This window comes from Lepidochelys olivacea (genome assembly GCF_965140295.1).
Source record: "Lepidochelys olivacea isolate rLepOli2 genome assembly, chromosome: 6".
In the NCBI taxonomy this organism is placed as follows: domain Eukaryota; kingdom Metazoa; phylum Chordata; order Testudines; family Cheloniidae; genus Lepidochelys; species Lepidochelys olivacea.
The window spans coordinates 117,730,100-117,802,188 of NC_140416.1; the positions used below are offsets into that span (position 1 = coordinate 117,730,100).

The 72,089-nt window shown below is 46.0% G+C and overlaps 1 long non-coding RNA gene across 1 annotated transcript; it reads right to left on the minus strand.

Moving 5' to 3' along the window:
- Positions 1-244: 244 nt before the first annotated feature.
- LOC311522786 lies at positions 245-48,378 on the minus strand. The gene is made up of 3 exons (XR_014712182.1): positions 48,225-48,378; positions 1,756-3,278; positions 245-768 (listed from the first exon to the last, which is right to left on the minus strand). It is a non-coding gene; the product is annotated as an uncharacterized lncRNA (long non-coding RNA).
- Between the last annotated feature and the right edge of the window lie 23,711 nt (positions 48,379-72,089).

Sequence of the window (72,089 nt, forward strand, 5' to 3'; positions counted from 1 at the left end):
GAGCACAGTAGGAAGCTGTGCACATCAGAGAAGCTTTGAAAACCAGTTTCATGACTGGCCAGGGTACCGTGTGACACTTCTGTTTGTTTCTCCTTGATGAAAACCTGCCCCCTTGGTTGACTCTAATTCCCTGTAAGCCACCCACCCTCCCACCTTCGATCACAGCTTGCTTGCAAAGGAAATAAAGTCACTATCATTTAAAAAACATGTATTCTTTATTAACTGATTATAAAAATAGGGAGATAACTCACAAGGTAGCCCGGCTGGGGTGTGGGAGGAGGGTGGGAGGGAAGGAAAAGGCTACTTTAAAACTTGTTGAATGCCAGTCTTCTGCTGCTTGGGCTGTCCACTGGGGTGGAGTGGTTGGGTGCCCGGAGCCTCGCCTCCCCTCCCCCCGCGTTCTTGGGCATCTGGGTGGGGAGGCTATGGCACTTGGGAAGGAGGGAGGGCGGTTAAGCAGGGGCTGCAGCAGCAGTCTGTGATCCTGCTGCCGTTCATGAACCTCCACCAGACGCTAGAGCATGTCCATTTGATCCCGCAGTATCCCCAGCATTTCCTCATGCCTCCTCTGATCTTCCTGTTGCCACCTCGCCTTACGTTCATCGACCACCGTCTTGTAGTCTGCTATTGTGTCCCTCCACACAGCTCTGTCAGTGACAGACGACTGCATGAGCTCAGAGAACATGTCATCGCGTGTGCGTTTTTTTCGCCGCCTTATCTGAGATAGCCTTTGGGACAGAGGAGGAAGGCTTGAATCATTTGCAGCTGCTGGAGGAAAAAAAAGGGAGTGGGGTATTTAAAAAGATACATTTTACAGAACAATGGCTATACTCTTTCACGGTGAACAACACTATTCACATTACACATAGCACATGAGATTTTGGTACAAGTTCACATTTTGCATCTTATATTGAGTGCCTGGGGCGTTCGTGTTACAGATCACACATGCAGAGCCAGGCAACAGAATTTGGCTTGCAAGCGGCCATGGTAAGCCATAGTCTTTCAGCTTCTGCAACCTTCATAACAGCAGCCCCCTCCTTTCCCATACCAAGCAAAGCCCGTTGAGCTGGCCATTTACTGCTGCAGTTTTCCTGTTAACGTGCAGCAGCAGAAACCAAACTAACCCCCTTCCCCCTTCCAATTCTCCGGAATGATCGCTTTTCCCCTCCCCCACCATGTGGCTGGTATCAGGGAAGATCCCTGCTAGCCAAACACGAACAGCTCAGTGCCAATGGCCCCTCCCTCCCACCAGGTGGCTAGCTGCGGGGAGGATTTCTTTTCAGCCACAGGCAAACAGCCCAGTAGGAACGGGCACCTCTGAATGTCCCCTTAATCAACTTGCCCTATTTCAACCAGGTTACCATGAACGATATCACTCTCCTAAGGATAACACAGAGAGATAAAGAACGGATGTTGCTTGAATGCCAGCAAACACTGGGACCATATGCTGCCAGGCTTTGTCATGCAATGATACCAGATTACCCCACCATGCTAGTAGCAAGTAAAGTGTCCTACCATGGAAGACTGAATAAGGCTGCTCTCCCCAGAAACCTTCTGCAAAGGCTTTTAGAGTACCTCCAAGAGATGTACCTGGATCTACCTCCCTGGAAGATTTCTGCTCCATCCCCAGACACGTTAACAGACTTTTCCAGGAGCAGTACTGGCCACGAATGTATCCCAAGTCCTAAGGGCTACTTAATCATTAAAAAACACTTGCTTTTATAACATGTATTATATTTTAAAAGGTACACTCACTAGAGGTCCCTTCTCCGGCTTCATTGGGTTGGGAGGGTATTTCAGTCAGGGTGATAAAAAGATCCTGGCTGTCAGGGAAAACGGTGTGTTGTGTGCTCCCCCCAAGCTCGTCGTCATCCTCATTTTCCCCATCTGCAAAATCCTCAGCCATGGCGGAGAGTATCCCATCCATGGACAGGGGTAGGATAGTGGTGGCGGCCCCCCCTAGAATTGCATGCAGCTCAGCATAGAAGCGGCATGTTTGGGGCTCTGTCCCGGAGAGTCTGTTTGATTCTTTGGTTTTCTGGTACGCTTGTCCGAGCTTCTTAAGTTTTACACGGCACTGTGTTGTGTCCCTGATGTAGCCTCTGTCCCTCATGGCCTCTGAGAATTTTTGAAATGTTTTGGCATTTCGTCTTTTGGAACGTAGTTCTGATAGCACGGATTCTTCTCCCCATACAGCGATCAGATCCAGTACCTCCCGTTCGGTTCATGCTGGAGCTCTTTTTCGATTCTGGGACTGCACGGTCACCTGTGCTGATGAGCTCGCCTGGCCAAACAGGAAATGAGATTCAAAAGTTCCGAGGGCTTTTCCTGTACACCTGGCCAGTGCATCTGAGTTCAGAGTGCTGTCCAAAGCGGTCACAATGGTGCACTGTGGGATAGCTCCCAGAGGCCAATACCTTCGAATTGCGTCCACACTAACTCTAATTCGAAATGGTGATGTCGATTTCAGCGCTAATCCCCTCGTTGGGGAGGAGTAAAGAAATTGGTTTTAAGAGCCCTTTATGTCAAAAAAATGGCTTCGTTGTGTGGACGGGTGCAGAGTTAATTCGGATTTAATGCTGCTAAATCCGACAAACTCATAGTGTAGACCAGCCCTTAGTCCAAGTCACATCTAGTAGTAGCCCATAGTGAGTCTAGTCCTCAGTGTCTCGGGGTGGGGAGGGGGCAGAGACAGCTCTGTATTGTATGTACCAGTTTGGTGAGTATTGTGCTAATCACTGGATGTGGAAGATTTAGAGAAATAGCTGCTAAATGACTCATTTCCCATTAAGAATGAACTTTAGACTAATGTGGCCCCCTCCTGAGCTGGGCTGTGCAATGAGCCAGTACTAATTGTGCCCTAAAGCAGGACACTCCTCCTGGCATTCACACTCTCCCTGCTTTCCATCAGATTTAGCTCATGGTATGAGCTTTCTCTTTCCTCACGGTGACCCCTGCCTTGCGATTTGGCAGTAGTGTGAGTGCAACTTGGGTCAGACAAGGTGCAGAGTGCAGAAACAGGCATCTCCTTTCTTAAGTGACATCATAAAACTGTCCAGAAAATATAAGTTGAGTAGCATGTCTTCTAACAGCACGCGTAGCTCCAGCTTACAGATGCTTTCCTGGCTCTTACCATCAAGCCTCATGAGAGTGTGTCAGGACCATCTTCCAGCAGAGACCTCAGCTCACAGTTTCTGTGGATGCTTGGTTGTTCCAAACAGACTAAAGGGCACCAGATCTGGGCTGGCTCTGAGCATTGCCGACAAGCACTGAAATACCTGCAAGACCATTTAAAATCAAAAACACTGGGCCCCCATCTTCAATTACAATCTGACCCCTTTCCATCATCTGGAAGCATAAAAGAGGCAAAATTAGACCAAAATGTCCCCCCCCCCCCCAATATATCCTCTGTAGGGGGGTTTCCCAGCCACCACAGAACTGGGGTAAGGGTTCTGCACAAACTCTGCTCCCATGTCGTGGCACAGAGGGCTGATTAGGGAGGTGGGCAAAGAGCAGGGCTGACCTTACCATGAGGCGATCTGAGGTGGCTGCCTCAGGTGCCAGACTGTGGGGGGCCGCACCACTAGGACCCAGAGTTTCAAAGTTTTGGCCCAAGTGATGTGGGGGTGATATTTGAGCTCCCCACCTCAGGTGCCAAAATATTGTAGGCCGCCCCGGCCAAAGAGCACTGTGCAATGGCTATTCTCTGATTGCCATGGCCCAGAGGAGGTACTAGGAAGCAGAGCATAAGATAAAGCAGTCTCAAGGCTGCTTTAACTTACACTAAGATCAGGTTGGCCCTGGAATGCCCTCCTCTTCTACCCCAGTTCCTGCCTTCTGTGCAGAAGTGAAGTAAATGAGAATCAGGCCCTGTGAATTTAGAGTTTGCAAATAAGAAATTCTAAGCGGCTCAATTAAAGTTAATGAAAAAGGAAACCTCTGTTTGGTATGAAGCACTTGGGTGAATAGCGGTGCTGAAAGAAGAGAAACATAACACACATTCTCTTAATCCAGATGTGCATTTCCTTCCCTGAGCAGTTATTATTTCACTGATAATTAGTGCACCAGGCAAAGTTTTACTGCTAACCTTTGGAAAAAATGTAGAAGTGTTTTGACAAAATGTCAAATACAACCAGGACGCATAGGCCTGAAAACAATCCATAAATTGTTTTATAGACTAGGATATTACAGACTAGCAGTTACTAAGGGAATTTCTCTGCAGAAGGAAAGGGAAACCAACTCCTGTCAAAGCCCAGGGAAATGGGGGAGGAAGGTATTCCGAAACTCAAATATGGCAGCATGAGTCTACAAGGAATGTACTCCACAGTAGTGCCATTGCAATGGGAAACCATCACTCCCTCTACAGTTAAAATATATCTCCTAAAAATACATTAGAGAATCCTTTATTAGGTTAAGGCATTTATAAAATCAGTAGCCACTTTACCTTGATCTCCAGTTCTGGAAGCGTACTGTAGTATTGCCAACCTCAAGCATTCAGAAATCATGACTCAGGGCCCATAATCATGACATTGGCTTGAAATTCATGAGTGTTTTTTAAAAAAGAAATAATATATTTTGGATCCTTTTTATTTGCCTTTTGGGTGTTTGAGCCTTTAGGGTCCACTTTCTTTTCAAACTTTTCAATAACCACACGGGTTTATCTTTTTTGAACAAAAGCTTAAGAGACTCACATAATCACTTGACTCCAGCAGCTGGGGCTTTCAGCAAAATTCCAATGAGCCCTATGATACATTTGCAAGAGTTGGAGACAGTGGGAACTTCTTGGCCCATGTGATAGCACAAATGCTAAGCAACAAACAAGGAAACTGAGACTGGTTAATAATGTTACTTCTGAAAAGCCTTTTCTATTCTGAATTGCTGGTCCTAAGACTAATAATAACTAATAATAGTAATAACTGGATGCTCCATGGCCTTCGCCTTGGGCAGTTATTTACCCTTGGGCAAAGTGTGTGCCAGGCGCCACCGTTCTGATTGGATAGCGTTTTTCAGCCTCTGCACAGCTGTAAATTACAATACAAAGTGCCAGACAGTGGGCCTTGGTCTACATATGCCTATGTACTGCTGTCCTCTACCAGGCGGAATATTTCAGTCCTGTTCTAGTAAAGGTTCCCTATGCAGGCTTCTGTGCCAAAGGTCACGAGTTCGAGTCCCGATATTGGATCTACGGAGATGGCAGTTGATAAGAGCTCTGTATTTGATTTCAGATGCATAGGCTATGTCCCTGTGATGCTCCCCGGGGGTTGTGCGGCACCTTGCCACTACCTGTCCATCATGGAACAGCCTTGTTGGTACCTGCTGTAGCTCAGCTCCTTGAAACCAACAGCCTTCAGTCATACAAGCAGTGCTTTCCACACCTCTACAGACTTCGTTCCCCCCAGATCTGGCTAGGAACAGGCACAAACCAACCCCTCAGTTCCTGGTGCATTGCAGCCTGTCACTGGATGCTCATAGAAATTACCAGGTAATCAGGGGTATAGTTGGGGGGGCATTGCTCCCCCTAAACTGCGAGCCTCAGGCAGGCATGGAATTGGCCTGACTGGAGCTGCCCCCCCCCCCAAATACAGAAGTCAGACTATGCCTATGCAGGTAAGCTGCCCCAAAGGAACAAGTACGTACAATATGACTGGTACCACTCAGGGCCCGCTCCTCTATGAGCGCCACACTAATTGACTTGTAGTGAAAACAAACAAAAAAGTTTGTTAACAAAGATAAAGATTCAAGAGACAGTGAGCAACCACCACCACAGGTTACATATAAAACAAAAGATGTAACATGCTTCTTAGAGTCTAAACAACTTAAAATAGCCTAAAATCCTTGTCTAAAGTAGTTTCTCACCCAGAGCAATCTTCCAGCATCACCAACCCACAGAGGCAACACAACTGTTGATAGTGGGGAGGGCAGGCCACAATTTAAAGGTTGGGGGAGGGGCATGTGACTGCACCATGGTCATCTCTGGGTACAGGAACCTTCCAGCTCCACCTTCCTGGGCCAGGGCAACCAATCCCGGAGCTTCTGCGCCCTCATGGACACCTCACGGAGGAGAGGCACAGGCAATGTCCCTAACTCAGGCTGAGCTGAGGGAACCCGCTCCTGGTGTTTTCCCAGAGGACCCCCCCCCCCGGACCAGGGCCACCGCTCCCTCCCCAGCTGGGTTCTCACAGGCATGGCGCTGCACAGATGTGGCAATCTGGAGCATCCCTGGCAGAGCAAGCCCTGCAAAGACAGCTTGGCTCTTGCAGAAATCTGGGGGACGGAGGGGAGGAGAACGTGACCCTGGAAGCCCACCCTGTTGCCTCTGCCAACCCACATGGCTGGGATCCAATGTTCATGGAGGCAAAAAGCACTGTCTTTTTTGCTCCTTCAGTGATGGACAAGGAGTGCCTTTTTGCCTTCCCCTTATATCCCCAAAGTTCACTGTCTTTGCAGCTCAGAGTCAGGATAGCCCTGTCATTCAGTCTGTGGTGTTTTGGCTCCAAGGTGCATACTCCTGTGTGCACAGATTTGGCTTCCATTGTGTTGGCTCACAATACTTAATTTACATTTCAACAGATAGAAGGATAAACATCTCTGGTCTGGCAGGAAACCAGTTTTTCCACTTCCGCTGGTGAGTAACACCTTGGTATAACATATGTTCAGTATGTAGGCATGACTTTTTAAATATCATCATATGTACATTTCACCAGCATGATCCCGGCTTTCACTAAGGAGCTCAAACATTCTTTATAGATAAATACCATGACAGCAGTGTGTAAAGGGTCATGAGCTTGTCAGGTCTAATAGGAATTACTGTGAAAGAACAGTATCAGAGGGGTAACCTTGCTAGTCTGGATTTGTAAAAGCAGCAAAGGTGCCACAGGACTCTTTGCTGCTGTTACAGAACAGTGAATCCTTTGCCAGCTGGTAGTGAGTTCTTAGGGTCACAGTAACCCTTTATATGAAGTTTCAGAGTAGCAGCCGTGGTAGTCTGTATCCACAGAAAGAACAGGAGTACTTGTGGCACCTTAGAGACAAACAAATTTATTCGAGCATAAGTTTTCGTGGCCTACAGCCCACTTCATCGGATGCAAGTGAGCTGTAGCTCACGAAAGCTTATGCTCAAATAAATTGGTTAGTCTCTAAGGTGCCACAAGTACTCCTTTTCTTTTTGCGAATCACTACAAAAGTTTTTTTTCTCCTGCTGATAATAGCTCATCTTAATTAATTAGCCTCTTACAGTTTGTATGGCAACTTCCACCTTCTCTCTGTGTGTATATTTGTTCTTACTATATGTTCCATTCTATGCATCCAATGAAGTGGGCTGTAGCCCATGAAAGCTTATGCTCTAATAAATTTGTTAGTCTCTAAGGTGCCACAAGTACTCCTGTTCTTTATATGAAGTGTGACTGCTGATGCTTGCCCCATGAAACTTAATTTAGGACAGAACCCAGTGACAGGGAATCAACTTCTCAAGTTGCAGCCCTGTGATAGCTGATACAGAAGTTTAATGGTGCTCCTCATTTTTGGGCTCATACACTTTGCCAGAAGCCGAGCCCACTTCAGAGCTGACTCAACAGGATATCTTTGAGCATTTGCAAACTCCCCCAAATAATACATCTGGAGTCAGTGGTAATAGTTAAGCAGAAATCCCTGACAATGGGCCATATTCTAGTCTTGATCTGTGCACAAGCTCCTGTTGTTGTTAGTGGGAGTTCTGGAAATGGAAGAAGAATAGAACACAGGCCAAGAGTGGAAGGACACATGCCAGAACTGTGTGAGGGATGTAAAAAACTCTGGTACAGGCTGTGTGGGGGAGGGGGGGGGCTGTAAAATGCTGGATCCACTGTAGTCAATAGGAGCTTTGCCATTGATTTCAATGAAGCCAGGATTTCATCTCTCTGTGGAAGCCATTAGATTTAATCTGTTAATTTCAGAGTAAACAGCCCAAATAAGAGATACTGTTTGTGGGCAGTGGTGATGGTTGTGGGAGATTAATTCAAAGACTCCAGAGAGTCTGCAAAACAATTGTCCAGAGCAGCCCGGACAGCTCTTCAGTTTTGATTTATAGCCACTCTGTGGCAAATTACTGAGCTTCTCATTCATTACGGCACATTGGCCTCTCCACTAATGCACAGATCTTGTAACGCGGGATGTTTTCACCTCCCACATAAAGAGCAGTAGAAGCTCCGTGCTTCAGCCCAGCAAAAACGTCCTCCTTGCCGTCTATCCCACAAGCCCTGTAATTAGCATGTTTGTCCGAGGTGTGCATCCATCGGTGTTATCGGCACAGTTGGCTCGCCTCAGTCTTGTGCTGACACTTCAGTAAAACAAACTGGGCAAGGCCCGCGGGGCCAAAGGCAGCCAAACAGAGGTCTGGCAAGAGGTCTGCCAAGCCAAACAGCTGAGCCATTAGATTCACTTGAACAAATCTGGGAAAAACCCACAAGATTAAACAGGAAGGAGCAAGGCTCTTCTACTTCAGCACTCTCTGCTCCATGAGTAATGTCAGGATCTCACTAATGACGGGAAAGAGGATATTATCCCACCGGGACAGTCTTGTATACAGCGTTACCTATCCAATCCATTAGACTTCCTGCTCTTGTCATTTTGATTTCTATAAAGAGGGCTTGCGTGTTGTCACGATATTTTAAAGAAATGCTTTCACGGTTTACAAACCTGTCCATCTTCTGCTCCCAAGTACAAGGTGCACCTCTGAGCCCTGCCTTCTCCATCCCTAAACTCAGAGCAGCATGTGCATTAGCCCCCCTACCCCAACCAACTCAACAAAATCCCTATACTGCACACACCCAATTCTCCCCCTGGGAAGAGGAGGAGCAAGAGTGACTGAGCCACACGTTACAGATGAGTCATGGCACTTACAGCAGCACTGGCAGGTGCTCAGATCCCACGGTGATGAAGGGAGGAGAAGAATCCATCCAGAATAGAAGAAACCTCTGTCTTGTTAGGGCAATATTTTCAAGCCTCTGTGTTTGAAGTTAGGCTCCTAAATTGACATTTAGGTAGCTAGATAGGAGTGGCCTGCTTTTCCCACTAAATTCCATGGCAATTGTGGGCACTCAGCAAACCTAAAAATCGGGCCGGTTTTATTTAGATGCCTAAATGTGGATATGGGAGACTAATTTTAGATACTGGGGTTTGAAAATTTGGGCCCAAGTTATGGTAAGATGCACAGTGAGAGACCTTTGTGTAGAGTCATTCTGCTACTCCTACAATATTCCCAGAGTGGGGGTAAAATGGTATACCCAGGCTCATATGATACAATTAGACCTGGACACCACTGATCTGGAATGTGGCATCTGAGATAAATATGGCAATTTCCTGCTACATTGTTGGGAGATCTTCCTGTATTAAGTTTATGCATCTTTGTGAGACAGGGATTTTCTCCCACCTTGCCTGGGGGATGGTGACCACACTGCCTCAGGAACTAAGAACAGTGGAGGGTGATTAGCAAATTCTCTCAGGCTGTGACATCTCTGTAGAGCTATCACTGCCTGGAGAGGCTTGCATAGGGCAGTTCAAACTGGATTCTCCAGAGACCAACAGACAAAGAAAGGACTTTGGGATAAATAGCCCAGTTTAAATTGACTCCGGGCCTTCTTTCTGATCCAGCAAATGGACAGGACCTTCTGTCCAACAGGGCCCCCCAATCCTTCCTGTGAAGAGTTAGGAGGACTTTCGCCTACTAAACCCCACAGAGATGGTGACCTCTGGTAGCATTCATATAGGAACTTATATGGTTTTTAGTATGTTTTCTCTGTAATGCTTTCACCTTAAGAATAAAATGTGCTTGCTTAGAAAGAGCTGTGAGGAAACCTATAGCTATAGTCATTTAGGCTGTTTATAGCCTTTGAAGAGTTAACAAAGCACAAACACTTGCCTGGTTAGGCAGTCTGGCTTGCTGGGAATAACACAGACTAGGCAAGGAACTGGGCAGCCTGGAAAAAACCTGATCAGGAGGGCAAGAGACACAGGTCTCCACCCAAGAGAGGTGACAGCGGAGGAGCTGGGAGCCTAGAGTGGGTGCTCACAGATGGAGGTGAAAATAAGCTGGTCTGGTACAGCGTACCGGCAAGAGCCAATATGCCGTGCCAGACCAGCTTCCCCAGGCTGACGATTTAAAGGGCCCAGAGCTCCCTGCAGCAGCCAGAGCCCTGGGCCCTTTAAACCGCCTCCCAAACCCCGCTGCCAGAGCCCTGGGGTAGCGGCAGCAGGGCTCTGGCGGTGATTTAAAGGGCTGCGGCTCCAGCTGCTGCGGGGAGCCCCAGGCCTTTTAAAACGCTGCCCGAGTCCCAGGGCTCCCAGCCGCCTCTGCAGCTGGTAGCTCCGGGGGTGATTTAAAGGCCCCGGGGCTCCCAGCCACAGCTGGAACCCCAGGGCCTTTATATCTTGACTTAAAGGGCCCAGGTATTTAAAGGCCCTGCCTCTTCTGGTTGAGGCCACACACCCTGCTCAGGACTCTGGCGTACCAGTAAGTCCTTTAAGTTACTTTCACCCCTGAGTACAGGGGCCATTGCCCTGCACTGTGACAGCAACATTTACACACTTAAAGCCTGACAGCAGCTTTCATTTCACATTTCAATCTCTGAAAGTGCAATGCTGTCCAGCAGCAAAGGGACGATTTCTAGATCCATAAGCCATCGATAGTGGGGTTGGGAGAGCCCCTGAAAGGTGGCAGGATCCAAGCATAAGACTAGAACACCAACCCACATTATACCACCCGAAAAACATGGAACAGGGGGTGGGGGAAGCATCAAGAACACAATAATGCTGACCTTAGCTGGAATAAACTTCCACTCTTAGCTGGAATCACTTCAGTTCTTCCGCGGCCACACACATGCAGTCATTAGAGGGTATTTTGGCTGCATGTGTTTTCTTCTTTTCCCACATCTGTCAGCTAAACCGGAGATCCACAGGCAAAGCGGAGCACTCCAGAGCATGATGGGGATTTCTGACATGCTCTAATGGGCTTTGGATCCATACAGCAATGAATTAATCACATTACAGAAAGAGAGGAAGGAGTTTCATTTGTGCCAGATATTATGGTGCTCCAGCATTATTTGCTTTGGGTACAGTTTTACTCATCTCTTCTTTACAGCAGCTTTCCAAGCAATGGAAATGAGAAGCACCTTGCCCAGCCATGAATTATCTGAGAAATATACAAGAATAAATCTAGGATCATCTGTGAAAACATCATAGTTCTGAGAGAAGGTGTGACGTTATTAACATAAACTGGGACCATATAAATCATTGTTGCAACCAAGGTCCTGTAGTGGCAACAAATCTTGTATAAAGGGGGTCAAATGAGGTGTCTAAGACAAGGTTATGGTTTGCTGGTTATGATTATGCTGTCTATATGTGTGTATCATTTTTGTAGTCAAAGTTATGAATATTGGCTCTATACTGTCTATATTTCAAACTTGTGCTATGCTTCGGGGGAACACTCCAGACAAGTTGGTGTCAGCTCTGCCTAGCCTGCTTGATGGCCCATTAAGGACCATCAGCTATACAATTGACCCATTGAGAGAAAGCAGACACACCTTGGGACTCAGCAAGGTATGCAGGGACATGCCTATGGACAGAACTCTGAGGTTTTTCCAGGCCATGTGATGGACAGCTTGTCTTTGGAACAAAGAAAGAAAGACAGACCACATGGCAAGAGAATATGAAAAGCTGCTGCAGCTCCTCGATCTTGTCTTCAATCCTGCTTCTTACCTCTGGAGGGACTTTGCTACACTGAAGCTTTGAACCAAGGACTGAAAGACCCATCCCAGCTGTGGATGTACTCCAGAGACTTGATTTGAACCTGCAGTCTATTCCATCACTGCTACAAGCCTGAACCAAGAACTTTGCCATTACTGTATGTAATGGATTCCATTTAGCCAATTCTAGCTCTCATCTATATCTTTTTCCTTTTATGAATAAACCTTTAGATTTTAGATTCTAAAGGATTGGCAACAGTGTGATTTCTGGGTAAGATCTGATTTGTATATTGACCAGGGTCTGGGGCTTGGTCCTTTGGGATCGAGAGAACCTCTTTTCTTTTACTGGGGTATTGGTTTTCATAACCATCTGTCCCCATAACGAGTGGCACTGGTGGTGATACTGGGAAACTGGAGTGTCTAAGGGAATTGCTTATATGATTTGTGGTTAGCCAGTGGGGTAAAACCAAAGTCTTCTCTGTCTGGCTGGTTTGGTTTGCCTTGGTGTGCATAGAAACCCCAGCCTTGGGCTGTATCTGCCCAGCTTGAAGCAATTTGTCCTGAATTGGCACTCTCAGTTGGGTCCCACCAGAACCAGCATTGTTACAGAAGGAAAAGGAGTGCATTTTTCCATTAGTTACCTTTCGAACACCATGCCTGACTGAATGCACTGGAAGAGAAATTGCCCATCCAACATGTGAGGAGCTTGTTTAGATTGTGACATACGCTGATTTCACTGACATAGGTTGAGACTGATCTTCTAGAACAAAAATAAGGTTCACAGACAAACCCGATTTTGCAGTAACACCTGTTTTCCAACAGTGGTACTCCACTGGTTTCAATGGAGTTACTCCTTCAAAGCAGTCTAAGTCAAGTCAAAAGTCAGGTCTGTGATTTTAAACTGTAAAGGCAAGGAAACGCTAACTCAAGTTCTTCAGCCATGGACACAAATACCTGCAACTGGATATACAAAGGACCAATTTGCCTGCACAAGTGCCGGGGTGCATGCCATTTTTGCATATACACCTTGATCACTGCTTTTTGAAACAAAGGTTTGCAAAAAGTGCTCCAATATTAACAACCTTAGTTAGGGAGATGACCAGTAAACCCTGCTGAGAGTTTAGTACCCAAAATAAGGCACTTTGAATTTAAAAATAGACAAACTACAGTTACATTTAGCCCATGAGAGAAGGCTGGCTGTTGCCAGAAAACTGACCATGTGTTTCGGAAGTGCAGATCTGACCAAAAAAACAAAAAGAAAACCAGACCAGATCCATATTTATGATAGGGATTAATCTGACAGAATCAGGGCAGTCCAGATGGTGTGCAGAGAATCACTGAGGTTTTCAGTTTAAGCTCTTAAAAAAAAAAAGAGAGGTAGGAAATAGCTTAGTTTTATGCCTCTCATGGCCCACTAGATGTGGCTGACCAACATACCTTGTCCTGACCTTGTCCTTGATAAAGTAGAATTTTTAACCATAATCCAGCTTGCTTTGTGACTCCATATAATACTACTACACAAGCACAGTAAGGCTCTGAGTTTTAGATTTCTCTCAGAGGGCTAGCATGCCTCTGCTGAAACACACTGTTAGAATTAAGCCCTTCCCAAGGAAGCTCATCTGATACCATCACCAGATTTAAGGGTATATCTACACAGCAAAAAAGACCTTGCGGCAGCAAATCTTAGAGCCTGGGTCCACTGAGATTCTCTTCCCCCTTGAGGTTTCAGAGCCCAAGCTCGAATGTCTACACTGTTCTTTTTAGCCCTGCAGCATGAGTCTGAGTCAGTTGACCAGCGCTCAGATACTTGCTGCTGTGAGGTTTCGTTTGCTGTGTGGCTGTACCCTAAGATAAGAAAACAAACTAGCCAAGATTTTCAGAAGTCGTTAGTGATTTTGGGTGCCCACCTTGGCTCATTCAAAAGGGGCCTGGTTTTCAAAAATGCTGCACACCCAGCTCTGATAAATCAGGGCTTTTTAAGGGCTTTTTTAATTGAGAACCTAAATCACTTAGGGTATGTCTACACTGCAGCTGGGAGTGAGTCTCCTAGCCTGGGTAGGGTGTGGGGCTCACGCTAACTCGCTAAAAATAGCTGTGTGGACATTGTGGCACTGGCAATGGCGCAGCCTAACCCCCTGAACTCAAGTCCACGCGACCCCCGGCCTGAGGTCACATGGCTAGCCCAAGGCGGCTCCTGCACGACTACGTCCACACGGCTATTCTTAGTACACTAGTGCTAGCCCCACTGGCACAAGTATATCTCCCTGGCTGGGAGGCTGTCTGCCAGCTGCAGTGTAGACGTGCCCTTTGCTGCTTTAACAGACAAAAAAAATATCTTGGTTTCTTCTCCCAATACGTTAACACCCAAACGTCAAATCAAACTCTGCAGCCCGGTCAATTTTCCACTGATACCAAGAAAAATCTTTTCACGTTTCAAAACAGCTCTAGTGTTCAGCTTCACCTGTGTTGTGTTAGGCATAATTCAGACTGCAGAGAGGGTACATCAGGCAATGCCTATAGGCCAGATTCTGATTCCAGACACAAAATCAGTGCAACTCCATATCCGTAGGTGTTTGTCACTCACAAGACATGATCAAAGGGGTTAAAAAAAAAATCATTGACAGTTCCCCCAATCTCCCACTACACACACCAGAATTAAACACAAATTGCCATGCATCACTGGTGCTACTATAAGGCAGGCTAAGCCTGTAAAGGCTTAATTTTCAGACGTGGCCTCTCATTTTGTGCCTGCAATCAACTATGACAGCAAATTATCCTGGATGTAATTGTAGAAGCCATTCTTGAAAATTTGCCCCCCCCCCCCCCCATCGTTCTTCCAAATCCTCAGAGAAGTGACTAACCTTATAAATACACTGAGAGTTCCCCTGTTTCTGAATGGACATGTTTCAAAGGAGAATCCACCAGCACAACTAACCCATAATGCATAGATCACAGTTCATTCTTAGAACAAAGCAGAGAGTATACAGCATTCTCTCTTTGGAACTCATGGCCACAGGAAGTCGCTGAGGCCAAGAATTAAGCAAGATTCAGAAAAGGACTGAACAGGTTTATGGATATCACCAATACACAGAGTATTCATGATTAATGATGATCATTCTGGAATGGATGTTAGCCATCATGCTTCAAGGTTGAAGCCAATCTCTAATTATTAGAGAGCAGGATCAGACCTAACGGGAATGGGGGAGTGAATTACCCCACATCTGATTACTGCATGGTTCTTTCTGGAGTCACACAGGACTAGATGGACCTTGGGTCTGATCCAGTCTGTCGATTCCTATGTTCATGTATCATATTAGATTTTTTTCCTGGGTGCAGAGGGGATGTTTTGTATGTTTCTAGCTCCAGCCCTTCTTCTAGCCCCAATGCACCATACAATCTCCCCAAGCCAATCCATAAGATTCCTACCCTTGTCGCCTTCAGGTCCCTCTTGAAGCCAGGTTCTGCTGCGTTACATAGGAGTTGAGCTGCCCTGCCTATATCAACTGCCTGTTGTTGGTCTCTCCCCCCCATAACTCTGTCTACTTGTCTGTCCGCCCTTAGACTAGGAGGATGTCGGAGCAGGGAGCATCCTATTCTTCCCGATTGTTTGGAAAGAACCTACTACATTGACATCACTACCATCGATAAGTAATAATCATCATACCACCACTACTATTTGGACATTTAAAAACCTAATTAATAGTATGTCAGCAAGGCTGACTCAAGGCACAATTAGGTGTGGTTTCCTGTCCTTACTGATTAAGAAATCCACTTTATTTTATAATTTCATTAAATACAACAACTGCATGGTGTCCTAACTGGCACCTCAATCAACAAAAAGGTGACAAAGGATGTAAGCAAAACATATAGCTTAACAAGTCTGTCAGCTGAAGATAGACTTGTGTGGCCAGTATACCAATAATGCTGGGAAAACATTACGCTTCCAGTAAAAGGCAAACGCAATAGACCTCCAGGAGAGCAATAAAATGTTGTAGCCAGCACATTTAATAAGGACATGCTCTGTGCATAGTGTAATCTTATGTGCTCGATGCCCAGTGGAATTCACAGGAATTTGAAACGGCAACATCAGATCTCAGTTTCTCAAAATGTACTGACTGCTTATAAATTAAGGGCATGATTTGGGTTAATTGCTTTTCATTTGCGTTGATGAAACCATACGTTATGTTTATTCTAAAGGGATTGTTTTACACTCTTAACCTGCAATGATGGAGGGCTTTCCTCGGCAACAATGGCACAAACTCAACTTTTCCATTAAATCTTGGGGACGTGTTCTAGCCCAGTGCACTACACATGCTCAAAGCATCTATTTGATAGTTTCTCAAACTTCTCTGAATGAATTTCTGGTGAAAGACTCTGCTTTTTCTCCATCAATGTCAATGGAAATGTCGTCATTTGAAAGCCTGTGACCTGCCGACATGCTATGAAACAATGTCCTGGGGCCTCAGCTATGTCAGACTGTAAAGCCCTCTTAATGACTCATTTCAGCCAATCCAATTGCAGTATGTAAATGAACTGGAGAGGAATAGGTAGTGATTGGCTGAGTTACCTTCGGCGTCACAAAATACCCCTACTTATGAATGACCTGAACCGTTCATAGGACAGCAGCTGAGCATGGACAAAGCAGTACAATGCAAAGAGGACAGGAGTGTGTGAAGAACAGTACTGGAGAGTAAAGAAGGGGAACAGACAGGCCAAGGGGTACAGCAGCAACAAAGCAGGCAATAGGTAATGATGGCTCCAATAGCAGTTGAAATTGGGGAACTGAAGCAGCACAAGATAGGTAGAGGAAGGGCTACAGGAAGACGTGGTCCCTATCTTGGATTGGGTTACTTGGGTAGCTATATGATCATTATCCCCTGTGTGCACCTGAATGAATTTTCTTTGAACTCAGGCAGTTAGCCTCTGATCTGGATGCAGAAAAATCTCCACAACCTGTATGTGTGCAAAGAGCTCTTATTTTTCTAGCCAAGACAACTAGTGTCTTTTGAATGCTAAGAAGTTCGTCTTTCTCGGTCCTCTCCTAACTTATTTCATTTCAACCAATGGGGCTTGTCATAAATATAAAGGGAAGGGTAAACCCCTTTGAAATCCCTCCTGGCCAGGGGAAAGCTCCTCTCACCTGTAAAGGGTTAAGAAGCTAAAGGTAACCTCGCTGGCACCTGACCAAAATGACCAATGAGGAGACAAGATACTTTCAAAAGCTGGGAGGAGGGAGAGAAACAAAGGGTTTGTGTGTCTGTCTGTAGTCATCTTGGCCAGGGACAGAACAGGAATGGAGTCTTAGAACTTTTAGTAAGTAATCTAGCTAGGTATGTGTTAGATTATGATTTCTTTAAATGGCTGAGAAAAGAATTGTGCTGAATAGAATAACTATTTCTGTCTGTGTATCTTTTTTGTAACTTAAGGTTTTGCCTAGAGGGGTTCTCTATGTTTTTGAATCTAATTACCCTGTAAGATATCTACCATCCTGATTTTACAGGGGGGATTTCTTTATTTCTATTTACTTCTATTTTTTATTAAAAGTCTTCTTGTAAAACACTGAATGTTTTTTCATTGTTCTCAGATCCAAGGGTTTGGGTCTGTGGTCACCTATGCAAATTGGTGAGGCTTTTTATCCAACATTTCCCAGGAAAGGGGGAGTGCAAGTGTTGGGAGGATTGTTCATTGTTCTTAAGATCCAAGGGTCTGGGTCTGTAGTCACCTAGGCAAATTGGTGAGGCTTTTTACCAAACCTTGTCCAGGAAGTGGGGTGTAAGGTTTTGGGAAGTATTTTGGGGGGAAGGACGCGTCCAAACAGCTCTTCCCCAGTAACCAGTATTAGTTTGGTGGTGGTAGCGGCCATTCCAAGGATAACGGGGGTAATATTTTGTACCTTGGGGAAGTTTTGACCTAAGCTGGTAAAGATAAGCTTAGGAGGGTTTTCATGCAGGTCCCCACATCTGTACCCTAGAGTTCAGAGTGGGGGAGGAACCTTGACATGGTGGCACAGTGGTGGGATTAACCTGAAATCATTTTGAGATCCAGTTGAGATTTTTTGAACTAGAAATACAGATTTTAAAAAGGAATTTTTAGGAAGTCCAGAAGGCAGCTTTGAAACTGAAAGCAGCTTGGTTTCTCTCTGCTTTGTGGCCAAGCAGAGACAAAAGGGGATTATCTTGTGAATTGCAGGTTTTCTTGCCTGGAGGCAGGGTACTTAACTCCTGCAGGGAAATTCACAGTCTTCCAACCCAGAGGTTTTTTTTTTTTTTCTTTTCTTCCTAAAAGTAAATAGGGGGTGTGTGCTCTACCCATTTGCCTGGAGACAAAAGTGGCAGGGTTTTTTTTTTGGATTTTGATTTTTTTTTTTGTTTGTTTTACAAGGAGCACAGGTTTGAAAAGAAATTTTTTTCTTCTTTGGGCTGGGTAAGCAGGTTTCCAAGTAGTTGGAGGTTTTTTGCTTTAATTTGGGCCCAGAGCAGAGACAAGGGAATTGTCTTTTTCTGTAGGCTGACAATCACTATCAGAGAATAGGTATTCTATTCCAGCACAGCAAAATTTTACAGCCAAGTTTTGTTTGTTTATTTCTAAACCTCGGGTGTAAAGTTAGTTAAAAACAGAGAGGTTAGAATGGCCAAATCCTCAGCTCGACTACAGCTGGAATTAGCCAAATTTCAGGCTGAGGAAAAACAAAGGGAACATGAAAGACAGATAGAACTCATGCGGCTGAAGGAGGAGGAGAAGGAAAAAGAGAGGAAGCATGTGGAGGAGATGGAGAGGATAAAGGCCCAGCAGAATATACCAACAAACCCTAGCAATCCTTCTCCAGGTACCACTTCCCATCCCAGAAAGTTCCCCACCTACAAGGCAGGTGATGATACTGAGGCCTTCTTAGAAAACTTCGAAAGGGCCTGCCTTGGGTACAACATCTCTACTGACCAATACATGGTAGAGCTGAGGCCGCAGCTCAGTGGACCCTTAGCTGAGGTGGCAGCTGAAATGCCTAAAGAACACATGAACAAGTATGAACTGTTTAAATCCAAGGCGAGAGTCAGAATGGGGATAACACCCGAGCAGTCTCGTCGGAGGTTCAGAGCCCTAAGGTGGAAACCAGACATGTCATTTACCCGACATGCCTACCACATTGTAAAACATTGGGATGCCTGGATATCAGGAGCAAGTGTTGAATCTCCAGTAAATTTGCCCTTCCTAATGCAAATGGAACAATTCTTAGAGGGTGTTCCTGAGGAAATAGAAAGATACATCCTAGATGGGAAACCCAAAACTGTAATTGAGGCAGGAGAGATTGGAGCCAGATGGGTGGAGGTGGCAGAGAAGAAGAAAACTGGTCGCAGTTGGAGCGGAGACCAGAAGGGACCACCCCAGACCACACCCTATTACCGGGGGCCGCCCAAAGCCCCACCTACCTCCCAAAGAACCCTCCAGACCCCTTATCGTCCCACCACCCCGTTCTCCAGCAACCCTCCTCGCCCCAGTGACCCGTCAGCTGGACGATGTTTTAAGTGTAACGAGCTGGGGCATATAAAGGCCAACTGCCCCAAGAACCCCAACAGATTACAGTTCATTGCACCGGAATCACACCAGAGGTCCACAGGCCCAGATACCTCCCAGATACCCTTGGAGCGGAGGGAAACTGTGAGTGTGGGTGGGAAGAAGGTCACCGCGTGGAGGGACACCGGAGCACAAGTGTCAGCTATCCATGCTTCCTTAGTGGACCCCAATTTAATCAACCCAGAGATCCAAGTGACGATTCAACCCTTCAAGTCCAACTCTTTCAATTTGCCTACAGCCAAGTTGCCTGTCCAGTACAAGGGCTGGTCAGGAATGTGGACTTTTGCAGTCTATGATGATTATCCCATCCCCATGCTGTTGGGGGAAGACTTGGCCAATCATGTGAAGCAGGCCAAGAGGGTGGGAATGGTCACCCGCAACCAGGCTAAACAAGCCGTGAGGCCTAGCTCTGTTCCGGAAACTTCTATCAGGACCCAGTCAGAGGTGATGGACCTGGACCCCAGGCCAATGTCTGCAACAGCAGTAGTGGATCCAGTCCCAGAGACCCAGACGGAACCAGTCCCAGAACCGGAACCAGCCGAACAACCCACACCAGACCCCGTGTCAGCACTGAATCCAGTATTTGCAACCTCAACACCAGAGGGACCCACCGAACCTGAACTGGCAGCAGCCGATAACCCTACACAAGAGGCTCAGCCGGAGCCTGAATCCCAACATAGTGCACCAGCGGAGAGCGGTTCACAGTCAACAGAAACAGCTCCATCCCCTATATCGCTTCCAGAGGGACCAAGCCTAGGTCCACAATCCCATGAGGAACTGATGTCTCCAGCATCAAGGGAACAGTTCCAGACCGAACAGGAAGCAGATGAAAGCCTCCAGAGAGCTTGGACGGCGGCACGGAGCAACCCACCGCCTCTCAGCTCTTCTAATCGATCCAGGTTTGTTGTAGAAAGAGGACTTTTATACAAGGAAACTCTTTCTGGGGGACACCAGGAAGACTGGCATCCTCAGAGACAGTTGGTAGTTCCAACTAAATACCGGGCCAAGCTCTTGAGCTTAGCCCATGATCACCCTAGTGGCCATGCTGGGGTGAACAGGACCAAAGACCGTTTGGGGGGGTCATTCCACTGGGAGGGAATGGGCAAGGATGTTTCTACCTATGTCCAGTCTTGTGAGGTGTGCCAAAGAGTGGGAAAACCCCAAGACCAGGTCAAAGCTCCTCTCCAGCCACTCCCCATCATTGAAGTTCCATTTCAGCGAGTAGCTGTGGATATTCTGGGTCCTTTTCCGAAAAAGACACCCAGAGGAAAGCAGTACATACTGACTTTCATGGATTTTGCCACCCGATGGCCGGAAGCAGTAGCTCTAAGCAACACCAGGGCTAAAAGTGTGTGCCAGGCACTAGCAGACATTTTTGCCAGGGTAGGTTGGCCCTCCGACATCCTCACAGATGCAGGGACTAATTTCCTGGCAGGAACTATGAAAAACCTTTGGGAAGCTCATGGGGTAAATCACTTGGTTGCCACTCCTTACCATCATCAAACAAATGGCATGGTGGAGAAGTTTAATGGAACTTTGGGGGCCATGATACGTAAATTCGTAAATGAGCACTCCAATGATTGGGACCTAGTATTGCAGCAGTTGCTCTTTGCCTACAGAGCTGTACCACATCCCAGTTTAGGGTTTTCCCCATTTGAACTTGTATATGGCCGTGAGGTTAAGGGGCCATTGCAGTTGGTGAAGCAGCAATGGGAGGGATTTACACCTTCTCCAGGAACTAACATTCTGGACTTTGTAACCAACCTACAAAACACCCTCCGAACCTCTTTAGCCCTTGCTAGAGAAAACTTACAGGATGCTCAAAAAGAGCAAAAAGCCTGGTATGATAAACATGCCAGAGAGCGTTCCTTCAAAGTAGGAGACCAGGTCATGGTCTTAAAGGCGCTCCAGGCCCATAAAATGGAAGCATCGTGGGAAGGGCCATTCGTGGTCCAGGAGCGCCTGGGAGCTGTTAATTATCTCATAGCATTCCCCACCTCCAACCGGAAGCCTAAGGTGTACCATATTAATTCTCTAAAGCCCTTTTATTCCAGAGAATTAAAGGTTTGTCAGTTTACAGCCCAGGGAGGAGACGACGCTGAGTGGCCTGAAGGTGTCTACTACGAAGGGAAATGTGCTGGTGGTGTGGAAGAGGTGAACCTCTCCATGACCCTTGGGCGTATGCAGCGACAGCAGATCCAGGAGCTGTGCACTAGCTACGCGCCAACGTTCTCAGCCACCCCAGGACTGACTGAACGGGCATACCACTCCATTGACACAGGTAATGCTCACCCAATTAGGGTCCAACCTTACCGGGTGTCTCCTCAAGCTAAAACTGCTATAGAACGGGAGATCCAGGATATGTTACAGATGGGTGTAATCCGCCCCTCTGAAAGTGCATGGGCATCTCCAGTGGTTCTAGTTCCCAAACCAGATGGGGAAATACGTTTTTGCGTGGACTACCGTAAGCTAAATGCTGTAACTCGCCCAGACAACTATCCCATGCCACGCACAGATGAACTATTAGAGAAACTGGGACGGGCCCAGTTCATCTCTACCTTGGACTTAACCAAGGGGTACTGGCAGGTACCGCTAGATGAATCTGCCAAGGAAAGGTCAGCCTTCATCACACATCTCGGGCTGTATGAATTTAATGTACTCCCTTTCGGGCTGCGAAATGCAACCGCCACTTTCCAAAGACTTGTAGATGGTCTCCTAGCGGGATTAGGAGAATATGCAGTCGCCTACCTTGACGATGTGGCCATATTTTCGGATTCCTGGGCAGACCACCTGGAACATCTACAAAAAGTCCTTGAGCGCATAAGGGAGGCAGGACTAACTGTTAAGGCTAAGAAGTGTCAAATAGGCCTAAACAGAGTGACTTACCTTGGACACCAGGTGGGTCAAGGAACTATCAGCCCCCTACAGGCCAAAGTGGATGCTATCCAAAAGTGGCCTGTCCCAAAGTCAAAGAAACAGGTTCAATCCTTCTTAGGCTTGGCCGGTTATTACAGACGATTTGTACCGCACTACAGCCAAATCGCTGCCCCACTGACAGACCTAACCAAAAAGAAACAGCCAAATGCTGTTCAGTGGACCGGAAAGTGTCAGAAGGCCTTTAACAAGCTTAAAGCGACACTCATGTCTGACCCTGTACTAAGGGCCCCAGACTTTGACAAACCGTTCCTAGTAACCACAGATGCATCCGAGCGTGGTGTGGGAGCAGTTTTAATGCAGAAAGGACCTGATCAAGAATTCCACCCTGTAGTGTTTCTCAGCAAAAAACTGTCTGAGAGGGAAAGCAACTGGTCAGTCACTGAAAAAGAATGTTATGCCATTGTCTACGCTCTGGAAAAGCTACGCCCATATGTTTGGGGACGGCGTTTCCACCTGCAAACCGACCATGCTGCACTAAAGTGGCTTCACACCGTCAAAGAAACTAACAGAAAACTTCTTCGGTGGAGTTTAGCTCTCCAAGATTTTGATTTCGACATCCAACACATCTCAGGAGCTTCTAACAAAGTGGCTGATGCACTCTCCCGTGAAAGTTTCCCAGAATCAACTGGTTAAAATCGTCCTTGAGATGTGGAAAATATTGTTAGTCTTTATGTACTTGGTAGTATATTTAGAGATGCATGTGTCTTATTAACTCTGTTTTCCTAGAGCTCCAGGAAGAAATCCCAGCCAGTGTTTCACCCTAGCTGAGATTTGGGGGGCGTGTCATAAATATAAAGGGAAGGGTAAACCCCTTTGAAATCCCTCCTGGCCAGGGGAAAGCTCCTCTCACCTGTAAAGGGTTAAGAAGCTAAAGGTAACCTCGCTGGCACCTGACCAAAATGACCAATGAGGAGACAAGATACTTTCAAAAGCTGGGAGGAGGGAGAGAAACAAAGGGTTTGTGTGTCTGTCTGTAGTCATCTTGGCCAGGGACAGAACAGGAATGGAGTCTTAGAACTTTTAGTAAGTAATCTAGCTAGGTATGTATTAGATTATGATTTCTTTAAATGGCTGAGAAAAGAATTGTGCTGAATAGAATAACTATTTCTGTCTGTGTATCTTTTTTGTAACTTAAGGTTTTGCCTAGAGGGGTTCTCTATGTTTTTGAATCTAATTACCCTGTAAGATATCTACCATCCTGATTTTACAGGGGGGATTTCTTTATTTCTATTTACTTCTATTTTTTATTAAAAGTCTTCTTGTAAAACACTGAATGTTTTTTCATTGTTCTCAGATCCAAGGGTTTGGGTCTGTGGTCACCTATGCAAATTGGTGAGGCTTTTTATCCAACATTTCCCAGGAAAGGGGGAGTGCAAGTGTTGGGAGGATTGTTCATTGTTCTTAAGATCCAAGGGTCTGGGTCTGTAGTCACCTAGGCAAATTGGTGAGGCTTTTTACCAAACCTTGTCCAGGAAGTGGGGTGTAAGGTTTTGGGAAGTATTTTGGGGGGAAGGACGCGTCCAAACAGCTCTTCCCCAGTAACCAGTATTAGTTTGGTGGTGGTAGCGGCCATTCCAAGGATAACGGGGGTAATATTTTGTACCTTGGGGAAGTTTTGACCTAAGCTGGTAAAGATAAGCTTAGGAGGGTTTTCATGCAGGTCCCCACATCTGTACCCTAGAGTTCAGAGTGGGGGAGGAACCTTGACAGGGCTGCACAATGCAAATTGAGGGAGGAGTGATTTACATCTGGTGTCGCAATGACACCAGTCAAAGAGATCAGCTATTCATAGCACAGAAAAAGGAAAGAGCTCTGCTTCTCACACTCCCTCTAATGACTTGGGGGAGTGCGTTCGTTTTTGGAAAGCGTAGGGGACAATTTCCTGGCGCAAGTGCTAGAGGAGCCAACTAGGGGGGGCGCTTTTCTTGACCTGCTGCTCACAAATCGGGTAGAATTAGTGGGGGAAGCAAAAGTGGATGGGAATCTGGGAGGCAGTGACCATGAGTTGGTTGAGTTCAGGATCCTGACGCAGGGAAGAAAGGTAAGCAGCAGGATACGGACCCAGGACTTCAGGAAAGCAGACTTCGACTCCCTCAGGGAACGGATGGCCAGGATCCCCTGGGGGACTAACTTGAAGGGGAAAGGAGTCCAGGAGAGCTGGCTGTATTTCAAGGAATCCCTGTTGAGGTTACAGGGACAAACCATCCCGATGAGTCGAAAGAATAGTAAATATGGCAGGCGACCAGCTTGGCTTAATGGTGAAATCCTAGCGGATCTTAAACATAAAAAAGAAGCTTACAAGAAGTGGAAGGTTGGACATATGACCAGGGAAGAGTATAAAAATATTGCTCGGGCATGTAGGAATGTTATCAGGAGGGCCAAATCGCACCTGGAGCTGCAGCTAGCCAGAGATGTCAAGAGTAACAAGAAGGGTTTCTTCAGGTATGTTGGCAACAAGAAGAAAGCCAAGGAAAGTGTGGGCCCCTTACTGAATGAGGGAGGCAACCTAGTGACAGAGGATGTGGAAAAAGCTAATGTACTCAATGCTTTTTTTGCCTCTGTTTTCACTAACAAAGTCAGCTCCCAGACTGCTGCGCTGGGCATCACAAAATGCGGAAGAGATGGCCAGCCCTCTGTGGAGATAGAGGCGGTTAGGGACTATTTAGAAAAGCTGGACGTGCACAAGTCCATGGGGCCGGACGAGTTGCATCCGAGAGTGCTGAAGGAATTGGCAGCTGTGATTGCAGAGCCACTGGCCATTATCTTTGAAAACTCGTGGCGAACCGGGGAAGTCCCGGATGACTGGAAAAAGGCTAATGTAGTGCCAATCTTTAAAAAAGGGAAGAAGGAAGATCCTGGGAACTACAGGTCAGTCAGCCTCACCTCAGTCCCTGGAAAAATCATGGAGCAGGTCTTCAAAGAATCAATCCTGAAGCACTTGCATGAGAGGAAAGTGATCAGGAACAGCCAGCATGGATTCACCAAGGGAAGGTCATGCCTGACTAATCTAATCGCCTTTTATGATGAGATTACTGGTTCTGTGGATGAAGGGAAAGCAGTGGATGTATTGTTTCTTGACTTTAGCAAAGCTTTTGACACGGTCTCCCATAGTATTCTTGTCACCAAGTTAAGGAAGTATGGGCTGGATGAATGCACTATAAGGTGGGTAGAAAGCTGGCTAGATTGTCGGGCTCAACGGGTAGTGATCAATGGATCCATGTCTAGTTGGCAGCCGGTATCAAGTGGAGTGCCCCAAGGGTCGGTCCTGGGGCCGGTTTTATTCAATATCTTCATAAATGATCTGGAGGATGGTGTGGATTGCACTCTCAGCAAATTTGCGGATGATACTAAACTGGGAGGAGTGGTAGATACGCTGGAGGGGAGGGATAGGATACAGAAGGACCTAGACCAATTGGAAGATTGGGCCAAAAGGAATCTGATGAGGTTCAATAAGGATAAGTGCAGGGTCCTGCACTTAGGACGGAAGAACCCAATGCACAGCTACAGACTAGGGACCGAATGGCTAGGCAGCAGTTCTGCAGAAAAGGACCTAGGGGTGACAGTGGACGAGAAGCTGGATATGAGTCAGCAGTGTGCCCTTGTTGCCAAGAAGGCCAATGGCATTTTGGGATGTATAAGTAGGGGCATAGCGAGCAGATCGAGGGACGTGATCGTTCCCCTCTATTCGACATTGGTGAGGCCTCATCTGGAGTACTGTGTCCAGTTTTGGGCCCCACACTTCAAGAAGGATGTGGATAAATTGGAGAGAGTCCAGCGAAGGGCAACAAAAATGATTAGGGGACTGGAACACATGAGTTATGAGGAGAGGCTGAGGGAGCTGGGATTGTTTAGCCTGCAGAAGAGAAGAATGAGGGGGGATTTGATAGCTGCTTTCAACTACCTGAAAGGGGGTTCCAAAGAGGATGGCTCTAGACTGTTCTCAATGGTAGCAGATGACAGAACGAGGAGTAATGGTCTCAAGTTGCAGTGGGGGAGGTTTAGATTGGATATTAGGAAAAACTTTTTCACTAAGAGGGTGGTGAAACACTGGAATGAGTTACCTAGGGAGGTGGTAGAATCTCCTTCCTTAGAGGTTTTTAAGGTCAGGCTTGACAAAGCCCTGGCTGGGATGATTTAACTGGGAATTGGTCCTGCTTTGAGCAGGGGGTTGGACTAGATGACCTTCTGGGGTCCCTTCCAACCCTGATATTCTATGATTCTATGATAGCAGAGGGTTTGTAGAGTCTGCAGTAATTAGACGTGGTGGAGGATGCTCCTGGAATGACCACGGGCAGGAAACTATGTAATATCAGGAGTGATGTCAGAGACAGTGGTGCTCTTTGGTACCTGACGTAGCTGCTGGTAAATCAGATATTTGTGAGACACTAATTCATAGTCCAGCAGGTTGGTTACACATCACCCTTCACAGCTTCCCCCACCCCCTCCATCTGGTTTCTCTGCCCTCATTCCTTGTAATCCTCCTTTTGTCTCCTTCTCCCATGCCTGATTTCATGCTATTTTCCTCTACACAGATACTTGCTCCTTATGCTTGGATCAGCCTCATCCTCCTGTGAGCAAAGCTCCTTTCCTGTCCCCACCTTCAGACTCACTTCTTTTGCTTGGCCTGCAAGCGGTGAAGTGTTCCCCAGCATGGTCTGCACCTGCCTTTCTGTGTGATCTTTTTGATTGTAAGTTCTTCAGGACAGGGACCTTTTCAAATACATTTGTAAAGGACTGTCTGTGTAATGATCACCTGCCCCTACCATGGGTGAGGACTGAACCTGGGACCTCCAGCACGAGCCTCTACCAGTTCAGCTAAAGGAGTCACTCCATTAGCTAGTAGCATTAATGGACTCCTATCCTCATTTGTGAGCCAGCCATTAGAAGGGAACATGTAACAAACTGAACCAGTATATTAAACCTATAGTTACAGGGTTATATAATAATTAATAGCTAACCGTCTGCACATGGAGACATTTGAGCATGTGGTACTATAACTGATTAATGGGACAGAACAGTCAATTCGCCTCTAGGTGATTAAAAGAAAGAACGTAAAATTTAGTTTCAGAGGAGCAGCCGTGTTAGTCTGTATCCGCAAAAAGAACAGGAGGACTTGTGGCACCTCAGAGACTAACCAATTTATTTGAGCATGAGCTTTCGTGAGCGACAGCTCACTTCATCGGATGCATTCAGTGGAAAATACAGTGAGGAGATTTATATGCACATAGAACATGAAACAATGGGTGTTATCATACACACTGTAAGGAGAGTGATCACTTAAGATGAGCTATTACCAGCAGGAGAAAGAAAACCTTTTGTAGTGATAATCAAGGTGGGCCATTTCCAGCAGTTAACAAGAATGTCTGAGGAACAGTGGGGGAGGGGGAAGGGAGGAATAAACATGGGGAAATAGTTTTACTTTGCAAATTAATTCCCATTCAGCAGTCTCTCGTTGGAGTCTGTTTTTGAAGTCTTTTTGTTGTAATATTGCGACTTTTAGGTCAGAGATCGAGTGACCAGAGAGACTGAAGTGTTCTCCGACTGGTTTATGAATGTTATAATTCTTGACATCTGATTTGTGTCCATTTATTCTTTTACGTAGAGACTGTCCAGCCTGACCAATGTACATGGCAGAGGGGCATTGCTGGCACATGATGGCATATATCACATTGGTAGATGTGCAGGTGAACGAGCCTCTGATAGTGTGGCTGATGTGATTAGGCCCTGTGATGGTGTCCCCTGAATAGATATGTGGGCACAGTTGGCAACTAAGCCCATTGCCAATTAAGTCTAGTTAATTTTTTTAATATATTGTACCATAGGGCAATAAATGTAACTAATTGGCGGGCACACAATAGTTTGGTAAACTGGAGTATTTTGTCCATTTACTGTCTACATCATACATGAATCAAATAATTCTAGCTCAAAGCTTGGGCAGGAATCCAGTCTTAAGTGTTCTGTAATGTGCCATGTACATTTACTGCACTATATAAATTGAGGTTCTTGTTCCCAATTGCCTCTAATGTAAAATTGAACTACCGTGATACCTTTAGCCTAAGGCACTATGTGGTGAGTTATAAGCAGATAACCCACAGAAAGCTACAGTTAGAGAACTCAAATGTGGAACTCCCTGGAAATTTAGCCTGTAGGTTATTCCTTGCATGTCACTATAGATAATATTGTTCTTACTGAGCTAATCTAGTACTTGCAGGGAGCCCAAACATTCTTGCAGGGAAGAAGGGGAAAAAATAAATTCTAACATGTTGTCCCATTTCTGCCACCTCAGAGGCTTTATGGTAGTGCTCCATGTGCAATAACCGTCTGCGTAGGTTATCAGTGGAATTTGAATCCAGGACGTGCAGCAGCATAGCATAGACCTCTGCCACATAAGTTAAAGGAGTAACTCTGACTGCTGGTAGCTATGGTAGGCTATTATCCCCTAGTAGACAGACCAGCCACTAGATCAGGGTGGACAAACTTTTCGGCCCGAGGGCCAAATCGAGGTTGCAAAACGGTATGGAGGGCTGGGTAGGGAAGGCTGTGCCTCTCCAGACAGCCTGGCCCCCACCCCCATCTGCCTTCTCCCACTTCCCGCCCCCTGACTGCCTCTCACTCAGAACACCCCACCCATCCAACCCCCCCACTCCTTGTCCCCTGACCACCCTCTCCTGGGACCCCCCTGCCCCTGACCACCCCCCCAGGACCCCACCCCCCTATCTAACCCCCCCTTCTCCTTGTTCCCTGACCACCCTGACCCCTATCCACACCCCCGCCCCTAACACCCCCCCTTGTTCCCTGACCGCCCCCTCCCGGGACCCCCATCCCAAACTGCCCCCCGGGATCCCAACCCCTATCCAAGCCCCCCTGCTCCCTGTCTCCTGACTGCCCCCCCCCAACCCTCTGCCCCATCCAACTGCCCCCTGTCTGCCCCTGGGGACCTCCTGACCCTTAGCCAACTCTCCCGCCCTGCCCCAATGCCACTCCGAGTGGCAGGACAGGCTTATTGGAAAGCCTGGGAGGTGGGTGGGTGCCAACTGTGCTGCCCACGCAGCGGCGTAGCTGTGAGGGAGGAGGAACAGCGGGGGAGGGGCCAGGGACAAGCCTCCCCAGCTAGGAGCTCAGGGGCCTGCCAGAATGGTCCCATGGGCCAGCATAGTTTGCCCACTTCTGCACTAGATGTATATGCAGCCCACCATACCGGTGTTTTACACACGCATCGGTGCTGGAGATCAGGTGGGAAGCACACCTGGGGGGTGGGGGGGGTGTCTCACTGCCATTTTGCAGGCATGATCCCTTGATGACTCAGGGCTAGGGAAGAAGTATTTGATCCATAGTTGGCTCCGGTCAAAGGGCATCATTCCCTCAGCCTCCAGGGAGGCTGCATTTGCATTATCGTTAGGAGAAATATCACATTTGCAGCCATTAAGAAACAGTGCAAGGAAGAAGAGATGGCGAGCCTCAGCTGTATCCTCAAGACCCCTCTGGACCAGCCAGACATTGCAAGAAAAATCCACACTCTGGCTATGGGAACACTACAGCTTCAGTCCGTATAAATTATGGAACTCAGGAATGCGAATAAGCCGCCCGCAAGTAACATAAGTTATACCGACCTAAGCGCCGGTGTGAACAACGCTATGTTGGTGGATGAGCTTCTCTCACCAACACAGCTACTGTTCCCAAACCACTCAGACTAAAGCAACCACTCAGTGCTTCCTGATAGCTAAGACCTGGAATACCCATAATAGCAAAATTTTCCATTAGTTCTTCCCGAGGATTATGGTCACAGCTAGGTTTCTGTCTGCAATTGCCATACACTTTTAAATAAATCTCCCCCCACCCCCGCTTGATTGTGGAACAGAAGCACATAAATCTGTCAGGCAATCTGCTGCTGCGTAGCGAAGTTAGCCTCCATTCAGGCTTTTAAATAATTGAACAAATGATGCACCAGACATGCAGCTGAATTTCAGAATAGACTGAGGAAGGGGACAATGTTAAACAAAAACCTTGAAAATATACCTCCATAAATATCATTAAAGAGTACCACACAAAAACACCTGCCCTTGACAACAGAAAAAAGGACTAAGAGGGGAAAATAGTACATAACACACTTCAGCTTGTCAGCATCTCCAGTACAATTATATGATCACAGTTAATGCTTTCATAATCTACTTGGTAACAATAGGAGGCCTTGCATTTGATCCAATCCACCTACTGTTAAAAGTGAACCGCTTTCAGAACTAGCAGTTAACACCGGGGCATCTAACCAGTGTGAGATCACTGAAATATCGCTGCCTTCATTTACAAAGAATAATCCTCTGAGCTGTGAGAAGACTCTGAAACTAATGGTTTAGTGATTAACAGCCGTGTTAGTCTGTATTCGCAAAAAGAAAAGGAGGACTTGTGGCACCTTAGAGACTAACCAATTTATTAGAGCATAAGCTTTCGTGAGCTACAGCTCACTTCCTCAGATGCATATCGTGGAAACTGCAGCAGGCTTTATATATACACAGAGAATATGAAACAATACCTATTCCCACCCCACTGTCCTGCTGGTAATAGCTTATCTAAAGTGATTTCCAGCATTAGTAGCTCCAACCATTAGTAGCTCTTAGAATAAGCAAAGTTCAGTCAGTGACATTGCCCAAAACAATACAAGCTTCCACCATGTGACATTTCGTAATAGGCTTCAGTCCTGTAAATCAGCATAGGACCTGATTCAAAGCACATGGAATTGCCATTTACTTCAATGGGTTTGCAACAAGTGCCATGTCCTAGAGGTTCCATCTATCACCAAAAGTTTAAGTTAGAGCTGGCTGAAGTTTTTCAGCCAAAAATTTTGCTTGCTGAAAAATGGGGTTTTTATTGAAAACAAGGTTTTTTCCTCCCTACAGGGAAAAACGTCATTTTCAATAAACCTTTTCAAACAGGAAATTTCTAAACTAAATTCCACAAAAGTTTTGGTTTTGCTTCAAACTGGCCCTTTTCATTTCAGTTTTGAAACACTGGGGGGGGGGGGAGACAAAAAATTTCCAATTATGAGACAAAAAATGAATTGGTTTCATTTCACAAGGTTCCTTCAAATATTTCATGGGACAAAAAAGTGTGTGTGGGGGGGTTGACCACCTGCAAGTAGGATAATTTCACCCCATGTGCCGGACTCTTCAGGGTGCAGTGTCTCCAGTGAAGTGATGAGTGCCCTCAACTCCCAGTGATTTCAGAGAGAGTCAAAACTAGGAAAGGGGAGGCTGGGCTCCTAAGCACCCCGGTAGTCACAGCCTACACGTTACTGTAATAATCTTTGTCCAGAATATGCCTTGGGAGGTATCATTTGAAAATTAATAACTCACTGATCATTTCAGAGTAGCAGCCGTGTTAGTCTGTATTCGCAAAAAGAAAAAGGAGGATTCGTGGCACCTTAGAGACTAACCAATTTATTTGAGCATAAGCTTTCGTGAGCTACAGCTCACTTCATCGGATGCATTCAGTGGAAAATACAGTGGGGAGATTTATATACACAGAGAACATGAAACAATGGGTGTTACCATACACACTGTAAGGCACGTGAATGGTAACACCCATTGTTTCATGTTCTCTGTGTATATAAATCTCCCCGCTGTATTTTCCACTGAATGCATCCAATGAAGCGAGCTGTAGCTCACGAAAGCTTATGTTCAAAGAAATTTGTTAGTCTTTAAGGTGCCACAAGAACTCCTTTTCTTTTCACTGATCATTAATATTCTTGCATGTTGTATGTACAGGGTGTGTAATAAGAGTTATGGATATGTGCTGAAGTGATGACTAAAAGCTGTTTAAGCCAGGCCTGCCAGGGGAGTTGGTAAATGGAATGTGTATTTGTTTCTCTAACCAGCTCAATCATCAGCAAGAGACAATGAAGGTATATTCACATATCAGGCAAACTAAGCTATCAAGCTAACAAGGGGGTGGGGGAAAGGCAGCATGGCATCTGTGCTGACAGAAGAGAGAAACTTGGTCTGAGGGTTTTACTGTTCAAAGAATACAATGAAAAGGTTTATTGGTCTATAAAGACAGGGGGCTGAACCTCAAGCGATAAGCAATTGAATCAACTCATTGTATACAATATTACTTTATTATAAAAGAGTGAGGTCTTTCTGAAAGCTGGTGACTAATATCATAAAATGTATTTATTAACACTATCAGGAATTATTGATAATCTTTGTGTAATGGTGCAGACTCACCACCGCTGGCGCCTCCTGCTGGTTGCTCCAGGAATTAGCTTAGTCCAGCTCCAGAGCACCCTCTGTGGGTGGTATCTTGCCCATTTTCTGCTCTACTCCGCTGTTTCAGACCCACATTGCTCCCCCACTCAGCGGTGTCCTCTTCAGGACACTGCCCTCCAGCAGTGCCCACTACTTCTTTCTCACTCCCCTTCCGGGGGTCACAGTAGTCCTTTGGCTTGCACTCACCGCAGGGGCCAACCACAATCCAAAGTCTAGCCCCCCACTTCAGGGGCAAGTTGCAGTCTGTATTAGCCATGCTCCTCTGCAGCCAGGTGCAGTGCAAGGGAGCGGGGACCCAGGCCCACCCACTACTCTGGATCCTGACCCAGGGACCCTCTAGCAGAAGCCTCTCTGCCCTCCTCTCCCCTTGTCTGCCTATCATCCCTGGGCCACTTCCCCTTGGCCTTTGCACCTTCTTGGCCCTTTCTGGTAGGGGCCTGCAGCCTAGCAGGTAACAGGCCAGAGCTCACCCTCTGCTCCCCTGAGCCTGCCAGCACTGTTCTATCTCATGTGCTATCCCTAGGAGCCACTCCCTCCTCCCTTAAAAAGAAAAGGAGTACTTGTGGCACCTTAGAGACTAACCAATTTATTAGAGCATAAGCTTTCGTGAGCTACAGCTCACTTCCTCAGATGCATATCGTGGAAACTGCAGCAGACTTTATATATACACAGAGAATATGAAACAATACCTCCTCCCACCCCACTGTCCTGCTGGTAATAGCTTATCGAAAGTGATCATCAGGTGGGCCATTTCCAGCACAAATCCAGGTTTTCTCACCCTCCACCCCCCCACAAATTCACTCTCCTGCTGGTGATAGCCCATCCAAAGTGACAACTCTTTACACAATGTGCATGACAATCAAGTTGGGCTATTTCCTGCACAAATCCAGGTTCTCTCACATCCCCCCCACCCCCATACACACACAAACTCACTCTCCTGCTGGTAATAGCTCATCCAAACTGACCATTCTTCAAGTTTAAATCCAAGTTAAACCAGAACATCTGGGGGGAGGGGGGGTAGGAAAAAACAAGAGGAAACAGGCTACCTTGCATAATGACTTAGCCACTCCCAGCCTCCTCCCTTGCTTGTCAGGGAGAGTCTCCTCTCTGTTCTGCCAGACGGCTTCTTATACCTGGGCTGCCCCAGCAGCTGCCTCCTGTCTGGCTCCTAACAAGTCTTGCCCTAATTAGCTGAAGGTTTCCATAGCCTCCAGCCCCTGCTGGAATAGGCCACCTGCACCACTACACTTTGATTTTAGGCCTTATAGTCTATGTCCAAGCAAAGGGAGAAACAGATCTCTCCTCGACAGGATGGAACATCACAGCTACTTACCTGTGTCTCCTTTGTAAATTAAAGCATGGTGGAATCAAAACAGTGGAAGACCCATTTACATATAGGCAGATGGGATACCCACAGGAAGCAAAAACCAGACCTCTTGAAGCAAGGTCACTGAACTTTGGAAGATGAGCAAGGACAGAAGCCATCTTTGGCATCCATCACTATAAGGACACAAGAAGCCAGAGCTCTTGCAAGCTGAGAAAGATGGGTCCTTCAACCAACGGGGGTTTGAGTTTCTGGAAACTGAATAAGTGAGAAACCTGCTTAGACAAAGCTCTTTCTGAACAGGGCTGTCTAGCATCCAGACACTCAGGGTGTGACCTACATGTTTGTAGGCTGTCTGTGAGCATCCCAGGCTGGGATCTAGAGCTGCAAAGCTTTGTAATGCAACCGGGACTTCAGGACAAGTGGTGACAACCCCTCAGAGGTCTGAATTGCACCCTGAACCCTGTGATAGAGGCCTGGAAATAAAAACTGTCAACTCAGCCAAACTTTTAGAACTCTCAGAAAAGTTTCAGGTTTGATTGGAGTTTGGGCTGAAGGTTTGCGTCAAATCTTATTTATTCCAAATAGTTTCACCTTTTCCTAACTCCCAATAGTTTCAATTTGGGCAAGAGTGCCTTCTGTATGACCTCCATTCCAACCCGAGGAACCCAGCTCAGTAGGTGTTACTACCCCACTTTTGATCCACCCCAGTCCCATTTTCATGAAGGCTTGGGCTGGATACATTTTAATGGCAGATCCCAAGGACATCCATGTGTGTGAAAGAATATCGGCAGTTACCCCTTCTCCTTATCTACAATTTAGGAACCAGGTTCGGTACCCTCCCAACCCCCTCCTACGTCAAGCGAGCAATCAGGCAACCCAGATCTAGGTTCTCTCTACACTGCACTTTTGTCGCTAAAACTTTTGTCAGTCAGGGGTGTGGGGGGAAAACCCAAAACAAACCCTGACTGACAAAAGTTTTAATGACAAAAAGTTGCCAGTGTGGACAGTGCTTTGTCGGGAGGAGACGCTCTCCCACTGACAAAGCTACTGCCTCTCGTTGCGGATGGTTTTATTTTGCCGGCTCCTGCCAGCAAGAGCGGCTACACAGCGTACTTGACAGTGGCACGGCTGTGCCACTGTAAGGTATGCAGTGGACATATAGCCCTAGATACTGTATACACTTCAGCTGATTCTCTCTCTCACCCCTGTGTAGGTCAAGTAGCTGCTCTAACTCGCTAGAAGCAAAAGGAGTGACCTGTGGCCTCCAACTGGCTTCTTAGGGCTTCTAAGTGCTTCTTCTTAGTGCTGCTCTCAGCGGAAAACAACTGCAGAATCGGTCTGGTGGAAGATTAGCCTGTTCCATTATTTCTGAAAGTCTTCAGTAACATGATTGGGTATATTATAGAGAGAACAACTCACTCGTTTTCCATTTCTCCAAGTGACTGTAGTGTGAAGGGTTTAGCTTAAAACAAGCCACCTAATAAAATGCCTGACGTGCCTGTTAAGTTACAGGGGCTAGGACAGAAATGCAGGGAATTGTTCCCCCTAGCATGCACCACTTCACCTACTTACACGCATTGCTTTTTACTAGCTTATTTATGGCCTCTTCAGTGCAGTTTATATGATAGATGCACTCTCACTATTGGTCTTTCCCCACCAGGGCCCACATTTTGTTTTATTGTGGTATCACTCACTTAAAATTAGTCTGATTACAGGGTGGAGCATGTAGCTCTGCCTATATTTAAGGTTGCCTAACTCTTTCCATTATAAGTCCCTATTTTCAGTTGCTTAGAATTTTTCCAAACTTTAACCATCAACACTGAAATTTTCTATCCCAATTGTCTGCTTTAGGTTGAATTTTGGGGGCATGTTTCACTTACACTGGTTCAGCCATTTCTGAGACTAAGGCAAGAGGAAAATAGGTGGAAAAATTCTTACAACCATACTAGCTTCTTCATGCTTTGGATTGGGGCTTGAAATTTGGGTGGGGGTATCACACTGTTGTCACGGATGTGTCTTTGCCATCCCCTTCAAGTTTCCCCCAAATTTGTCCAAGTTTGAAATCCTCTTTACAAAAAAAACCTCTCTCAGCTTACATATTCTCAGGAGAGACTTGATAGTATTTAGCTGCCAAATTCTCGTAAGATTCTACCTGCACTGAGTATGCCTCAACCCAGGGCAGTTGGGGCTCACAGCAGGAATTTCCCAGCAATTGCTCCTCCTGGCCACTGTGGTGCCAGGCACCAAATCTGAGGCCGGGGAGGTTGTCCCTCCTGTGCTCTCAATGCTTCCCTGCTAGTACCCAGGCAGCAAGGAGGAGAAAGAGGAACAGCCCAAACTCAAATACAGAGAGATGAGAAATGCGGTGGGGGTGGGGGAGATGGTATAAGAGTGCATATGCACAAGGAGGCCAAGTTAAGGTTAAATGTGCAACCTTGATTCTGGCATTCCCTATGTTTTGAGTGTTTGACTTTGCAAACTTGACATGCTTTTAGTGTTCAGTATACCGCATGAAGCACATACACAACCTGCCACTCAGCTGTCTGAGTCCTGCAATCAGGTGACCAGATTCCTCTTGTGGCCAGTCAGGTGTAACTTGGATATCTAGTACCCATTCAAACGTATTTCCTGCCCCTAAGATAACAGAGCAGCGGTAGGCACTGGGAAGACACAGTGGAGAAGCAGAGTTCCACAGTGTGCTGGACACTTTTATTTGGTGACCACTTAAAATGAGCCCAAAGTCTCAACTGGGGCTGAAATCCAACCCCTGAGCTTCTCACATCTGTTGAAAAACAAAACACAAAAAGCCCCAGCATCTAAATAATCCCCAGGTTTAATGTACAGTTGTAGAAAGACATTTGGTTGTTCCCTGCTGTCAAATGCTAACAATATCTGCACTGAGTTAGCAGCAGAATGAATGAGTTATTAAAACTCTGTCAGGGTGTAACTAGAAATGGTTTATTTTGTTAATTAGGCATTAACTTATACGAGGTGGAAGCATCCCTATGGTGGTGCTTTCTGCACTGTTATGAGGACTGGTTGATCCTTCCACAGTACCATTCCCCTCCCTCGTTCTCCACCAGAGCTGCTCCAAAGAAGGGTTGGCAAGAATGTGGCTCTTTACTCAAGTGTTCTACAGGCCACAAATATCCTAGCAGGAGTTAGGAAACAGTAGAAACTCCTTCAGGCTCCATGCTATGGAAGCACTGTGCTGCCAAAAGAAGGGGGCTGAGGGAAGGTCCACATAGGTAGCTCCTGGATCATAAAGGTAAGGAGACCATTTCCTCTCAAGCTCAGTGGGCCTCTGAAAGCTCCCTCCAGGAGGAAATGCCATGCAGGAACTCTGCATGGTTCCTCTGGGTTTCTCCCTGAAGTCTGAACCTAAGCCAGATTCCATTCCACCTTTCTGAATGTTCATTGCTGTGTCTAACCGTGCATGATTCAAACTGTACATGAGCATCCTCGCTCAAACATCACTGTTCTTCGAGGCCAAGTGCACTAGGCTGTCAATCTTAGAAGAACAACACTCGTTCTATATAACTATTTCTACCTATAGAACTCAAAGCACCTCGTGACAGAAACCCTCTCTCTCCCCTGCCCCCCCCCCGCGCTCCCCCCCCATGCTCTAACCTAGGCATACCTTCTAGATAAGGTATCTGAAGCGATTTGAGAGGTTTATTCCCTGGCCCAACTGGATTTCATAGGACTCTATTTGCTTTGCAAATGCAAAATTATCTGATGTGAGGCTATTGGTCCCAGTGCCCCTCTTCCTTTTCTAGCAGCCAAACCAGAGAGAGGCCAACCCTGATGCTATAAGCAGCTACATTTAATCCTCAAATATTGGACTTCTCAATACACGTGCAGTGCAGTTACACACCAACAGGAGACCGATGCAGCTGGCACTAGAGGCTGGCTGCTGTTTCCAGGATACAAGGGCCCCTCTGTGTTCAAGCCAAACATCTGCAACAAGCATAAAATATAGTGGTAAGTAATGCGTTAGTAATGTGTTCCTAATACAACCCAACCAGATTGACTGGTGACAGCATGAGGAGTTCAGAAAAATGCAATATGAACTTTTAAAGCACACACCTAATTAAAGTGTATTTAAGTCACATTTATTAGCTCTTCTTCCACAGTGGAAATCAAATGAATAATACATACAGAATAAAATTTGCCTTCCTTCTTTGCTTTCAATATTCAAAGGGCCAGATTCTGTGCTCAGTTATAACTGGAGTCACACATGTTGACTTTACTAAAGTTGCAGCAATGTAACAAAGGGGTTTAGTTCAATTTGCAGAATCCAAAACTGCTTTATAAAAGCTGCTGTGGTAGATGTTCAAGAGAATTGGCAATTTTCCAATGAGATATTATTAAGGGCACAAGAGCAAACTATCCACTGCATAGGAAAGATAGGAAGCATGGCAAGAGACCACCCTGCCTTAACCAAGAGATCTTCAATGATATGAAACTAAAAAAAAAAAAAAAAAAAATACTTAAGGAGCTGACTGAGGCGATATCAGTCATTAACGATTATTAATCACATTATTAAGACACAGGTAAGTCAAAAACATGGAGACCTGGGAAAAGGGTCAGAATCTGGGGGGAGCATGGGATGTTATAGCAGAAATAAGGGAGAGACAAGACACAACGGGGGGAAGGAGGAAGAAATCAAATCAGTATCTTAGATGTCTGTATACTAATGCAAGTAGTATGGGGAATAAGCAGGAAGAACTCAAAATGCTAATAAATAAACAAAACTATGACATAGTTGGCATCACGGAGACTTGGTGGGATAATACACATGACTGGAATATTAGTATAGAAGGGTTCAGCTTGCTCAGGAAGGACAGGCAGGGAAAAAAGGGAGGAGGTGTTGCCTTATGTATTAAAAATGTATACACTTGGAGTGAGGTTGAGATAGAAATAAGAGACAGACTTGTTGAAAATCTCTGGGTAAGGATAAAAGGGGTAAAGAACAAGGGTAATGTCATGGTAGGGGTCTACTACAGACCACCCACCTCTTCTTCCTGGTTAGATGAGGCTTTTTTTAAACAATTAACAAAATCATCCATAGCACAGGACTTGGTGGTGATGGGGGACTTCAACTACCCAGACATCTGTTGGGAAAATAACACAGCGGGGTACAGATTATCCAACAAGTTATTGGAATGTATTGGAGACAAATTTTTATTTCAGAAGGTGGAGAAAGCTGCTGGGGGCGGGGGCAGGCTGTTCTAGATTTGACTTTGACAAATAGGGAGGAACTGGTTGAGAATTTGAAAGTGGAAGGCAACTTGGGTGAAAGTGATAATGAAATAGAGTTCATGAGTCTAAGGAATGGTAGGAGGGAGAACAGCACAATAAAGACAATGGATTTCAAGAAGGCAGATTTAGCAAACTCAGGGAGTTGGTAGGTAAAATCCAATGGGAAGCAAGTCTAAGGGGAAAAACAATTGAAGACAGTTGGCAGCTTTTCCAAAGAGACATTATTAAGGGCACAAGAACAAACTATCCCACTGTGTAGGAAAGATAGGAAGTATGGCAAGAGAACACCCTGGTTTAACCAGGAGATCTTCAATGACCTAAAACTCAAAAAAGAGTCCTACAGAAAATGGAAACTTGGTCAAATTACAAATGATGAATAAAAACAAATAATGCAAGTATGTAGGGACAAAATTAGAAAGGCCGAGGCACTAAAAGAGATTAAACTAGCTAGGGACATAATAGAAAACAAGTTTCAGAGTAACAGCCGTGTTAGTCTGTATTTGCAAAAAGAAAAAGGAGTACTTGTGACTCCTTAGAGACTAACCAATTTATTTGAGCATAAGCTTTCGTGAGCTACAGCTCACTTCATCGGATGCATACTGTGGAAAGTACAGAAGACGTTTTTATACACACAAACCATGAAAAAATGGGTGATTATCACTACAAAAGGTTTTCCCTTCCCCCACCCCACTCTCCTGCTGGTAATCACCCATTTTTTCATGGTTTGTGTGTATAAAAACGTCTTCTGTACTTTCCACAGTATGCATCCGATGAAGTGAGCTGTAGCTCACGAAAGCTTATGCTCAAATAAATTGGTTAGTCTCTAAGGTGCCACAAGTACTCCTTTTCTAATAGAAAACAAGAAAACATTCTACAAATACATTAGAAACAAGAGGAAGACCCAGGACAGAGTAGGCTAGTTACTCAATAAGGGAGGGGGAAAGACAATAACAGAAAATGTGGAAATGGCAGAGGTGCTTAATGACTTCTTTGTTTCGGTTTTCACCAAGGTGGTCAGTAGCAATTGGACATCTAACATGGTGAATGCCAGTGAAAATGAGATAGGATCAGAGTCTAAAATAGGGAAAGAACAAGTCAAAAATTACTTAGACAAGTTAGATGTCTTCAAATCACCAGGGCCTGATGAAATGCAACCTTGAATATTCAAGGAATTGATGGAGGAGATATCTGAGCCATTAGCAATTATCTTTGAAAAGTCATGGAAGACAGGAGACATTCCAGAAGACCGGAAAAGAATAAATGTAGTGCCCATCTATAAAAAGGGAAATAAGGACAACCCAGAAAATTACAGACAAGTCATCTTAACTTCTGTACCCGGAAAGAAAATGCAGCAAATAATTAAGCAACCAATTTGCAAAAGCCTAGAAGATAATGAGGTGAAAAGTAACAGTCAGCATGGATTTGTCAAGAACAAATCATGTCAAACCAACCTGATAGCATTCTTTGACAGGGTAACAAGCCTTGTGAATGCGGGGAAGCAGTAGATGTGATGTATCTTGACTTTATTAAGGCTTCTGATACTGTCTCGCATGACTTTCTCGTAAAACAAACTAGGAAAATACAACCTAGATGGAGCTACTATAAGGTGGGTGCATAACTGGTTGGAAAATCATTCCCAGAGAGTAGTTATCAGTGGTTCACGTCATGATGGAAGGATATAATGAGTGGGGTCCCGCAGGGATCAGTTCTGGGTCCGGTTCTGTTCAATATCTTCATCAATGATTTAGATAATGGCATAGAGAGTACACTTATAAAGTTTGCGGACGATACCAAGCTGGGAGGGGTTGCAAGTGCTTTGGAGGATAGGATTAAAATTCAAAATGATCTGGAGAAATGGTCTGATGAAAATAGGATGAAATTCAATAAGGACAAATGCAAAGTACTCCACTTAAGACAGAATAATCGGTTGCACACATACAAAATGGGAAATGACTGCCTAGGAAGGAGTACTGCGGAAAGGGATCTGGGGGTCATAGTGGATCACAAGCTAAATATGAGTCAACAGTGTAACACTGTTGCAAAAAACCCAAACATCATCCTGGGATGTATTAGCGGAGTGTTGCAAGCAAGATACGAGAAGTAATTTTTCTGTTCTACTCCACGCTGATTAGGCCTCACCTGGAGTATTGTGTCCAGTTCTGGGCACCACATTTCAGAAAAGAAGTAGACAAAATTGAGAAAGTCCAGAGAAGAGCAACAAAAATGATTAAAGGTCTAGAAAACATGACCTATGAAGAAAGATTGAAAAAGACTGGGTTTGTTTAGTCTGGAGAAGAGAAGACTGAGAGGGGACATGATAACAGTTTTCCAGTACATAAAATGTTGTTACAAGGAGGAGGGAGAAAAAAAAAATGTTCTTGTTAATCTCTGATGATAGGACAAGAAGCAGAGGGCTTAAATTGAAGCAAGGGCTCTTTAGGATGGACATTAGGAAAAGCTTCCTAACGGTCAGGGTGGTTAAGCACTGGAATAAATTGCCTATGGAGGTTGTGGAAATTCCATCATTGGAGGTTTTTTTAAGAGCAGGTTAGACAAACACCTGTCAGAGATGGTCTAACACTTAGTTCTGCCATTAGTGCAGGGGACTGGACTAGATGACGTCTCAAGGTCCCTTCCAGTCCTATGATTCTATATGAGTATCAAGAGAAGTGGTAGAGATTATATTCACCCCACTGATGAAGCAGGCATGTCCACTGTTTGTTATGCTGGATTCCCAGCTGCTTCTGATGTTCAGATGGTTCTTGGGCAACCGTATCTCTTATTCTCATTGCATTTGTTGAGAAGTCTGAACTGGTCTCTTTTGGATGTGGACCTCACCACAATTATTTGGGTGTTGGTCACCTTGAGGTCAGGCAAATCTAACACACCTTAAAACCATTTGGAAACTACAACTGAAGCAGAAGTGCCCATCCGTTAAGTACTAATTTCCCACAGCGAGTCCACAATCTGCAGTGCTTACATGTTACTATCCCAGTGACTCTAAGGTGTTGGTTTTCACCTATAAAGCCCTAAATGCATTAGTTCTGGCTACCTTAGAGACTACAACAGTTGTGGTGGGCTGAGGCTCAAGCTAATAGGCCCCTAGTTTCTTACCATACATCTACACTGCAGCTGGCAGTCCGTGTCCCAGCAGCAGTGTAGACATCCCTTGGTGAGGAGTCCTTGATTCTGATACTCGTGTTCAACCCATTCATCTGCATATGGAAACCTAACAGGGACATTACACAGCTTACTATTTTCCCTGGTTTCTTCAGATGCAGAGGCTGGCAGGTGTGGAGGGAATGGAAGAGCTGAGGAGAGTTTTGGGGTGGATAGAACAGGATCAGTTTGTGCAGGTGGCAGGGGGAGATCTTTGTCTGGTGATTGGACAGTCCCCAGGCCTCTGAATGGGCATTTCGTACCTTTAAATAAGTACAACAATGCAGCAGTTGTGATGGTGGACACCTCACACACAGCTTCGAGGTCAGAACACATTTTGCTTGGAACTTTGGCATTAGCACTGAGGTTCTCTCATAACTTTTTTTTAAACTAACCCATATGATCTGCTTGGAAACAAGCAGGGAGAACTGGAGGTCCTGGTGATATCAAGGAATTATGACGTGACTGGAATAACAGAGACTTGGTGGGATAACTCACATGACTGGAGTACTGTCATGGATGGTTATAAACTGTTCAGGAAGGACAGGCAGGGCACTAAAGGTGGGGGAGTAGCACTGTATGTAAGGGAGCAGTATGACTACTCAGAGCTCCGGTACGAAACTGCAGAAAAACCTGAGTGTCTCTGGATTAAGTTTAGAAGTGTGAGCAACAAGAGTGATGTAGTGGTGGGAGTCTGCTATAGACCACCGGACCAGGGGGATGAGGTGGATGAGGCTTTCTTCCGGCAACTCGCGGAAGCTACTAGATCACATGCCCTGGTTCTCATGGGCGACTTTAATCTTCCTGATATCTGCTGGGAGAGCAATACAGCAGTGCATAGACAATCCAGGAAGTTTTTGGAAAGCGTAGGGGACAATTTCCTGGTGCAAGTGCTAGAGGAGCCAACTGGGGGGGAGCTTTTCTTGACCTGCTGCTCACAAACCAGGAAGAATTAGTGGGGGAAGCAAAAGTGGATGGGAATCTGGGAGGCAGTGACCATGAGTTGGTTGAGTTCAGGATCCTGACACAGGGAAGAAAGGTAAGCAGCAGAATATGGACCCTGGACTTCAGGAAAGCAGACTTCGACTCCCTCAGGGAACTGATGGGTAGGATCCCCTGGGGGAATAACATGAAGGGGAAAGGAGTCCAGGAGAGCTGGCTGTATTTCAAGGAATCCCTATTGAGGTTACAGGGATAAACCATCCCGATGTGTTGAAAGAATAGTGAATATGGCAGGCGACCAGCTTGGCTTAATGGTGAAATCCTTGCTGGTGAAATCTTAAACATAAAAAAGAAGCTTACAAGAAGTGGAAGATTGGACAAATGACCAGGGAAGAGTATAAAAATATTGCTCGGGCATGTAGGAATGAAATCAGGAGGGCCAAATCACACCTGGAGCTGCAGCTAGCAAGAGATGTTAAGAGTAACAAGAAGGGTTTCTTCAGGTATGTTGGCAACAAGAAGAAAGCCAAGGAAGGTGTGGGCCCCTTACTGAATGAGGGAGGCAACCTAGTGACAGAGGATGTGGAAATGAATGTACTCAATGCTTTTTTTGCCTCTGTCTTCACGAACAAGGTCAGCTCCCAGACTGCTGCGCTGGGCATCACAGCATGGGGAGTAGGTGGCCAGCCCTCTGTGGAGAAAGAGGTGGTTAGGGACTATTTAGAAAAGCTGAATGTGCACAAGTCCATGGGGCCGGACGCGTTGCATCCAAGAGTGCTAAAGGAATTGGCAGCTGTGATTGCAGAGCCATTGCCCATTATCTTTGAAAACTCGTGGCGAACGGGGGGAAGTCCCGGATGATTGGAAAAAGGCTAATGTAGTGCCCATCTTTAAAAAAGGGAAGAAGGAGGATCCTGGGAACTACAGGCCAGTCAGCCTCACCTCAGTCCCCAGAAAAATCATGGAGCAGGTCCTCAAGGAATCAATCCTGAAGCACTTACACGAGAGGAAAGTGATCAGGAACAGTCAGCATGGATTCACCAAGGGAAGGTCATGCCTGACTAATCTAATCGCCTTCTATGATGAGATTACTGGTTCTGTGGATGAAGGGAAAGCAGTGGATGTATTGTTTCTTGACTTTAGCAAAGCTTTTGACACGGTCTCCCACAGTATTCTTGTCAGCAAGTTAGAGAAGTATGGGCTGGATGAATGCACTATAAAGTGGGTAGAAAGTTGTCTAGATTGTCGGGCTCAACGGGTAGTGATCAGTGGCTCCATGTCTAGTTGGCAGCTGGTATCAAGTGGAGTGCCCCAAGGGTCGGTCCTGGGGCCGGTTTGTTCAATATCTTCATAAATGATCTGGAGGATGGTGTGGATTGCACTCTCAGCAAATTTGCGGATGATACTAAACTAGGAGGAGTGGTAGATATGCTGGAGGGCAGGGATAGGATACAGATGGACCTAGACAAATTGGAGGATTGGGCCAAAAGAAATCTGATGAGGTTCAACAAGGATAAGTGCAGGGTCCTGCACTTAGGATGGAAGAACCCAATGCACCGCTACAGACTAGGGACCGAATGGCTAGGCGGCAGTTCTGCGGAAAAGGACCTAGGGGTGACAGTGGACGAGAAGCTGGATATGAGTCAACAGTGTGCCCTTGTTGCCAAGAAGGTCAATGGCATTTTGGGATGTATAAGTAGGGGCATAGCCAGCAGATCGAGGGTCATGATCGTTCCCCTCTATTCGACATTGGTGAGGCCTCATCTGGAGTACTGTGTCCAGTTTTGGGCCCCACACTACAAGAAGGATGTGGATAAATTGGAGAGAGTCCAGCGAAGGGCAACAAAAATGATTAGGGGACTGGAACACATGACTTCTGAGGAGAGCCTGAGGGAACTGGGATTGTTTAGTCTGCAGAAGAGAAGAATGAGGGGGGATTTGATAGCTGCTTTCAACTACCTGAGAGGTGGTTCCAAAGAGGATGGTTCTAGGCTATTCTCAGTGGTAAAAGAGGACAGGACAAGGAGTAATGGTCTCAAGTTGCAGTGCGGGAGGTTTAGGTTGGATATTAGGAAAAACTTTTTCACTAGGAGGGTGGTGAAACACCGGAATGCGTTACCTAGGGAAGTGGTAGAATCTCCTTCCTTAGAAGTTTTTAAGGTCAGGCTTGACAAAGCCCTGGCTGGGATGATTTAATTGGGGATTGGTCCTGCTTCGAGCAGGGGGTGGGACTAGATGACCTCCTGAGGTCCCTTCCAACCCTGATATTCTATGATTCTATCTCCAGTTGTCAGTTGGACTACAATGAACAGAAGGTATTTCCTTCACATCTCACCCAAAGGATGTCATGTCTGACAGTGCAGAATGCTTCCACCATTGCCTGTAGGGGTCAGTGTTGTTATCACAGTGCTAACGTAGAGTTTGCACAACCCTCCCATTCCCCCTCAAAATCAGCACACGTTCCAATACAGAAACGATGAAAAAGATCCACTTCAGCACCCCACCTTTCTTCACCTAGCCCATTTGATCAAGGTTAGGTTTCTGTGATCTGCTTTGAAGTAAAGGGCCTCTTTGTTGATTGACCTATTGGCAATCTGCAGGGATAACCCCCTCCTCAGTACCAAGCTCTCTCCATAGGTGTTGGAACTAAGAGTGCTGGGGGGGGGGGGAAGGGATGCGGCAGCACCCTGATGTAAAATGGTTTCTGTCATATACAGGGTTTACAGTTTGGTTCAATGGCTCTCAGCACCCCCACTATAGATATTGTTCCAGCACCCCTGGCTCTCTCTCTTCCTAACATGGTCTTCCCCTCTATCAAATGCAAGTTAGCAGGTTGGTGGGAAATGCTGCAGCTGGGTGCTTTTGTCACTTCATAAGCAGAAGTAATGTGCAAAAAAGATTTATTTAGTCCTGGATGGCAAACGAACACAGTCTTAGCACCTCTGGACACTTTCATCTTCCAATAAGTTGTCAACAAGGCTTTTGTAGAGCAAAGTTTTAGGCTTTTTTGTTTTGTTTACTTCAGTATCTCAGTGCTTCCCCCTCTAACAGACAATGTTGATTTATTAAAAGCGAGTTGATCTGTAAGTTGGGATCCCAGTATTCTCAACATCAGACACACCTTGTTTATTAGGTCTTTGTAGGATACAGTCTTTCATTACAAAATGGTGAATCTAGAAAAGTAAAGTAAATAGAAGAGATGATGTGAAGGCTTCAACAAGTGTCACCTTGCTACTTTCAAGCACCTCTCTGCCACCCCTTCTCTCAATGGAAGATACAGGGAGTAGCAAGAGCCTCTGTGTCTAAGGTTTCTATTGTTGTCAACAGGGATGCAGCTGTAGCAGTCTAATTGTTGTTATCCAAATGCAATACAGATGTGTGTGAAGCATTTGGTCTGCTGATTGCTATTACTCAGGACAGAGTCCTTGGCCAACTGTTAGATTCATAGCAGGAATAGGATAATCATTTCTGATCACTACAAGGCACTGTCACAAACACTATCTCTAGTCTCCTGCTTCATTTTGGAAGCTATTCCATGCAATGTTACTCATCAGCTGTTGAAATTTATAGTATATTTCAGTGGGAGAGTTCAAAACTCATTTGCTATCTTTCTACTCTTGCTCCGTACACTCAGCAAGACTTGTCTCCCTCCTCCCCATTCCCTGTCTTACTAAAACACTCATGCCAAATATATTCACTGTACTCCAATAACGTTTGCATGGATCATGTTAGGTGGGGCCAGGAATACTTAATCTTTGGAAAAGCCAACATACACTGAATAATGGAGACAATTAAGTGCCTTCCAGCTTGAAGGCATGTAGAATTCTCTGCAAGACCTCATTAAATCCTAAATATCAAATAAATGAATCGTATATGGAAACAATATGAAGAAAACCTGTTCTGTATTCTTAGACATCTTAAGTGAAACCAGACCTGGCCTTGAACTTCCTTTGTGGCCCAGGTGGAAGCTTCTTGTCCTAAGAAAGTAATGAGAGTGTACAAAGGGCTTTCTTCAGCCCTGCAACCCCTGTTCAGGATCACAGCAGCCTTCCCAGTTTGAAAGCTTTCCTCCTCTTGTTATACAACTTATGGAAAGGAAGCAGAGGTTGTTATTGCTACAGTCGGCTTGGGCTTTTTGATAATGTTAAGCTGTTTAGGTTGGATCCGAAGCCTGACTTTGTCGAAAACCATATGATGCTTAAACAATGTTGCTGCCTTGTGATTCCATGGGATGGAACATAGCCAAATTCTACAATATCTGTAAAATTACCAAAGCTGTGAATTTAATGAAGAAAAAAGAGATTAAAGAAGCTCTGGTTTTGCTGGCAAAGACACAACTGAATGTGGGAATGCCCAGGGGCTTAGGAGTCTGTCTGTAATAAGTTACAGGAACAAATTCGGTACAGGTTTAACTGTCAACCTCAAGGAATGAGAGCACTCAAGGATACGAAGAGTCCACAGCCCTTACCATACACCTACAACCAGTTCTGTAGGATCCTTGTTATAATAAATCACCTTTCGCATCTAATTTCCTAGTGATCCTAAAACATTTACATTTCCCTTCTTTGCACTGCTCTACACCACTCTACGAACCAAGGACCAGATCTTTAGTTGGTGTAGCTCCGTCAAAGTCCAGAGAGCCATGCCAGCTTGCACCAGTGACGATCTAACCCCAGGAGCTCACCTAGGTGCCACCTTCCATCCCAAAGGTGGCTACATTTCAGTGGTGCTATACGTACTTTGTCAAGAACCTTGGGATCCTTCTGGATGAAAGGTGCTATATAAATGTAAAATAGTGTTATTAAATATAAAAGAAAAATATGCACCGGTAGCCTGGAATCATTCCCCATAAGTGCGGAGGTGAGGGGGGCAGAAATCAATCCAGTCTTCCTGCAAGTTAATGAGAAACATGGAAGTTATTTCCCCACTCCCCCCCACCCATGTGCCCAGAATCATATATTACATTTATTGCCACATCAAGGACTTTAAAAAAAACCTCTTTAGCATAAAATGAAAAGAGAATTTTTAAAATGCATTTATTCATCTTACTGGAAGGCAAAGCTGCTGGAGTGTGCAGCGCATTGCAGGAGAAGTTCTGTTCCAGAACTGGGGGCTGGGCTGCCAAATGCTTGGTCTTCCACGTTTTCATTGCTGTAGCAGCCATAAGGTGAGTTTGATCGCAGGGGAGAGGGACTCTCTTAGGCCCCGAACCTACAACGGGATCAACATGAGTGGATCCTTTCCCCCACCCTGAGTCCCAATAGTGGCAGTGTGTAGCCCAAGCAACGGCTGAGTGACATTTACACTGTGGGCAGGCCCGCACTGCAGCTGTGATCATGCTTCCCAGCCCAGGTAGACGGACGTGCACTAGCTCTGCTCTAACTAGTGCTCTAAATAGTGGTGTACCCAGGTAGCTCGGCAGCAGCTCAGACTAGCCTCCCGAGTACGTGCCCAGGGAGTGCGGGAGGGTTCGGGGCTTTGGACTAACCCAAGCTGCCTCTTGTACTACCCCCAAGGTACAGTGGTATTTTTAGTGCACTTGCTTGAGCAGAGCTAGCCCATGTCCCTATACCTGCACGGGGAAGCGTGATCACAGCTGCAGCATAGACATGCCCTCAATAGCCAAGGCGGTGCCTCAAAGGGGTACTCTGCCTCCTGCTGGCTGGGCTCAGATGCCAGCCTAGGGTCAGCCCAGCTGGTGCAGAGAACTGAAAGTTGCACCCACCCCCCTTCCAGCTAGACCAGCTGCACCTCAGGGATTTACCCACAAAGAGGAGGTCAGGCGGTGTTTGCACCACTGCCCTCCATGGGAGGTCATGCCAGGGGAGACCAGCTTTAGTTTCTGCCTTGGGCTCCATACAAACGCCACTGGCAGAGCCAGGATCTGCGGAGTCAGCGCAATATTGGCCTTGGACATGTGCCCTCCTCAGCTAGTGCTTTATAGGTTATGCTGTTCGTGCACAAGTGGCACTGTAAGCTTCGCTCTGGTGGTCTTTCAGCCACCAGCGGCCTCGTTCCCTGACCGATACAAGCAGACGCTCCTGGAACACAGGGATGAATGGGGCCTGCCAGCGGATTCTCAGGTGAAGATGAGATGGAATGGAGAGAAGCAGATAACAATGTGGACGAACCTTCACTGTCCTTCCTCAGCCAGCCTGAAAGAGGAAGTGGGAAGAAGACATACACCAATGCCTGCAGCACCATCTCCAGACAAGTCCAACATCTATTAGAGAAACACAGCCAGGAGTTAGGGACTTGTGTGCGCCCACGTTTAAATAAAGGAAAAGGATATGTCGACTAGCAGAACAGATGGAGGACAAAGGAGAGCCATGACTGGCATCCTAACACCAGAACCCATCAAAGCAAGCATCCATGTCCTTTAGAAAGTAACTAAAAAACCCTAGGCAAGGTCTTCAGGTCTTTATGTGTAAAACAGTGTAGCCCCATTGAAGTCAATGCAGCTATGCTGATTTACATCAGCTGTGGGTATGACTCACTGTTTTTACAGAAGATACAGTGCACAGTCATAAATCTAACATTGCAAACAGAAATCTGGACAGCCTCTCCGCAATTACAGAGAAATTATATTTCAGAGTGTTTGAGATGAGAAAGAAATACAAATATTCCCCTACAGTGTTATGCTTCTGATCCAAGGTGTGGAAAAAAACATTCTTTCCCAAGCAGAGCTAACATGATATTTTGTCATCTATGAAGCTTGAGAGCAGTGATTTCCTCCAGGGCATTTGCAATCTGTCTTCTAGGCACTGTTCTCAGACACATGTAGTGGTGTCAGACAGCAATAACAGAGCAGATCCGGAGTGGCGCCCATGTTCATGCTCCAGAGAGGAGTATTAGGCTTGCAAAAGAAAAAACTGGGAACATTCTTTAATCCAAGGCACCAGCTCCATCAACTATGCCAATTTATACCAGCTAAGAATTTAGCCCAATATTTGGAAATCTGGCACAGATTTCAAACAAACAGTTCCTTTGGCTGCCATTCTAAGAAAACATGGGTAACATTTTCGAAAGCACACAAGGGTACATTTACACAGAAACCACCCCCCACAGCAGCAAGTCTGAGAGCCCAGGGCAACTGATTTGGGCTTGTGTGACAGGGTTTAAAGATAGCAGTGTGAATGCTCAGGCTCATGCTAGAACCCATGCTCTGAAACCCAGAGAGATAGGCAGAGACAACCCGTGCCTGCTGATAGTGTGGGGCCGGGGGGAGCAAAGTGAGGGCAGCAGACTTCATCAATGTTACGGACCATGTTCAGTCTGTGTGAGCATGCTCAGTGCAAGCCAAGCAGCAAATCTGGGGGAGCGTGTGACTCTGCATGCCTGCACACACATTGCCTCAGGGCAGAGGGTCTTAGAGTCCCAGCACCAAGCAAAATGTCTACACTGCTGTTTTTAGCCCAGTAGCATGAGGCCCATATGCCCAAGTCAAGTGACCCAGGTTCTGAGACTTGATGCTGCAGGTTTGAGGTGTTCCCTTTTTTTTTGCTGAGTAAACATACGTTCAGTGACTTAAGAAATCTAAATCCCATTTTATAAATACGCTTAGACGCCTAAGTGTCTACATCACTTTTGAACATGGGACTTGGGTTCCTAAATCACTTAGGTTCTTTTTGGAAGTTTTATTTCCAATCTCCCACATAGGTGGGTAAAAGTCTCTCCCACAACCCCTACTATAAACACTCGTACAAGTCTTTCCCCATGTCAGTCCTCCATCTCAAGTACAGATGAGGAATAGATTCTCAGGGCAACATTTTCTAACCCAAAATTAGGCTCTGAAATCCATATTTAGGCACCTGCATTAAAGTGGCTTGATTTTCAAAACTGCTGAACTCCAGTGGTTTGCATGAACTTTAGTGAGTTTTGTGGGTATTCAGCACTTCAGGGGAGTGGGGGGGAAATCAAGCCATTTTTATACAAGTGCTTCAATAGGGATTTAAGAGCCTAACTTCAGTTACACAGGTTAGCAATAATTGGTGTCTTTTTAAAGCCCTTTCTCACTGATAGCTCTCTTTTTACTTTAGAAAATATCATGGGCCAGACTGCCTCCCCAATTCCACATCTTTGTACTACTTCACCTTCCTCCTGTCCTAGGACACCAATGATATCTGAAGCAGGGAGAACACACACTTGTATCAGCTCATTTTCTGGTAAATGAAATCCCAAAGCTTTCATTTGGATTGTGAAAATGCCTCCAGAAATTCCCCTCCCGCCATATCTGTGCCCTTCTACTATATCCAACTGCAACTGGGGCACAAGAGTATCTAAGGCCAACTCTCCAAGTGGACTGGGCCATCCAGGGACAAAAAACATCCCCCAGAACCCAGAGGAGCTTGGAAGTGGACCTAAGGCAGGTCTGTTGCTGGCAAGATGTCTCTGGAAACATACTCAAACCCGCTGTCCAAGCCCCCAGCCTTGTGATACAAACAACTGACGTTCCATTAGCTGGAAACAGATTCATAGATTCCAAGGCCAGAAGGGACTATTGTGATCAACTAGTCTAACCTCCTGTATAACACAAGCCATAGAACTTCCCCAAAATTATTCCTAGAGCAGATCTTTTAGACAAACACCTCAAAAGATAAAGCAAATGATAACCTAGAGCTGAAGCCTTAATTTGAGTTGGGGGCAGGGGAAAGATTTGGTTATTTCGGCGGGGAGGGGGAAGAAAGAGAGATTTTGGAAGATGCAAATGAGAATCCCTTCAGAGATCTCCTGCTTGAGTCTTAACTAATTGCTCATCTTGTTTAAAATGGAGATTTTTGGGGGGTAATTTTGCATAATATGGTTGAATTATGGATTGCACCCTCAGCAAGTTTGCAGATGACACTAAACTGAGAGGAGAGGTAGATATGCTGGAGGGTAGGGATAAGATACAGAGGGACCTAGACAAATTAGAGGATTGGGCAAAAAGAAATCTGATGAGGTTCAACAAAGACAAGTGCAGAGTCCTGCACTTAGGATGAAGAATCCCATGCGCTGCTACAGACTAGGGACCGAATGGCTAGGCAGCAGTTCTGCAGAAAAGGACCTAGCTGTTACAGTGGACGAGAAGCTGGATATGAGTCAACAGTGTGCCCTTGTTGCCAAGAAGGCCAATGGCATTTTGGGCTGTATAAGTAGGGGCACTGCCAGCAGATCGAGGGACGTGATCATTCCCCTCTATTTGACATTGGTGAGGCCTCATCTGGAGTACTGTGTCCAGTTTTGGACCCCACACTACAAGAAGGATGTGGAAAAATTGGAAAGCGTCCAGTGGAGGGCAACAAAAATTATTAGGGGACTGGAACACATGACTTCTGAGGAGAGGCTGAGGGAACTGGGATTGTTTAGTCTGCAGAAGAGAAGAATGAGGGGGGATTTGATAGCTGCTTTCAACTACCTGAAAGGGGGTTCCAAAGACGATGGATTTAGACTGTTCTCAGTGGTAGCAGATGACAGTACAAGGAGTAATGGTCTCAAGTTGCAGTGGGGGAGGTTTAGGTTGGATATTAGGAAAAACTTTTTCACTAGGAGGGTGGTGAAGCACTGGAAGGGGTTACCTAGGGAGGTGGTGGAATCTCCTTCCTTTGAAGTTTTTAAGGTCAGGTTTGACAAAGCCCTGGCTGGGGTGATTTAGTTGGGGATTGGTCCTGCTTTGAGCAAGGGGGTTGGACTAGATGACCTCCTGAGGTCCCTTCCAACCCTGATATTCTATGAATTGCCTTTGAGATAGCAGAACAAAAAATAAAAATAAAAAAAAATGAGGTTAATATGTCAGCCACTACAGGAACAGAAAATCCGTACTCTTTTTGCATGTGAAATTCAATTCATCCATGGTGTGACTCCACATCTGTGGGCAACCAAATTAACATAATGGATCCTTGTGCTTATTGCCTCAGTGCAGCCCATCAGGCAAAAAATGGCCTAGTAAAGCAGATATAATCCTCATTCAAACATATTCAGGCAAGTAAAACAAAACTAAAAAGTCAAAATATCTATTTATCCTGTGGAGACTGGAATGACTTATCTGAACAACAACTTTTCCCATCCACAGTTAAGGAATATGTTTTCCCTTAACTATAAGAAGAAAGTCAATAAGTAAAATAAATCTGTATTTAGAGAACATGATGAGTTGAATGCAAAACCACCAAAGCTGTCAGAAATCAGGACTGAAATCCTGGCCCCATTGGGATCAATAATCATGCTCCCATTTACTTCAATATTAAACACTGTAGCTTTATTAAGAGTGCCTGAAAATGTATTCACCATTCCAGACTGCAGACAGATGTGCTTTAATACAACATCCTGACGTTTTCCCTTCCCTCCTTGTGACCACTGGATGTCCAGGGAGGGCTCTCGTTTTTCCTCATGGCACCAGCTCCCGGAGGAACTCTCCCCCAGCTGCCTCAGCACTGGATATCAGGCTGGTATGAGAAGGCTCAGTGCCAGAGATGTATTGCAGCAAGTCCCATCCCAGCCAGCCACATACTGCAAACCACTCAAGCAGCTGAAGTCCCAAACCTCACTCAAAGGACTGGGAGGGGTTCCTTCTGAAGGAGTCTCCCCAATCCTGTAATGCTCCCATAGGTAGCTGCAGGCCATAAAGGTGGCTTTATACGGAACATTTATCCCTCTCCACCATCCACCCATGCTTACCAAGTTCACAGTGCCTAATATCACCACATGCAGTTACATTTCTGGAAAAGGATTTTGTCCTTTTCCAAGTTGGCAAGTGAACATGGCTTGTATCATCTAGACTGTTGCCTACTGTATCATGTGTCAGACTACATGGCTACCCTGGGGGATGTCTGTTCTACACCTCTTTTGAGCTAATATCAAGTAGCAGACAGCTAACTGAAGGTTAGAAACTAGAGGAAGGTGATGGGGGGGTGGGTATTGTCTTGCATATAAGGTGGGAGTTGCGGGCTAGACACCACATATAGGTTGTCCAAAGTCAACTGTGCCCTAGTCTTGTAACCAGCTCCACACGGGCAAGACCCCTGTGTGGAGCAGAGCTGTGCAGCTGACTGAATTCATCCCCATTTTTTGGTTTGCCCAGTAAAATGGAGAAAAAAAAAAGTAATTTAGGATCAACCAAAAGCAAAGGGTTTTGTTTTTTCTTGGCAAAACAAAAAAAAAACAAAACAAAAAACAATCACTGGGGAAAAAATAGTGTTGGGTAAAACGAAACGTTTCATTCAACGCAAAACGAAATGTTTCGTTCAATGTCAAGCGTTTTAATCACCTTTTTATTAAATGCAAAGGAAATTTGGTCATGCCTTTCACAGAACTGGAGGCAGATCATTCTTTCCTGTTGGTTTATTGCTGCTGCCTTTCATTTAGCCAGGATAACACTAAGATGTGAGGTTTCAGAGTAACAGCCGTGTTAGTCTGTATTCGCAAAAGGAAAAGGAGTACTTGTGGCACCTTAGAGACTAACCAATTTATTTGAGCATAAGCTTTCGTGAGCTACAGCTCACTTCAGCGGATGCAGTTTCCACAGTATGCATCCGATGAAGTGAGCTGTAGCTCACAAAAGCTTATGCTCAAATAAATTGGTTAGTCTCTAAGGTGCCACAAGTACTCCTTTTCTTTTTACTAAGATGCGACCAGTTTATAATGCAAACTCTTAATTCAGGATCTGATTGCAATACCCTTCCTTGTGCTGAGTAATACTTTACTCCTTGAGTAGTCCCATTAAGATCAATTGGGATTCTCAGGTGGTAAGGTGCCAACTATTCAACTTAAATGAGGATACAGTATTGCATTCTGGCCCTAGGAGAACCAGTTCTGACCTTGGAAGTGTAGTCATCTCATCTGGAATGTTATTAGTATGTCAATGTTATAGCTGACCTTTTGCAATATTGCATGCAATGATATCCCCAGCCACCCGGTGCTCAGACGACAAATATTTAAATAAGCACCTCAGAATAGACCGATTCAATCAGGTGACATACATTCCAGTGTGGAAGATTCCTATAAGACTCTATACATCATTTAAATCTGATCAACTCCCATTTAAGTCAACAGAAGGCTTTCCATTAGCTTCCCTGGAGCTAGGTGAGGACCAAGGTGAATTTCATCCTAAAGGACTGTTTTATTAAACTAAGGGAATTGTCTTCTCTCTAAGCCCTCTTAACTGGAGTAATGCACAAATTCAGGGTCAGAATCAGGCCCTTCCATTTTTAAAGTTACCCTAACTTTCCACTGTAAACTGTATAATATCAATTGGAAGTGACAGTTTTGACAAGAAACGTTTCTATAGCCAATGGCAACAGCTTTAAATGATCAGCTGGGCTGTCCCAAGCCTGATAAGGATCCGCTCTAATTCAGAAAAATTGTTGATTTTACACCCCTCTTAGTTTCTAAACTGGGAGCATCATAAATCTTGTGACACTGATTTTTTGTATAACAGCCCATTTTGGAACAGCAGTGAGAGCTGACACTAGTGCAGAAGCCAAAAGAAAGACTTAGACGTTTCTGCCAAAGGAAACCGGATGTTTAAAAAAAATAATCCAGCCATAATAACTATGGAAACAAAAATAGCAAATACATTTTTATTATGAAAATAATTAATAATTAGTGTTGTTTTGGATATCTCCAAGGAGGACCAACTTAAGCAATAATTCAGTGGTTCTGAGAACACACAATGATTTGGCTGCAACAGATCAGAAGGACAGATGAGTCCACAAGAGGAACAGTTCCTAACGAAATGGTCCACAAAATGAAAAATAGTGTTTGAAAGCTACTATTCCACTAATGTCTCTGTTCTGTATAACCAATTAGAGTATGATTACTTCTTGTGCGATACCAAGCTTCTTTCCACATGTCCCACAATGGGGCTGTGAAGATGGCTGGACAGGATTTGTACAAGACTCAAATTCTCCTAAACCACCATTGGTAACTGGGGGGATTTAAATCAGATGTAAACTCCCAGATCATTTCTTCACACAATGCACTGTCAACCTGTGGAACTCATTGCCAGGGAACATTGTGAAGGCCAAAAGTATAACTGGGTTAAAAAAGAAGAAGAAGGAGATACGTTCATGGAAGATGGCTAATAGGTCCACCAATGGCTAAGATGGTCAGAGATGCAACCCTATGCTCTGGGTGTCCCTAAACCTCCAACTGCCAGAAGCTTGGACTGGATAACAGTGGATAAGTCAATCACTCGATAATTGACCTGTTCATTCCCTCTGAAGAGGGAAACACTGACCACTGTTGGAAGACAGGACATTGGGCTAGACGGATCATTGATGTGACCCAATACGGTCATTCTCATGTTCTTATCACAAATACTTTTGATGGTGGTGTAAAGGGGGATGGGGTAGGGGGAGCTTGAGTTAAACCAGTCACAATCACCTCTTCATATTTCAATGGGAAGCTTCTGATATCCTTTCCGTGCAGTTTATCCAGCAGAGTATTTAGTTGCTTGGCATGGACGTAAAGATCTTAACTATCATGCTATATGATAGCAGCGGGGACAGCAGAGCAGCACACAGCAGGAGTTTGCCTGGGACTGGTAAGTATCCGAGTCTGTGTTTGTTTGCTTGCTGAGGAAGTATCCGAGCGTGTGTTTGCTGGGGGGGCAGTGTGAGAGCCTGAGTGAGTGTCTGATTGGCTGCTAGCCTGCAGGGGGCGGGCAGTAGGGTGTCTGTTTGTTTGCGACAGGGAAGCCTGGCTGTTTAAAAATAGCCAGAGCTTCGCGAACCAGCTGAGCGGCGGAGAACCAGCTGAGCAGCGGGGACAGCAGAGCAGCACACAGCAGGAGTTTGCCTGGGAGTTCGCCTGGAGGGAGCCCAGTGAGGCTTACGTCTTGCAAACTGCTCTGAGGAAGCTCATAGTAGGAAGGTGATATGGAAGGGGGGGGTTCAGCTGTTGTGACCTGCACTGGATGTGCCATGTTTGTCTTTCTTCCACAGGACAGAAGCGACTTTGTCTGTACAAAGTGCAAGCTGGTCTCCATATTGGAAGAGAAGATTGAAGGTCTGGAGCAACAGATAACAACCCTGCGTTGCATACGGGAAACTGAGGATTTCCTGGACGAAACTCAGGATAGGCTTCTAGGGGCACAAAGCTCTACAGATATAGAGCAGGTTGCACAGAGGAGCCAAGAGACCAGTGAAGAAGCTTGGCAACATGTGACCTCCAGAAGAGGTAAGCGGAATGTCCGGGTTCCAGTAACACAGACACAGGTAACTAACCGCTTTCATGTTCTCTCCACAGGTATCGTTGCGGAGAGTGGACCAGATGATATGTCTGGGGCGAGAAAGCAGAAGGAGACTCCGCTGGTTGGAAGGCATGAGATGCGCTGTCCTGAGGTTGGGGGTTCCACGACCACCACCCCCAAGAGGAGAAGGCGGGTGGTGGTGGTCGGGGACTCTCTCCTCCGGGGGACTGAGTCATCTATCTGCCGCCCTGACCGGGAAAACCGAGAAGTCTGCTGCTTGCCAGGGGCTAAGATTCGTGATGTGACGGAGAGACTGCCGAGACTCATCAAGCCCTCGGATCGCTACCCCTTCCTGCTTCTCCACGTGGGCACCAATGATACTGCCAAGAATGACCTTGAGCGGATCACTGCGGACTATGTGGCTCTAGGAAGAAGAATAAAGGAGTTGGAGGCGCAAGTGGTGTTCTCGTCCATCCTCCCCGTGGAAGGAAAAGGCCTAGGTATGGAGCGTCGAATCGTGGAAGTCAACGAATGGCTATGCAGATGGTGTCGGAGAGAAGGCTTTGGTTTCTTTGACCATGGGATGGTGTTCCATGAAGGAGGAGTGCTGGGTAGAGACGGGCTCCATCTTACGAAGAGAGGGAAGAGCATCTTTGCCAGCAGGCTGGCTAACCTAGTGAGGAGGGCTTTAAACTAGGTTCACCGGGGGAAGGAGACCAAAGCCCTGAGGTAAGTGGGAAAGCGGGATACCGGGAGGAAGCACAGGCAGGAATGTCTGTGAGGGGAGGGCTCCTGCCTCATACTGGCAATGAGGGGCGATCAACAGGTTATCTCAAGTGCTTATATACAAATGCACAAAGCCTTGGAAACAAGCAGGGAGAACTGGAGGTCCTGGTGATGTCAAGGAACTATGACGTGATCGGAATAACAGAGACTTGGTGGGATAACTCATATGACTGGAGTACTGTCATGGATGGTTATAAACTGTTCAGGAAGGACAGGCAGGGCAGAAAAGGTGGGGGAGTAGCACTGTATGTAAGGGAGCAGTATGACTGCTCAGAGCTCCGGTACGAAACTGCAGAAAAACCTGAGTGTCTCTGGATTAAGTTTAGAAGCGTGTGCAACAAGAGTGATGTAGTGGTGGGAGTCTGCTATAGACCACCGGACCAGGGGGATGAGGTGGATGAGGCTTTCTTCCGGCAGCTCACGGAAGCTACTAGATCGCATGCCCTGATTCTCATGGGTGACTTTAATTTTCCTGATATCTGCTGGGAGAGCAATACAGCGGTGCATAGACAATCCAGGAAGTTTTTGGAAAGCGTAGGGGACAATTTCCTGGCGCAAGTGCTAGAGGAGCCAACTAGGGGGGGTGCTTTTCTTGACCTGCTGCTCACAAACCGGGTAGAATTAGTGGGGGAAGCAAAAGTGGATGGGAATCTGGGAGGCAGTGACCATGAGTTGGTTGAGTTCAGGATCCTGACGCAGGGAACAAAGGTAAGCAGCAGGATACGGACCCTGGACTTCAGGAAAGCAGACTTCAACTCCCTCAGGGAACGGATGGCCAGGATCCCCTGGGGGACTAACTTGAAGGGGAAAGGAGTCCAGGAGAGCTGGCTGTATTTCAAGGAATCCCTGTTGAGGTTACAGGGACAAACCATCCCGATGAGTCGAAAGAATAGTAAATATGGCAGGCGACCAACTTGGCTTAATGGTGAAATCCTAGCGGATCTTAAACATAAAAAAGAAGCTTACAAGAAGTGGAAGGTTGGACATATGACCAGGGAAGAGTATAAAAATATTGCTTGGGCATGTAGGAATGAAATCAGGAGGGCCAAATCACACCTGGAGCTGCAGCTAGCAAGAGATGTTAAGAGTAACAAGAAGGGTTTCTTCAGGTATGTTGGCAACAAGAAGAAAGCCAAGGAAGGTGTGGGCCCCTTACTGAATGAGGGAGGCAACCTAGTGACAGAGGATGTGGAAAAAGCTAATGTACTCAATGCTTTTTTTGCCTCTGTTTTCACTAACAAGGTCAGCTCCCAGACTGCTGCGCTGGGCATCACAAAATGCGGAAGAGATGGCCAGCCCTCTGTGGAGATAGAGGCCGTTAGGGACTATTTAGAAAAGCTGGACGTGCACAAGTCCATGGGGCCGGACGAGTTGCATCCGAGAGTGCTGAAGGAATTGGCGGCTGTGATTGCAGAGCCACTGGCCATTATCTTTGAAAACTCGTGGCGAACCGGGGAAGTCCCGGATGACTGGAAAAAGGCTAATGTAGTGCCAATCTTTAAAAAAGGGAAGAAGGAAGATCCTGGGAACTACAGGCCAGTCAGCCTCACCTCAGTCCCTGGAAAAATCATGGAGCAGGTCCTCAAAGAATCAATCCTGAAGCACTTGCATGAGAGGAAAGTGATCAGGAACAGCCAGCATGGATTCACCAAGGGAAGGTCATGCCTGACTAATCTAATCGCCTTTTATGATGAGATTACTGGTTCTGTGGATGAAGGGAAAGCAGTGGATGTATTGTTTCTTGACTTTAGCAAAGCTTTTGACACGGTCTCCCATAGTATTCTTGTCAGCAAGTTAAGGAAGTATGGGCTGGATGAATGCACTATAAGGTGGGTAGAAAGCTGGCTAAATTGTCGGGCTCAACGGGTAGTGATCAATGGCTCCATGTCTAGTTGGCAGCCGGTATCAAGTGGAGTGCCCCAGGGGTCGGTCCTGGGGCCGGTTTTATTCAATATCTTCATAAATGATCTGGAGGATGGTGTGGATTGCACTCTCAGCAAATTTGCGGATGATACTAAACTGGGAGGAGTGGTAGATACGCTGGAGGGGAGGGATAGGATACAGAAGGACCTAGACAAATTGGAGGATTGGGCCAAAAGGAATCTGATGAGGTTCAATAAGGATAAGTGCAGGGTCCTGCACTTAGGACGGAAGAACCCAATGCACAGCTACAGACTAGGGACCGAATGGCTAGGCAGCAGTTCTGCAGAAAAGGACCTAGGGGTGACAGTGGATGAGAAGCTGGATATGAGTCAGCAGTGTGCCCTTGTTGCCAAGAAGGCCAATGGCATTTTGGGATGTATAAGTAGGGGCATAGCGAGCAGATCGAGGGACGTGATCGTTCCCCTCTATTCGACATTGGTGAGGCCTCATCTGGAGTACTGTGTCCAGTTTTGGGCCCCACACTTCAAGAAGGATGTGGATAAATTGGAGAGAGTCCAGCGAAGGGCAACAAAAATGATTAGGGGACTGGAACACATGAGTTATGAGGAGAGGCTGAGGGAGCTGGGATTGTTTAGCCTGCAGAAGAGAAGAATGAGGGGGGATTTGATAGCTGCTTTCAACTACCTGAAAGGGGGTTCCAAAGAGGATGGCTCTAGACTGTTCTCAATGGTAGCAGATGACAGAACGAGGAGTAATGGTCTCAAGTTGCAGTGGGGGAGGTTTAGATTGGATATTAGGAAAAACTTTTTCACTAAGAGGGTGGTGAAACACTGGAATGCGTTACCTAGGGAGGTGGTAGAATCTCCTTCCTTAGAGGTTTTTAAGGTCAGGCTTGACAAAGCCCTGGCTGGGATGATTTAACTGGGAATTGGTCCTGCTTTGAGCAGGGGGTTGGACTAGATGACCTTCTGGGGTCCCTTCCAACCCTGATATTCTATGATTCTATGATTCTATGATTCTATGTAAATGGTATTTGTAAGCATATAGTGAGGATTAGCCAACAGCTGATCTTTAATACAGATAATGTAATGCGTGTGGCATGTTTATGAGAAAGAGAAACCACTAAAATCTGTGGCATGCTCAGAAAAAGTCAGTCCTAGAACAGTGCAGAGATAGCTTTCCAGTTTCAGTCTGGGTGTGTAGGAACAAAAAGCTCCCTTTCTCTCCCTATGCCAAAGGCAGAATGAAATGCTATACAAGTGACTGCCTCAAACACAGTGATAGATTTAATACCCTCTGGCAGCACATTACAGGGGCTTTCAACTCCAAACCAAGCACTACAATGCTGCTGCTTTACTTGTGAAATTATTTATCATGGTTTGGTTTATAGAGTCTTTTATCGGAATCATATTGGCTAATAGTGGCCTGGGGTTCTTGTGTTCCCGGGCTTGACAGATTCCACGTTTATGAGGTTGGAAGCTTGACTCCTGGAAGAGATTTTCCAGACTGGAGCCATGCCGTCTGGCTGACCTATATTTATGCAATAAGACACGACAGGGGGAGCATGTCATGCTGGGACGCCACTGTGCCTTGTGCACACCGATAGGCAATAGGCTGGAGACAAAGTGTCTGTGGAGTCACAGCATGACTCACTCTGTCACATGTTGCTGGGATTGCAACATAGGCTGTACAAATCTAAGTTTTTTTAGATATGAAAAGCTGAAAAATTGGGGTTTTTTTCTATAGGAAAACAAACAAACAAAAGATATATTCTTGTGCCGGATAGTACCGCCATATATATTGAGAGCAACAGATCTATTCTAAAAATACATGAGTTTTCCTAGCCTAGATACATCTGCTCTGGGCAGCAACCACCAACTTGTAGAGCCAGAAGCATCGAGGAGCTTCTAGACAAGCCTCGTGAGAGTGAGGTGGGACTAACCAATAAGTATTTGTTCTGATGATATAATACCTCTCAGTTATGATTTATTGGTTGAGCATATGGTCACATAATAGCTTGCTGGAGGAGCTGTGTGGTGGATATTTCCCCAGAACCTGTTTGAACTTGCTCTCTACATCTTAAGAGAAGTTTCCCTCTTTCCCTTGATTCTGCAGTTGAATGGATCTCTGATCTCTCTCTAAAGAAGGGTTGTTCACCTAAGGTTTTTCCTAGCTCTCCTATTCTTACCCCAGACCGTTGAACCTTGAAAACTGGTACAGACTATCTGCTGGGGGCAGTACACTGAGTCAAGTCAAGATGGCCATTAGTGGGAACACCACACTGTGCTCTCACTCAGATTCTTACACTTGTTCTCTTTGGTGGCGGTTTTCCTTAATGTAAGATAAAGTTATCCAGGCTCAAAGTACAAGGTTTGCTCATGGTACAGGGAAAAATACATAGTTAGAAAATGTGAAACACCAGAGGATGCTTGTGTTGAGATTGGACAATAGCCTTTGTAAGTGGAGATGAGTTAGTGGTTTTGGTGATATCATGACATAAAATAAAGGTATCCAATATACAGCTATGGCTGCTAGCCAATCAGCATGCTGGAATTTCTAGTCTTGAGCGACAATAACCTAGGCAATTAATATCCATTAGATATAAAAAGACAAGGATGAATAAGGCCAGGTAATGCATTGTTGTTGGGCTTTTTTTAAAAAAAAGCATGGAACAGAGAAGTAGCAGCAAAGTCAGTTTTCTAAAATTTCATTTTGATTTAACAGAGGGAAAGACGAAAAAGCTTTAGTTGCAGAACACACTTGCCAGTTGTTGAAAGTCTTAGCTTGCAGGCACCAGTTAAATGCTAAACATATTAAGATAATCTCTTATTTCAAATTAAATCTTTAAAAGAAAAAACAAGCATCTGAATCACTTTGGGTTTTTTTGGGGGGTGGGGAAGAGATTTCTAGGCAGTAGCTAGCAGAGACTAAATTTCCTCAACATTGAAACAGCAACAGGCTCCCAGTACAGAAATGCCATGCTCCGCACATCTGATATGCTTTGTTTTCACAAGCCTCTTTTCCACCTTCCTACATTGCTCTGTCTCCTGTTTTCGCGCCCACACACTGCTCTATGTAAGCAGGTAATCACCACAGCAGCTCACTGTTTTAATGCGTTGGCCTTATTCTTTGCTAAATCCACAGCTAATGCCCTACTTTTATCATCAATATGAGCATAGAACACACCTTTCTCTGCCTTTCATACAACCCAGATGGCCAGATTGTGAAATCACAGCACATGTAAATAATAAAAAAAAAATCTTGGAAATCAAGGTATCGGAAGTGAATTTGCATTATTCATGTTCCAACAAAAATATATATGTAACCCTTCTTCCTGTCAGAGTTGGCAGCAGCAAGGGCCAGGTTCAGTATCTAGGGGATCCATTCCAATAACACAATGCAAAACCGGCTCGAGCCCCCACCCAGGGACCTGGGACAAATATATACCACCCCCGCTCAGCACCTCCAAGAGGCAATACTTCCCCTCTTGCAAGCACATAGTCTGAGTGTAGCAAAAAGCCTTTTAATAACAGAGAGAAACAATGTGGCATTATGTTGGGGAAACACCACCAACAGGATTCATAACGCAACCCATGAGCAAAAACCCACCCCAGGCAAATTGGGGCATGCCCTTTCCCTTTGGTTCTTGAGTCCAGCAACCCCAAATCACCCAAAGTCCCAAAAGTCCAACAACCCAAAAGTCTTTGTCCCTGGTCAGGGCAGCCCCAGAGTTCGAAAGCTTATCTGCAGAGTCTTACCTCCCAACCTGGGTGGAGATGGGGGGTGGGGTTAAGGGGCACCTTACGTGGTCCAAAGCTGATGGCCCCACCTCTCCATGGGGCTCCGCTCCGCCAGCCGCCCCCATGAGCTGCTCCAGGCATCCAACAAACTGCTCTGCCCCACCAGCCGCTCCGCTCCGCCAGCCGCCCCCATGAGCTGCTCCAGGCATCCAACAAACTGCTCTGCCCCACCAGCCGCTCCGCTCCGCCAGCCATCCCGCAAACTGCAATGCTCCACAAGCTGCTCTGTCCCACCAGCCGCTCTGCTCTGCCATATCTCTTCAGGCTTCCCCCCTACTTAACACAACACTCAGTGATTTCAGCTCTCAGTAAGTTTAGCTCTTTTGTGATTTCAGCGTGCAGTAGGGGAGCTTCAGTACTGGTGCACCATTAGCCCAAAGTGAATTCAGCTCAGCAGCCTGTAACTAGACTCCTAATAGAATCAAAATTAGCTCTGATATTCCACAGTGGAGAGAGGTAGAAGTGCAATTAGCATGTAAGGCCCTCACCAGGGGGCCCATGCCACCAAATATTAATACCTACCCCCAACCTCTCCCCCTTCACTGGGTTTTGGAATCCATGACCCTTGCCTAGCGAGTGCTGCTTAGTTGATGGTGAGTCCCTCCATCATAACAAAAGGCCAAGTACAGTTCCACTGTCCTTGATTCACATAATCAGGATAATAACAGTTTATTCCTCCCCTATAACAGAGAAACTGGGGCTCCTACAGCAGCCAAAGTGACCATCTAGGAAGGATGGGTGTGCCTATGCAAATGAGATCAGCCCCTGAAGTTCTTTTCCACAATCCACCATGACTCACCACCAGATGTCAGGGTAGAGCTCATCCTGACTCTGCTTACATCTAAATAAGTTCAACATCTGTCAGTCAGCGACTTCATTCAATAGCACAGCACCTGGGCATGCCTCCCTTCCACTGAAAGGAAACAAGGTATTTCATGCTAATTCTCGATATTTCTGTCAGTTCAATGGTGTATGAGATCACTCAGATAACATTATCCTTCCCATAGGACTTTGCCTTCGTTGGAAGACTTTCAAACAAGGTGCAATGGCCTTTGCTTGGCATGCGGGGAGACAGCAGCTTGACTAAGCAGTCAGTGTGTTTCCCTGGTACACACCTTTACCTAGCTAAGTCTGGACTCCCAGCCAATAGGCCACTGGACAGGAGTACAGGAGTGGTCAGTGTTACCTCTTCTGTGCAGATGAATGTTTGTGCCTTCCCAGGAAAAAGATCAGAGTCTACAGTTCATTGTGCATCTAGATGGACTGTACTAAAGGGACTGGAGTGGGGTTCACAGTGTCTGGAAATTAGATGTCTAGGATTGTGGTGGAGTGTGCTGCCCACACTGGTCCTGCAAGAGCTGAATTGGGCTAGGCGGGCCCAATCAGCAGATTAAGCTGAAAACACAGGGGAGCTTTCGGCTGAAGGCAGCTAATTAAAGAAGAAGGTCACCTGTGCACGAACAGGCAGGGCCTATATAAGTAGGGTTACCATATTTCAAGTTCCCAAGTGGAGGACACTGCCAGGTGGAGGAGGAAGGGAAGTACAGTTTCTTTCTACTTGGAATTTCTAACACTTATAAACAAGTGCAATGGCCTCAAAAATAAATGTAAATGTACCTTTTTACTTGCAGTCAGTTCTATCTTACTGTGCTTCTTCCTGTTGTGCCCAGGCATATTTCTCTGCAGAGCCTATCTTTCTCAGCAGTGACTGATTGCTCATTAAGGAGCCATGAAAGTCTTTGCAAGATGCATGCCTGAAGTTGTACTGTACAAGCTGGATCCCTTCCAGCTACTCGACAGTCAATGCCATACCACCCGTACTCCTTCACTGCTGCTGGAAGCCGCGCTGCCTTCAGAGCTTGGCGGCCAGCCAGCAGCCACTGCTCTCCGGCCGCCCAGCTCTGAAGGCAGCACCACGACCACCTGCGGCGCAGAAGTAAGAGGGGAAGCCAGTAAACACGCATGCCGCTGCTAGGGCACGCCAGAAATTGCAGTTCTACCAGCATCAAATGTTGGAAAAAGGACAAGCAAGGAAAAATCACGGACATTTGTTCATGGTTCAAAAACTGGCCCAGATGGAGATCAGAGGACCAAAAGAGAGGTCATGTCCAGGAAAACCTGGACATATGGTAACCCTGTATATAAGGCAGGAAGCTGGCAACAGAAGGGGCTGCTAGGAAAGGCTGCGGTCCCTCCCTGGGAAGAAGGAGGAGTGTTTTGGGGGCTGCAGAGACAAGTTGCCTAAAGTTACTTCCTGGGAGGAGGGAGTGAAGAGACTGGCAAACCCTAAGGAATGGGGAAGACCATGAGGTATGGAAGAGGCTGAGGGAAAGGCAGCAATGTGCAGGGAATGGACCTTGACTACTGACTAGAGTGTCCCTGAGCTGGAACCTGGAGTAGAGGATGGGCCTGGCTTCCCCTGCCAGCCGCTGCAGGAGTGGCAACATGAGGCAGTGAAGCAGAAGACTGCCTGATGCTGCTGGAGAACAGGAACCTTGATCCACTCCCACCACGGAAGGGGAAATCACAATAGTGACCTAGCTGGAAGGCTGCATCACAAAGAGGACAGCTATGGCTCCTGCGAGCAAGAGAGAAGCCACAGAGGAGAAACTCACAGGCTGTGCCACTGGAAAGGGCGTTGGCCTGACCAAGCTAATCCCCCAGTACCACCAGGAGGTGGCACCATCCAGTAGTAAGTAGAGCAACCCCTCACAAGGATGATGTGTCTTATTTATTATGTTTATAGTTGTCACTTGTAGAAGCCCCCGTTGAGGGCCAGGCACTGTTTGTGCTAGGCGCTGTACAAACACAGAACAAATAGACAATACCTGTCTCAAAGAACTTACAATCTATTATTTATCTTAACGAAGTAAGGAACAAGAGACAATAGATGGACACTGGTAGACACCGGGGCAGGGGGTTGGGCATACAATGAGACAGTAGTGTCAATGATCAGCAGTGGTTTGAGCACACCAACAGCCTAACCAGGGTCAAGTTTTTTGTTTGGTTGGTTTTTCAATAGGCATCACAGCAAAGGAGTGTTTTGAAGGAGGATAATGAATTAGTTCTGTGTGGTTTGGGAGCCCCTCCGAAGCATGAAGGGCAGCGTGGAGAGAGTACAAAGGAGCGTGTTTCAAAAGGTAACAAGTGGGAGATGGATAGTCAGCTAACTGCAGATTGTAACCTATTTGGGGCAGGACCTGTCTTTTCATTATGTATGCGGAGCACACTGGGACCCTGAACGGGGCCTCTAAACACTCCCACAGCACCAATGAATGCCCACCTAACTGAAATTGTGCATCTCCTCATTTGGATATTGTCGGGAAGTAAAACCTTCACACAACACCCACTGCAGAAGATGTGACCAGCTCCAGCGCTCTTCAGAAAAACTTTCTAGCATGTGGTTAGCTATTGCATTTGATGTACACCTACCAAATCATATTCTCCAGGGTCACAGCTATACCGGAGATTATCTTACTAGTATCGTGTTTTCATGCATAAGTTTATAAAATCTTGACATCACTACCCATTTCACTGGGGGGGGGGGGGTGTAGGCATTAGTGCAGCGTGTTTGCCAACTTGCCAGGGAACTTTCTGTTTCTCATGGTCTTAAATTCAGGCTCTCTTTTCATTGGAGACAGCACTAGAATGAAGATAAGAAGCAGTTTACGCTTGTTCTATCAAAATCCTTTTGGGGAAAAAATGGATAGCCCCTCTCTTTGTAGGATTAAACCTTTACTAATTGAATAACCTTAAGGAGGCTATCGCCTACACTCTCCTTGATTTGCTCTCTCCTCCCCATAATGACGGATATAGTAGCCATTATGCTGCCGTGTCAGCCTGTGAGCTACAGAAATAAATGGGGGGAGGGGAAATAAGATGCTGCAGCGAGAGATAAAAGCAAAAGGTAATGGCCCCAGCTTGTCTCAGACTTACACCGCAGAGCTCCATTACCATATTCCCAATTCATACTGGTTACCGTGACTGGAGAGGCAAACCCGGTGGCTAATTCATATTTACACCACAGCTACTTGAGTAAGTTATATCTACACCATCTTTAAGGCTCTTTTACACCGCCAGAAAATCTTAAAGAGGTCTTGATAGTCAACAAGAATCAGGGCCCCAATGTCTCCTCCAGGCATAAGGGGAACCTCGGTTGTTTTCTCCACCTGCTGACGCAGGCCTCGCTTCCTTCCACCATTAATTTTGGTTTTATATTTGCGGGACGTAGGGTGACCAGATGTCCCGATTTTATAGGGACAGTCCCGATATTTGGGGCTTTTTCCTTTTGTAGGCTCCTATTACCCCACCCCCCACCCCCGTCCTAATTTTTCACACTTGCTATCTGGTCATCCTAGCAGGACGTGTTTTTAATTAATACCAATCCTCCTTTGTGTGTGTGTTTCAACACCTGGGAATTTCTCTCTACCAGCAGGATCATAGATTGCTGTAGAGCAAGGAGTTTTGTATCTTTAAACAATCTGGGAGCCTTCAGAAGTATTTACCAACACTAGCTAAAATGAGACAAAAGGTTCTATAGTTCATAAGGAAAATTATTAGGAAAGTTATGGTTTTGCTACACCACTGGGTACAGTGTACTAGAGAGTTTTGGGCTAGCAAATTGAGAACTCGACTGGAAGTCAGAAGAGCTGGGGGCGTCTCCTGACTCAGCCTGTGAACTTGAGCAAATTGCTTAGCTTTTCCGTGCCTCCATTTCGCCAGTGAAATCGGGGCTGAGAATACAGATGACACCGCTAGAAAAAGATATGGGCAGGTTCTCATTTTGACATAAGCTTGCCTCATGACTCTGGCTTTCAACACATGGTCACATTAGCTGGCTACACGGCTGTAGCCTCATTAAATATTTTAATTTGTATCATGGGTAAGCTTCAAAGTTCCCACTCAGGATTAGGAGCCCACTGGTCTATGCAGCGCACAAACACAGAAGAAAACATGGTCTCAGCCATAGAGCTTACAATCTCATTTCTTCAGACTGTCCTTTGACTATCAGATCCCAAGATCGCTGTGAAGGTCTCCATTAGTGGGGGAGGAAGACAGACCAGGTTCCTCCTCCCCTCCACCCACTACCAGAAGTCAATACACACGAAGACTGGAATGTGTTTACAAGACTGTCCTTTCCAACATCATGGGGCCCACTGTGGGAGCCTATGGCAGCTGGCCTGCTAGTGAAGAATTAGCAGGGAAGGATACAATGCTGTGGATGCAAAAAAACAGCCTTTTAATGTGAATGCTTTATGAACCAATAGCACAGGAGAACTAGGGGCCTCCTATGAGCTTGGCATTTGAGCAGGGCGTGCAATCAATCCGAGACGCCTTGAGAGGGCTGGGAGGGCCCCATTTACTACCACATAAAATCAAAAGCACTGAACACATCCCTTCCCTCATACTTTCCTCATCCACAGAGGACATTTCTGGTTCCCTTTCACATCCGTGGGATGGTTAAGGGACTAGCCAAGGTATCAGGACGTGCTCTGGAAAGCCTACTGTATTAGAGCCACAGAGATACCAAAGTCCTGACTCTGGGAACGGTTGGCTCCTTAGAAACCCTTCCAGCACGGCCTCTCTTTTGTCTCTGCATTTTGTGCAGCAGCAACACAGCTGAAGCCACAAAACACCGAGCAACCTGGAAGGGGCACCAGTAGCCACTCAGCCCTCACGTGTGGCACGATCATCAAAGCGACCCAGGACAACGCTGACTTAAAGGAAATACAAAACCCCAAACAAACAGCTGGCTTTTCCTGCCTTTAGCATCTGCTCCCCTGCTGCTCAGCATTTCCATGCACCTCTCTGCAGCTGCAGCAGAGTGCTAGCACTTAATTGAGTCACAAGTCGAGTCCTTTCCCCCAATCAGTAACCCTAATTAAGTTCACAAGCCTACCTACAGCTTCATGGATGGGAATCAAGCAGGACGAGGAGGGAATTAATTCCCTGTGTGCTGCTTTAGTTGTAGGTCTCTGCTACCCCGCACAGGGGAAGCTATGGAGTCGTGTCTAGTCTGGCTAGGAACAGCTTTGTGGAAAGCTGAGTCAGGACTCCTCCCGCATGGGAGAAAGGAAGATGTCAGCGGGGGGCTTTGGCACAGGGTGGGACCCTATTTCTGCCCCCATCCAAAGCTGCTACATTCGGTGCAGCTCCATGGGTGACGTTATGCAAAACAGTCAATGTGCTCCATTACACAGGTGCAAAAAATTTGCAGTCAGCACAGCCTGACTCAGGCAGCAGCTGGTGCAGGAACGGAAGCTGCACAAAAACAGGCAGCTCTGGCCGGAGCAATGGAGGGGTGCTGAGATAAGTGGGTCCTGGAAGGTGTCGGCGGGGGGGGGGAGGTCAAGATCGAGGGGAAAGGTGTGATCAGTATTGAGCCCTCCTCCTCTTCTGTCCCTCCCACTGCTGACACCACTGCCAGCGGCTCGTGTCTACTGGGACCCAGCAGGGAGCGCAGTGAAAAGGGAGGCAAAGCGGCTGCCGAGCTGCCAGCAAAGCACAAGTGCCACAGCAGCCATTGTTGGCCAGGAAGACCCACTGTAGGTCTCCATGTGTGCAGGGCAGCTGAAGGGGCGAATGAGTGTCACATGAGATGTTGGAGACCCCTTTTTCCCCTTTCAGACTTCCTCAGTCTTGACTCTGGTTCTGTACCCCTATAGTTGCTATGGGCTGCAGTTCTCCTCCAATAACCTGCTTTTCAGAATTGTGTGGCACTGAATTTCTCTGCTCTCGAATGATGATCAGCAAGTGGTGCTTCTGAATGGGAGAGAGCAGCAGGGGGCAGAGGTGGCTTGGCAGCCGCAGGACCAAAACTTTGGCTGAAAATTATAACACAATGAATTTTTGGGAAGAAAACCAAAGGGGGAAATGGAACAGCATAAGACAGGAGAAAGGAGTGGGAAAGGAAGAGATGAGAAAGGGAATAAAAGGTTTGGGGCAGATGAGAAAAGAAAACAGAAGTTAGAGAAAGAGGAACTACATCTGTTAAGAGGTGACTTGGTCATGGTTAATAAGGTCTAGATCCTCAAAGGTATTTAGGCACCTAATTTCTTCAATTCAATGGGAGTTAGGTGCCTAACTACCTTTGAGGATCTGGTACCTAAGTACCTTAATGGGGAGAAAATTCTGGATAGGAAAGGGCTCTTTAATTTAGTGGAGAAATATACAGAAAGAACCAACGGCTGGAAGTTAAAGCCAGCCAAATTTGAATTAGAAATGAGAGACACATTTTTAACAGTGAGGGCGATTAACCAGTGGAACAAACTGCCAAGGAAAGGGATGGATTCTCCATCTCTTAACGACTTCAGATCAAGACCGGATGCCTTTCTGGAAGACATGCTTGGATAGGGTGACCAGATGTCCCGTTTTTATAGGCACAGTCCCATTTTTGGGGACTTTTTCTTATATAGGCGCCTATTACCCCTCACCCCCGTCCCATTTTTTCACAGTTGCTCTCTGGTCACCCTATGCTTGGGTCAAACACTAGTTATTGGACTCCATTCAGCACCAACTGGCTGAAACGTAATGGCCTGCGATACACAATAAATTAGACTAGATAGTTTAATGGTCCCTCCTGGCCTTAAAATCTATGAACAAGATGAACAAAGGAAGAAGAGAGAATACAGCCTATGACATTAAGTTGTGAGACATGCCACTCAAATGGGGCCATCTGATTGGCCATTTCTGACACCATGGCAACACCCCTTGTAGTAGCCTAACAAGCAAACAGGACAGATGCCCAGGTGAGTCATGACCACCGTTTTTAAAAGGACTTTGCATGTAGGGTTCACTGACTATCTCTCTTGCTTCATCCCTCCTCATTCGCTACATGAAAGCGGAGAGAAGTGAGCGGGTGACAAATTCCTTGTAATATTTACCCCCCTCAGTCTCCACGTCTCTGCCATGGTTTTTTTTTTTTTTTTTTTTTTGCTGATTTCAGCAAGCGGTTGTGTGGTCTGTGCAAGGGGGTTGCAGCCTGCCAACACTTTTCTCTTCTCAGCTGGTTTAATTATTCTCTTGTAATAACTCTCCGCCTTTTCTATGGGGAGCAGATGATCAACATGAACTGCCTGGAGACTCAGGGTTGTTGTGGGCATTGACGGAACAGTTTCCAACCTCCTTTTATCAAGCTGAGGCGGGTGAGCTCACTGTGCTTTTTCTGGAGCCTTCATATCAATAATGAAGGAATTGCCAATACAAATATGAAACTAAAATGCCTTCCACGATGGGCACATTTATCAATATTTTGGTGAAACTGAAACGCAGGCAGCA